This window comes from Hydra vulgaris, chromosome 04 (genome assembly GCF_038396675.1).
Source record: "Hydra vulgaris chromosome 04, alternate assembly HydraT2T_AEP".
NCBI classification, from domain to species: Eukaryota; Metazoa; Cnidaria; class Hydrozoa; order Anthoathecata; family Hydridae; genus Hydra; species Hydra vulgaris.
Genome location: NC_088923.1, coordinates 7204515 through 7276603, shown reverse-complemented (window position 1 = coordinate 7276603; position 72089 = coordinate 7204515). Strand labels below are relative to the sequence as shown.

General features: G+C 28.8%; 1 protein-coding gene across 1 annotated transcript; it reads right to left on the bottom strand.

Annotated features, from left to right (window-relative positions):
* Positions 1-15875: 15875 nt before the first annotated feature.
* Positions 15876-60719, bottom strand: LOC100207564 (solute carrier family 12 member 8). Its single transcript, XM_065795344.1, has 12 exons — positions 60507-60719; positions 53195-53270; positions 38242-38309; positions 36108-36299; positions 35773-36004; positions 35416-35617; positions 35061-35148; positions 29831-29977; positions 28966-29356; positions 24355-24434; positions 24088-24266; positions 15876-16051 (listed from the first exon to the last, which is right to left on the bottom strand). Exons 1-12 carry the CDS (start codon positions 60651-60653, stop codon positions 15907-15909), a joined length of 1947 nt encoding a protein of 648 aa, XP_065651416.1. The 5' UTR covers positions 60654-60719; the 3' UTR covers positions 15876-15906.
* Positions 60720-72089: the final 11370 nt, after the last annotated feature.

Here is a 72089-nt window from a genome sequence, read left to right as displayed (position 1 = left end):
AGTTGTCATTCATGCAAAATCTAACCCAAAATTTTAAACATAAATAACCATCCCCATCACCTAACTGTTTTAATATAGTTTTAACAAATCGCGAGGTTAGAATTATTTTGTTCTATCTCCACAAATCAAAAAATTTGAGTTGGATAAATTTTTTTTCTTTTTATAGTTAAAATATTTATTTTTTACTACCAAATCAGTAAAAAAATAAATTATTTCTTAATATACCTGACATTGCATTTTGTTCCACATCCTTAAGGTGGTAGTATAGTAATTAAAATTGAAAAATTCATTTTTTCAAAAATACATTTTTTAGCTAATATAACTATTGCGTAGTCGAAATCTTATCTTGTTTTATAATAAAAAAATCAGTATATACCTCTGAAATTGCTTTTAAATTGTTCAATATCAATTTTTATCCATAGCAACGCTTTATTTACCAGGTTGCTACGGGTTTTTGCAATCAAAGTTACATAAAATAAACGATAAAAACAGTTTCATGCTTAACTTTTATAATGAAAATTGTTAATCAGCAGTTACTTCTTGTTTATTGACTCGATTTATACGCGAATGAGCACGCTTTATTGCTAATTTTTGCTCTTTATAAGTTCACCAACAGTCTATAGTGTAGTATGCATCAGTCAATTTTTAAAATATCTTATTTTAATAAAAGTGTAATAAATAAAAGTGGAATGGGTCGAACGAAAAGAAAACAATCTTCTAAAAGAGTATACCAAAATAAGAAAAGAAAGTTTTATGGAAACAGACATACAAATGTCTGCAAAAATAATGAAACCGTAGCCATACCTTCAGTTGAAAACATACCATGTTCCTCATCCTACAAGAAGTTGTTCAACAAAGAAGTTGTAAATGAACCTCAACAGATAAATGAAGACTTTAACTTTATTATGAACTTTGGTTTACTTAAAAAAGCAATAATGGTCCTTAAATGCCCAGAATGTAACAAGTTAGTAAACTTGCAGTTTGATTCTTCAAAAAAATATGGCCTAAGTATTGGACTAAAAATTTGTTGCAGTGATTGTGAATGGGAAACGATTTTTTTTTCATCTGCTAAAATGGATAAAAAAATTAATTGTGTTGGACGAAAACGCTTTGACATAAACACTCGTACAGTAATTGCATTTCGTGAAATGGGTAAGGGATTTTCAGCAATAGAAACATTTTGTGGAATTATGAACATGAACCCTCCAATGAATAAAAACTGCTATAATGACACATTGCACATAATTTTGGATGTCTATCAAAGTTTGGTTGACAAAAGCATGTCAAATGCAGCAAATGAGTTACTATCAATCAATGAAACATCTAAAGATATTATTTGTGGGTTTGATGGATCATGGCAGAAACGTGGATACACCTCAAACAATGGATTAGTAACAGCTGTTGCTGTAGAAAATGGTAAGTGTGTTGATTACGAAATAGAAACAAAAACTTGTAAGTTGTGTTCTATATGGGAGTTAAAAAAATACACACATCATGAAGAATATAATGATTTTCACTCCTTACATTATAAAAAGTGCAAAATCAGTCATACCGGTTCAGCCTCCTCTATGGAATCAAGTGGTACAATAAAAAAATTTTTGCGTTCTGAAAAAAAAATTTGAGATATACAACGTTTCTAGGAGATGGAGATAGCAGTTCATATGTTAATGTCGTTTCTGCAAAACCTTATGGAGATTTTGTAATAAAAAAAGCAGAGTGCATTGGGCATATTCAAAAACGTGTTAGTACTAGATTAAGAAACTTAAAAAAACAAAATAAAGAAACTTTATGTTTCTTTATTTTGTTTTTTTAAGTTTAAAAGTTAGGAGGAGCAGGTCGCTTAACAGAACATGTTATAAATACATTGAAAAATTATTATGGTAAGGCAATAAGGCAAAACGTTGGAAATTTATATGGAATGAAAAAGAGTGTTGCAGCTGTACTTTTTCACTGTTCTGAAAGTTGTTATGGCGAAACGCGTCATCAGTTTTGTTTGCGTACCAAAGATTCTTGATGCAAATTCCAGTCTGACAAACTGACTGACAAAATTTCATATAACGAAAATATTTGTATTCCCGCTGCTGTCTGCAACACCATCAAACCAATATTTATAGACCTTGGTTCCGATAAACTTCTTGAAAAATGTTTGCATGGAAAAACGCAGAATCCCAATGAGTCTTTAAACCAGTTGATATGGAAGCGATGCCCAAAAGATATATTTATTGAAAGAACTGCTCTAAGTATAGGAGTAGCCTCAGCTGTACTAAATTTTAATGAAGGGCAGCAGTTCTTAAATAAGTTGTTTAATGAGCTTGGAATGGAATTCGGTGTAAATGCGCAAAATTACTGTTTACATAAAGACAATAAACGAATCATTAAAGCAGAAAAACAATGTAGTGCTAAAGCAAAATCAAGAAGAAAAAAGTTAAGAGCAATAAAAAAAGGTTTTTGTGACCAAAATGAAGAACTGGAAGGTGTAACTTATAAAAGTGGTGAATTTTGAACTATTTTATTCTTCTTTTTTTTTTATTGCGTTTTTCTCAAAATCATGTATTTGGGGTTTGCGACGTGGATTTTTTAAAAAACCAATTATCAGATTTACTTGAAATTTGGCACACATACTCACTACATTAGTATCTACAACATACACTAGGATAATTTTTATTGCTTCTCTCGTTCAGTAATTTTTAATCATTTTTTTTTCATAAATTACCCCCAAAATTGCAAAATTTTACACAAATGCAAATATTTTTTGATTTTTTTGACCATATCAAAATCTTCTAGTCTATGTTGCAATGCCACATGTAATATATCACCAGCCAAGTTTTCAATAAAAAATATATAAGGGTTTTTGAAAAATCTCTGTCGCAGTTTACCCCATTTATGGGCTTTCAGCGATAATTATGCTGAAGAAGATTTGTCATAATTTTTTTTTTTTTTTTTTATTTTGCTTATTGATGTTATATTACACATTGTAGAATTTTTTTTTATTTGAAAAAGTTGATTTTTTTTTTTTTTTTGCTAATTACTATACTACCACCTTAATGCAGTTTATAAATTAAAATTATAATGTGCTATCTCCGTTTTATCTGTTTTATATTTGAATGTCGTTATAATCAAAATGGCAGCCGCGTTAGATTTTTTTGTTGAAATATTACAACAAAACGTTGAAGGTAAAATATATATATATATATATCCATATATATATATATATATATATATATATATATATATATATATATATATATATATATATATATATATATATATATATATATATATATATATATATATATATATATATATATATATATATATATATATATATATATATATATATATATATAATGTTTTTTTTTTCATAGATCATAGTTATTACACTTGAACTTTCTTATATATATATATTGTTCATGGTTTGGGTATTATTGTTATTTGTTTATTATTATGTATATATAAATTTTTTTTAGAAACTGATCTGACTGTTCTTGGATATCCTAATGGTGCACTTGTAATAGCATCAGCTAGTCGTCTGCCCCCATATGGAGGCCAAACTAGGAAACGAAAGTCAGCACCTAAAACTTGGATACAGAATGTGAGAAAGCAGTTAAGACAATCTGGTCAAGCTTATAAAAATAGATAAGGAGAAAATGTTCCATGCAAGTCTGTAACCACAAAAAAAGACTGTTTAAATACTTGTAAATTTAAATGTAGACAACATATCAGTGATGAAGAACGAGCACATATATTTTCTGATTTTTGGTCTATGGATGATACCCAAAAAAAGCATTTCTACAGTAGAACTACTGAGCGACTCCAGAAGAAACGTCATCAAACCATCAATAAAAATTCGCGAAAAACATATTCATTTTATTACAGCTTTTTTGTTGGTGATTTGCAAACTCGAGTTTGTAAAGAATTTTACCTCACTACTTTAAATATAAGTAGTAGAAGAGTTTATTATCATCATGAAAACAAGAATGATGCTACTGGAAGCCCAGCCTTTTCACAATGGGGGAAACACACCAAAAAGGTTGTTGATCAAAGATCAAAACAAAGTGTTAAAGATCATATCAATGAATTTCCACGTGTACCATCACACTACTGTCGTAAAAGAACAAAAAAAGAATATTTTGAAGCTTTTTTAAATCTTAATAAAATGTATGAGCTTTACTCTACCTATTGCAAAGAAAAGAATATTGCCCTGTTAAGAAGCATATGTATAGATTCATATTTGAGCATGACTTTAACATCGAATTTCAAAAGCCAAAAACTGATTTATGTGATACATGTTATGAATACCATAATGTAGTAAATCCAACTGAGGAGCAAACCCAAAAATTTTCCAAACATGTAATGTTGAAGAATGAAAATCGAGCAGAACGTGAAAAAGACCGCAAACTTAAGGATAAAAATGTAGCTGTAGTATGCATTGACCTTAAAAATGTAATAAGTTTACCAAAATCAAACATAGGAGCATTTTTTTACAAACGTAAACTCTCAGCTTATAATTTAACTGGGCATTGCTCCCTAAATAAAAAAGGTTATTGTATGCTTTGGCATGAAGGCATTTCAGGTCGTACAGGAAATGACCTTGCAAGTAGCGTAACATGCTTGCTAGAGAAGATAATTGCTGACCACCCAGATGTTAATAAACTCATACTAAGGTTTGATTCCTGCGTGCCTCAAAACAGAAATAGTCACATGTCCATTGCCTTACGTGAGTTTTTGATACATTACCCAAAAATCAGGGTAATAGAGCAAAAGTTCTGTGAATCAGGGCATTCTAGTATACAAGAGGTTGACAATATACATAGTCAAATTGATAGAGCACTAGCTCCTCTTGAAATATTTAGTCCACTTGGTTTAATCAGAGCAATTGCTAATATTCAAAAGAGAAATCCTTTTTCTGTCTACCAAATGAAAAGATTGGATTTTAGGCATTTTTCAGCTATTGCAGGCTATTTTAATTATAACCTTGTTCCCTATACCCAAATAAAGCATCTAGTTTACAGGGCAGAGTTTTCAGATCATATATACTACAGAAAGTTATTTACTGATGTTTGTTCAGAAGTACGAATTAAGCGTCTTCCTAACAATCCACGATCTTCATTAGCTGTGGGAAGACCTCTTGCAGTTGTACCAATGGCTTCTGTCTTAAACCAGTGTGCTCAAATTTCTAATGATAAAGCTAAGGACCTTCAAAGTATGTTCAAGTATATGCCTGCTGTAGACATTTTATAATAGTATTTTAAAATAGTTTATTTTAATGTCAAAATATTTATGTTTTATGTTTATGTTGTGGTGTTAAATGGGCTTCTTATTAAAATTTTTGTTTTTAATAAATTAACCAGATGTGCTTACCTTTCTGAATTTAATCTTTGAAATTCATTTCACTGTGAAATGTATTTTGGATAATATGTTCTGGGAGCTTATTTCAACCAAAGTTTTATTTTTTTGTAAAAATCTTGGTACATACTTTAGATAATTAAACTTTATAAATATTGCATTTATAAAGTTTTTTTACTAGTTAAAGTAAGATTTTATTCCAATAAAACAGAGATATGCCAAACAGTTCTTTACCTTGCTACAATATATACAATATATATTCAAAATACTAATTTGTATTATATTTTTATATAAAAAATGGAGATAGAACAAAATAATATGGTATTTTATAAAATAAGTGTGTATTATATTGTTCTATCTCCAAATCAGGGTGTGGTAATTCAGATGCCTGCACATTATATCTTTTGAAGTATTTACTTTTAAACTGTGGTAGCAAGTGTGGGAAATTAATATGAACCTAATTTGTTTACGTCTTTTATGTTTAAGTGGTCTACAGGTCCTTTTAAAGCTTTGAATTTGATTTTCTCAGTTCGGAAAAACATGGAGTTAGAACAAAATAATTCTAACCTCGCGAAATGTTCGCGGTCTGCAAGGTAACCTTTCATCAATTTAGTCTTACCTCTTGCAAAATTTATCAGACTTGATTGCTCTTATTGAGACTAGTTTAAATTCCGCTAGTCCTTCTTTAGATCTCAGTGTTGACGGGTACTATCCTTTGATTTGCAAAGACTCCAATAGCCACATGCTTGGCTAGAAGGGTATTCATACGCATTAATTCACCTATTTGTCGTAAAATCAGGTTTGAATCCTAAATTTTTTTATGCTTTTAAACTTAGCACCACTTCACTCTATCATTTATGATATTGTTGTTGCCAATATCGTTGTTATCGATGACTTTAATGCTCATCACACTGAGTTGATAGGCTCTAACGCCACTAACCCTGCTGGCACTAAAGCCTATAACCTTAGTCATTTACCTTCACTCTTTGCTTTATGACTTGTCTCTGACCCTAGCTTGCATTTAGTTTCAATTTTCTCCCGTAGGTGGTTCTGACCATGCAATGATATCTATAAAAAAATCTCGTACTTCTTTTTCACCCAATCACAGCACTACTTACTACTATGCTTAAGCTGACTGGAATTCTCTTTTTGATTTTTTTTCGTGACAGTGCTTGGGTTGAATTCTTTTCTCATTAAGCTGATAAATGCACCTTCTACGTAACCTCCTAGATTCAGACAGGAATGAAAGCTTTTTGATTTTCCTTCTTGTCGATTCCAAGTCTAGCCTCATTCTACTCAATGGTTTTCACCTTGTGGAGTTACTATATCTAATTGTAATCATTTTTTTATCTTTTTCAAAAGAACAAATGGCTTATTATTATTTTAAGAAATCAATGTAAAAAAGTGCTGCCTGATGCTAAACCCCGTTATTCTCAGTTCACTAAATCTCGCATTTTATCTCAGAAGTTAGGCTTTAGAGACTTATGGAAAATCTTTCGAAGCGTCATTAACAAAGGTAGGTCCAACGTTAATTTATGGTGATGACTCATTTATGACTGATTTTATTACCTCTCCTGTTGCTAAAGTCATACCTTAATTAAACTTTTCTACGTCTTGTGGTCCAGACAGTCTAACAAAATTGTTTTCCAGAACTCTCTTCAATTCTCTCTAAAATATTCAATAAGAGCTTGACTGAGTGTTATTTTTCTGCCTCTTGAAAAATGTCATCTGTTGTTCCACTTTTTAAAAACTTCGGAGAGCATTCTGACCCCTACAATTATCATCAATCAGCCTATTTTCTGTTATTAGCAATGTCTTTGATTTATTAATCAGCTGGGATTTTAATGTCATTTTGTTATTGCATGTTTATATGCAAGTTGCTTTATTTCTCTAACATTAGTTCCATAAAGCATATGCTTGCTTGACGGAGATATATTGAAAGTTCATCTTCTCTTGCCTTATTTAAAATATATTTATGTTACTCATCAAAATATGTTTTATTGTAAGAAGTTACTTTGTTAGCATTTTCTGCTGTAAAGTTAGTTTCAAAGTTTTATACTCTTGTGTAGCTTCTTATAGGGAAAAACTCCCAGATTCGACAGCCATCATGTCGGCTTTTATTGTATGAGCGTCAGCCATTAACCAATTTGTCACTCGTTTGTACTTTTTTGACATCGGAAAAATTGTTACACATATTACTATTTCACATATTAAAAAGTTATGCTTTTTTTTAATTGCATTAAAATCTAGATTACAATTAAGATTAATAAAAATTAGACAATGAAACTTATAATGAGATTAAATTTAAAAAGGGTTATAGACTATAACTTTACAATGAAATAGTTAAGACCTAAAAAAAAATTTAAACTTAATTTAAAATGTGCTAAAAAAATATTTGTCAATAAAACAGTTCTTACTGTCTTTAATTTTCCTAGGTAAAATTTCAAGACAAAGAAGTCTTCTGTCCCAAGTCACAACATCACTAGTAGGCATGAGAAAATCTTAATTTTATATAGTTCTTTTTATATAACCACATGCTAATCATATTTTTCAGTAATTAAATTAGATATTAGTGATTAAATAAAATCTATAAACATAAAAATATATGCAAACAACACATAAGTATTTAATATTAATGATGTCTTCAAGATCCAGGAAACTTGTTAGATTTGAACATATTCACAAATAATTTGAAAAAAAAAGACTGCCACATTTAGTTTACTTTTTAATTTTTTTTTTTTTTTTGTGTAACATTTTGTTACAAATAAAATAGTATTAACAAGTAAACTAAATATTTACTCTTAACTTTTATTTTTTATTATATTGCAATTATAAAAGCTTAATTTTAACTTAATATAGATTTTATAAAACGGCTAAAAAAAAAACCTAAAACATACTTTATTGTTCTTATCTAAGATCAGAGAAAAACCGTAGGAACATATTTGATACGGTAGATGGTAAAATGCATTAGCGAAATTACAAAAGTTTTTGACATTTGCTCTTAAATAACATTTTTTGCAGATGTGGGATCAGACGTTGTAAACATTACTACAAATACAATTTTAATATTTTATTTGTAGTAATGTTCCCAACGTCTGTACCAATTTACAGCTTTATGGTGGTTATCAGGTAAAAAAATATATTTTGATTGCCAACATAATCATATACCAAAATTAGTTTAAAAAAAATTTTTTTCTTTTTTTTTTTTTGCTGACTCAGCATAAAAAGCAAAAAAATCAATGAAAAGGAAACACTGATAGATAATAATGTAATAAACAAAAGCTTACTAGAAAAACTAAAGATAAAAATTATTTTTAAAATGGTAGCACTTTCAACTTTAAAGGATATTATCGATACAAAATCCTACGGTAAAATATCAATATATTTAAATGGAAACAAGTTTAAATATAGTTCTAGTAAGGTATTGTAGTTCTATCAATAAAGAAACAACCCTGAAAATTTGAACTCAATTGCATATCTGGTTAAAAAGATATGAATGATTTGCTGTTCGCAGTCGGACAAAAAAATACAATTGAGAAATCAAGCTTCAAAGCTTATAAACAATATATACATTAAAAATTTCCTGACACATAAGAGTCTTCTCCCTCTTTCTCTTTCTCCTTATCAATGTAACCCTTTCTGATACATCTCGTTTTCCTTCTAGTAATTTTTTGCTTAGGAGTTGAATCTTTAATTGTGTTCTTTACTCTCGATATGTCCTTCTTCCACCAGCCTTGGATCATAAAACTTCCTGGAAGTTTTATAATCCAAGGCTGCTGGAAGAAGCTGGAAGTAATTGAAAATTCTTGTGAAACCTCTTAAACCATCATTATAATTTATTACAGCTGAAGCAACACCCATATCTAGTACCTTTTTAGTAACAAAAATTATTTTTTGGACACTTTTTCTAGATTACTGGTTGAAAGCTTCATTTGGATTTTGTGCTGCGCCATCCAGGCATCTTGATAACAAATCTTCTGACCGTAGTGCCAAGAATGTGTCTTTAAAAATATTTTTAATAGCAAGAGGCAGATTAGTTGTTTTTACCCTTTAAGTCACATTGAATTTGATGTAGCCGAATGCTTATACATTTTTGGACATAACCAACGGACTCTATCTTTACTGGGACAAGATCATCTCCATATGGCTTTGCCTTTATAGGATTCAGTATTCCATCTCTTATATAATGAGAATAACGCACATTGTACTTTGCCAATGATTCTGTAAAAAATGATAAAGCACCTACTGATTCCATGGTAGTTGATAACTGAAAGTGGTTGAGGTCACAAACATGTGTATTCAAAAACTTTCCATAGCCGCTTTTATTGCTCTTACTTTGCCACAAAGCACACCCACAACAAAACTTTGAAAATACTTGGTAATCAACAATTTTACGGTTAGTTTTAGCAACAGCAGTGCATACGCCATTTAGAGATGAATGATTACGTTTCTGCCACGAACCGTCAATTCCAATTGGTATATCAACAATATCATTTTTAGCTGCAGTTGGAAAATTTTTGTTTGTAACCTCTATCACAGCATCCTTCATGCTATCACAAGAAGCTGCTTCATAAAATTTTAATAAGTCAGAGTTTATTTCATTATACGAGAACAAACTCATTGGTGGGGGCATATTCAAAATAGATGCAAATACTTTGATTGCCTCGTGACCTTATCCAAATTCTCTAAAGGCTATAACAGTTCTCACATTAATTTCTTGAGATTTTACTCCTCTGGTATCTCTATCAGGCATACTAAATGCTCGTGATGAATTAAAGAAGTATGTTCATTCACAAATTACACATTTAATAAAAAAAAAATTTTTTTTTAAATTTTTTTTTTTTAATTTTATTTTAGGTGCCCCAAGAAGTCCTAACGGTCTTGTCACAGAGCACCGCGGAAGTGCATTTAACCAGGAAGTTCACGCCTCCTTCCTTACCGTGACGCGAAAATTTATCCAGAGCGCGTTTCGAACCTGGATCTCCTGCTTATAAAGCAAGCGCTCTAACCACTGCGCCACGGCCGCTTGAATTTTATTGAAAATCCCTTTGCTTTTTCATCAAGATATTCAAGAGCAATTTCCTTAGAATTACATTTACCACAGTATCCAATGCTACAAATTAAATCTTTAAATATTGAGAAATGAAGAAAAAAGAAAAAGTTGTCGTGTTTAGTTAAAGGTTATTCAGCTTTATCTATGGAAATGTTTAACTTTGTTGAACTAGCACATGGAAATATATATAATCCATCATTGTTTATACCTTTTTCAGGCTGTTGCAAAAAAACTGTCTTAGTATATTTATTAACTTGAAATATTCGGTTAACTTTTCTTTTTTCTAAATTTTTATTCTTTGCCATAATAACTTTTCTTTTAACAATTTTAAACTACCTTCCCTCTGCGTAACAAATAACATCAAAACATACTACTTAGCTTTACAACTCTGGTTCAAAAGTTTAGTTGATTATACAGACCAAAGAAAATAAATAGTTATTTAAATCTAGTTTTTAGGTTAATATATCTATAAAAACAATTTGTTGCTATGCGCATCACTAAGTTTATTTTTTTTACTCTTATCAACTAAAACAATTTTTCTACATTTTTTTGTTTTTAAACCCATATCATGTTATATATTGTTAAAAAGCCAATTAAATTTCACACAAAGTTGGCTAATAAACCAAAATCACAAAAATCGCTATTTTTTTACCTGATCACCATCGTGATCGGTGGTGACTATGAACAGCGGGGTGAAAATGAACACCAGTAGTAGTTTTACTAAATGGTAAAGGAGCACATAAAATATAGCTAAAAATTTAGATTTTTTTACTCACTTGCCTTAAATGTGTTGAAGATAGTTTTCGGCTGCCCTCAAAATTATCTTTTCCCATCTTTTCTCCATCGCATATAAACATTGCGATGGAGAATAATTGCCCTAACGTGGTTAGGGCAATTATTATTATTAAGAACCCCACATCTAAACGTCATTAAAGTTGGCTCGCATCACGTTCAGGTACATAATTTTTAATAAAATAATAATTTAAGGTATAGTTTGCCTGTATCCGATTAAAAGCTCATTTTAAAATGAAATTTTTTTAATACGAAATTAGGCTTTTCTTTGTTAATTTTAGGAACTATGCCTCGAAATTACAAAAGGAAGGAAAACAGTCGAGGTTATAAAACGAGTTACACAAAAAAAGACATAGAAACAGCTGTAATTTAATTAAAAAGCCATGGATTTACCATAAGGAAGGCTTCAAAAATGTACAATATTCCATTAGGAACATTGCATAAAAAAGTAAAGCTCCGAAAAAGCAAAGTTCCGAAAAAAGTAAAGTTCCGAAAAAGCATAGCGGACAGACCGGACTTGATATTAAAACCGAAAAATTATTTGTCCAAACAATTATTCATATGACTGACTGGAGAGTACCGTTTGATTCGTTGGACATAAGACTTTTAGTCAAAAATTATTGTGATAAAGTGAAGATAAATGACCATCTGGAACTGTTTATGACTTCACCCCTAATGGGTGGTTTGATAGTTGAACATTTACTAGATAGTTTATGGAAATATACTTACCTGTTGCTATTTCAAAAGCCGGAACAATATTGTTAATTTGGGATAATCTTGGTTCACATATTTCTCCTGATGTTATTGTAGCCACGATTCAACATAACGTCAAGTTTATAACAATGCCCCCAAATGCAACTCATCTCTGTTAACCACTAGATGTTGCTGCATTTAGAGGATTAAAGTAGTCGTGGAGGAGTATTCTTTTAAAGTGGAGAGTAGAAAGTCGTATCTAATGAGCAATCCCAAAGGAACACCTACCTACGCTTTTAAATAAAGTGAATAACACTTTGCGGCCAGAAGCTTTGATTAGCGGATTTCGAGCAACGGGGATCTACCCTATGGACAAAACGCCTTCCAGGATAATATAAAAATCCTGGTGGTAAAAATACCGTAATGATTCTTAACGAATCCGTTTTAGATGTTTTAAAAAACTATCTAGGATTAGGCGCAAATCTACCTGCAAAATGCAAACCACGAGGTCCAAAGGTGGAATCAGGTAAAAGAATTCATTGTTTAGAAAAGTCAATGCCATCAGGTTCAACAGAGCTTAACAATAACACAGATATTAATTGGTACTGTGCTTTATGTAACAAAAAGTGGGTAGAGTTAAGCAGTGATGTATGGATTCAATGCGACAATTCCACTAAACCATATCACCTCCAGTGTTGTGGCCTCATTTATGATAAAGATTATTTTTATGAGCTCAATATTGAAAATATCAACTTTGTATGCAGCATGGGTGAATCATTTGAGAAATTGAAGGATAGTGACAGTTGATGTCCTATTTTATGTAGGATAGCTTTGTAGATAGCTTTTCCCGCATTATATTATTATAATATAGCCTTAATTTAGGATATGAAAACAATATGCAGTGTTCAAAATCACCCCAAATCGGCTGTTCAAACCAGAAAACTAAGGTATTTACTTCATAGTGTTGATCAGTCTAACAACTTTGAGAGAAAGCTGAAAAGTATAATGTTCTGTTGCAAAAAAAAATGGTAGTGATTAGGCAAACAGTTTTCTTCCATGATGCAAAAATGTTCAAAAAGCGTTCATAGTCACCCACATTCACGGCACCTTATGCGAATTAATGCAATTTTTTTACTATTTTCTTAAACTTATTTTTTTCAACTATTTTGACATGACCATAGTTTTTGTTAATTCTTAAAAGCTGTTTCCAATGAAAGTTTTTATTTCGATCAAATAGTTTATAAACTTGATTTTTAAAGCCAGAAATTCAGAAATTTTTTTCCAGACTCAGAAAGTTTTTATTTTCATTAGTAAAAATTTCTTAGACAATAAGTGAAATTTAACAAACAAGATAATTTAATGAATGAATATATCCTTTTCTAATGAATAAATATTTTCCTAATTTTAATAAATTATCCCTTCTTTTATTAGGCACCTAAGAGTAAACGCTTAAACAAAAAGAATTTGACAAAAAAATTTGTTCATAATGGTAAATTAAAATCTTTTTAAATTTACTTTTTGTTGTATTAGTATTTGTATAAGGATTGTTAAGGGTTGAAAAGTGAAAAAGTTGCAATTTGCGAAAAATTTGTAAAAATAAAGTTTCAATTTTACAAAGATATTCAAGCACAGAAGCATTGATGAAAGTTTACCAATTATGATTCAACAAAAACTAATTGAGGTACTAGTGCCAATAAATAAGACATTACTCTATCAAATAATCCGAACTTTTGATTGAATGGCTTTTTTTTTCATTTGAATCTTAACCCATATGTTCAAAGAATCGTTCAATATGAATTAAAAATTCTTTTTGATTGTATAATCTCTTCTTTTTCACACACACCTAAAAATAGTAAAATATAAGTAGCTGTTTATTTTTGTACAAGCTAGTCTTTTTATAGAAAGAAAAAAAAAAGAAACTTGAAAATTAATATATACACACTTCTGAAATTTAACATCACTAACGCTACCCTGATGTTAAATTTAATACATGTTTATGTTTTTGTACTGATAACTTTAAAGACTTTGTTTCAACCCTGACACTCCTTGAGCTGAAATTTAAAAGTTGATAATTTGCTGGACCAAGAAAGTCATAAAAGTAGAAAATTGAGATTCATTAAAGCGATAAAATCATATTTTTTATGTCCATACTTTAAAGGACTAAATGATACAGAAATTCAACAATAAAATCATAGCTATTTCCAATGTTAAAATTAACTATGTTGCATTCCGTATTTTCATCAGAACTAGTGGAGAGTTAACGAGCTTCATTTCATTATGGTTATACATATTATTTGCATCTATGCTATTTTAATATTAATGATAATAATAGAGATTTAAGTGCACCATTTACAACAATCAAAATAGTGATGAAGTAATTCAGAAGCACTGAGAAAGTTTACTATCATTTTAGTCTTTATAATTACGTGTGTTTATAGACAAGCCATTCCATATTTGAGGTGCATTCATCGAGAAAGATTTTAATTTAAAGAAAGTTTTTAGAAGGCGAAGAGTGAATTGGTAACTATCTGATGATCTTGTGTATTGTTTTGAAACTCAGCTTTCTAGAAGTTCGAGTAGATATGCAGGAGATTTGGTTTTTAAAGTTTTATATGTAATAACTGATATTTTATGAACTATTCTTTAATGAATTGGTAACCAACGAAGAGATTATAGCAACTTTTCTGATTTTAAATGGAAAGGAGAATGAGACAATGCGAGATATTTTGAGTACATTAAAGATTTTTAAAGATTTTTTTTTTTTAGAACCTGATAAAAGACATACAATAGTCAAGTTGAGAGTTAACAATGCCACAAGCAATTGTATTAGCTGCTTCTTTGGTGAGACATAGACGTATGTGGCGAAGAATATGATAATTGCTGGATTTAACAGTGTTGTTTATATGTTATTTTAATTCTTTTCGGCAAGAAATTCCACAAGATGTAAAATTTTTGTATAAATATATAATTGCGTAAGCTTTCTTTTCTTTTATCATTTTTCCAATCTTGTCATCGAATCTTTAGTTCTTCCAATGGAAACCTTAAAAAAATATACCAGATGGCATATTTTTTGAAAGTTTTCAAAAATAGGAAGAACTAATGATTCGATGACGAAATTGGTACCTTTGTACACATTTTCTTATGAAGTTCCTTTGCATTTAGGATTGTTTGTCCGTATTTTGATACCAGTAAGGTTATTACTAAATCTATTTTTAGAACCGCAACGGTACCCAATTTTTGATTGAAAATATATTTTCAAAAAAACGTTTTTTTTTTGGTAATGTTCGAAATCATCTGGTTAAAAACACTAGTTCAAATACTGCTTATACAAATATAAACTTGTTTTAAGATTATTTAAAATTTAAAATCAAAAAGTTTATAATTCAGTTTAGATTTTACTATTCGAAAGTAAATTAATATAATAATGTAAAGAAAAATGTAAAACTATTGTAAAACACATTTTTCAATGTCAATATCAATAGAAAGTTTAACAATTAAACCAAAAATGATAAATACTCTTAAATATTAACATAATTAAAAATGTACAATATATATATATATATAATAAAATAAAGTTACACCTGAATTAAACCTGTTTAAATAAATATGAAAACCTATCATATAAATAATTTTTACAAGATTAAAAAGTATAACAAAAAATCAAACATTTAATTTGTTTTTTTCAAAAAAAAAATTATAATATTTACGTTGTTATTGATTTTTTGTATTTCCTTACGTGTTTCTAATTTTTATTTATTAACTTCCTTGATATACGAAGTATATGCATATACATAAATACATACATACATATATGTGTGTGTGTGCGTGTGCGTGTGTGTGTGTGTGTGTGTGTGTGTGTGTGTGTGTGTGTGTGTGTGTGTCTATATATATATATATATATATATATATATATATATATATATATATATATATATATATATATATATATATATATATATATATATATATATATATATATATATATAAACTAATAAAAAATTTTATTACGAAAAATACATGAGTTAGTAAGGAATAGGATTTGAACAAGGAGAGGAGTGATGCTGTTTTTGTCTGTGATAATAGTCCGAATTGTCTTCTGAAATTTGCAACATTGAAATACCGTATGATATTGAATCGCTATGAACTACAATCCGCTTTTCAGATTTCCTTAAAGAAAAAGTATCACAAGAAATAAAGCAAAATAATTTTTTTAAGTTAAAACCTCATTTGCGAATACGCTAAACAATTTTAATTGTTTACTAAAAAATTACAAACTAAAAGTTATTAACGAAAACATCAACTAAAACTTATCAACCAAAATATCAACTAAAACTTATCAATCAAAACATCAACTAAAACTTATCAACCAAAACATCAACTAAAACTTATTAACCAAAACATCAACTAAAACTTATCAACCAAAATATCAACTAAAACTTATCAGCCAAAACATCAAATAAAACTTAAATTATTCCTACCAAAAAATAAAATCTAACAACTTATTTAACAATTCAAATTAATTTTATCATATTCATTTATTTATTGTATTTTTATTTTTTGCACTCCTTAATTAAACAAATTTAATTAAATTTAAAAAAAAAAAATAGATTTATTAAACCTGATAACACATCAAAACAAAAAGATAATCTACAAAATCCCGTCAAATAAGAAATATTTTAGATTTTATTAAATCAAAAAAAACATTTTAAATTTTATTAAATCAAAAATATTAATTAAAATAAACAGGTTGATAAAATTAAATGAGAATAGCTTTTAGAAGAACTGAACGTAGATAAATTTTACAATAAAAGATTACAATATAATAATATGGCTCTATATTATCAACAGGCAAAATGAATTAAATTACATAAGCAACTTGAGGGAACAAAAAACTAGTCAAAAAACATTTTTTAGATAACTTAAAGAAATAATAAATTTCATGACCACAAGCTGCTAACGAAATAAAAAACTACCATTCATCAAAAAAAAAAAACTACAATCAGAGATCATAAGCAAAAATAGTTAAATATCCAAAGAGACTTGAACTAATAAAAAGAGTTATATAAGCTGTTAAACGAGATCTGCGCTCGCAAAATTGGAGATCAGTGATCATTAACTGAGTCAGTGGACCAGCGATCATCAATTAAATCAGTGGATCAGTGAAAATCAATTGAATCAGTGGATCAGTGACTACTAATTGGATCAGTGATCATCAATTAAATCAATGGATCAGTGATAACAACCTGAATCAGTGGTTCAGTGATCATCAATTGAATCACTGATCCAGTGATTATGAATTAAATCAGTGGATCAGTGATCATCAAATGAATTAGTGTTTCAGTTATCATTAATTGAATCGGTGGATCAGTCATCATAATATTTAATTTTTTTTTATTACAGTCATTAAAAAAAAATTTTCATAACTTTTCATGAAATAAGGATATCTTTGCACCAAAATGCACCAAAATGAATCGTTTACATTTTTGAAAATTTAACCCAAATTTCCATTTATACGACATACGTCGTCAAGATTTTTAATGTCAACTGAGTTTTCGTAAAAAAAATATGCAATAATTTTATTGTCATCGGAGTACAAACAACATTTATTTATAAATATGCTAGGTAAATCAATTACAAATATCAAGAAATGGAACAGGCCAAGAACAGAACCCTGTGGTACCCCACTTAATACACCGAACCAATCAATTTTGCATTCTCCTACAACCATTCTTTGTTTTCTATTTTATAAGAATGATTCAATCCATTTAAGAGGCATATCAACAACGCCATAAGCATAAACCTTAGCACATAATTTTATGTGCAACACTTTGTTGAACACTTTCTGAAATTTGGTATAAAAAATATTAATCAGAATACTATTTAATAATGCCCCTGTTAAGATGTCAAGGAACGCTAAAAAATTTGTGGTGCAGCTCTTTTGTGGAAAGTCAAGCTACTCTTTTGCTAATCGCTTGTTTGACATAAAGTGCTCTATTAACGGGTGATGCGGAAGTTATCGGACAAATCCTAATTTCATTATTTGAGCATAATAATTAGTTTTTGTGGTTTTATGCGTAGGCATAAACGTTCAATAAAATATAAACTTTATTATTTGAAACACAAATATTTAAAATGAGGTTAAATGCAGCTGAATGAGAATCTTTTCAAAAGCGACTAAAAATGTTTTTTGTAAATATACTTAATACAAAAAAAAAAAAAATCGTAAATCATTTTGAAAAGGAAGAATTTGCTCGAAGTAAAATATATGGTAACCTAAAAAGATTTGAAACTGTTCAATCGTTTTCTGATAGAAAGCACCCTGGTCGTCCGACATCCTGGACTAGAGAAACGAAAGCCGAATTAACGAGACTTGTAAACAAACGAAAAGGGGTAAGTCCGAGAAAAATAGGTATTAAATTCGGTGTAAATCAATCGACATTTGGTCGTCAGTTGAAAAAAATGAATATTAAATATAGAAAACGTGAAAAGACTCTAAAATACACTATAGAACAACAAATAAAGGCAAAGAAAAGAAGCAGGAAACTAGTTAACCAACTCTATAACACAAAATCGCTTCTAGTCATCGATGACAAAAAATACTTTTGTTTTGCAGGGGACAACATGCCTGAAAGTTCTGGATACTACACAAACAACAAAAAGACAGAAAGTGTTCGTTTTATAGGAAAAGAGAAATTTTCAAAAAAATTAATTATGTGGATAGCCATATCTGACCGTGGTATGTCCGAGCCATTGTTTCGCACTTCCAACGCTGTAGCAATCAAATCATCAATCTATATTAATGAATGTTTAGAAAAACGACTTCTTCCATTTATTCACAAGTATCATGGAGACTTTAACTATTTATTTTGGCCAGATTTAGCAAGTTCTCATTATTCTAAAGATTCTCTAAATTGGATGGACCAATATGTCTGTTACGTTGATAAAGAATCCAATCCCCCAAATGTGCCTCAAGCACGACCAATTGAAAATTTTTGGGGACATTTGGCACAGAAGGTTTACGAGGGAGATTGGCAAGCTTCAACAGAGCAAGTTTTGATTGATCGCATTAAACTAAAACTACAAGAAATTGATTTAAACTTTTTACAGTCGCATATGAAAGGCGTCAGAGCAAATTTGAGATCAATTGCAGATGGTGGTGTTTTTTCATATAAAAAATAATATATTTTTATTAAAAGATAAATGCTTTATTTAAAAAAAATATAATAGTAGTTTGTTCTTTTATTTATAAATAAGTTATTGACGTTTTTATTTTTATTTATTTTTTTTAGATTATTCACCTCTCCAAGGCCCGAGGGGGGCCACTACAGTCGAGGAGGATACTCATTTTTTTTTTTTTTTAAAGTCATTATTTGTGGTGCAACCCTGTCTCAACTCTTTAACTCTGAAACACGAACCTTGCCGAGCAAGGCCGCTGCGCGGAGAAACTAAGTTGAGCGCGGTACTTCCAGGGACGTGGTGGGAGTCGAACTCTGAACCTCTCGCTTTCAAAGCGAGCGCTCTTACCACTACACCACTACCGCATTTTGTCCGATAACTTCCGCATCACCCGTTAAACTAACACCAACTATTCTTTCTAATAACTAACATTCAAATCGATTTTAGAAATACAGGTCTGTAGTTTGATGATGTCAATTTACTGCCTTGTTTAAACAAAGGTATTATATAAGCTATTTTCCAAATATCAGGTAGATTCCATCTTCTATAGATTTTTTAAATAATAAATATAAAAGATATGATATTGCTGACCTCCATTGTTTAAAGACAAAAGAATGTATCAAATCGATTCCAATTGATTTTGATATTAATTGATTCATAGTTTGCCTTTAGGAATGTTGACTCATACACATTGGAATAGAAAACATTTTTCTAGACATTCAATAAATTAATTAGTTTGAGATTCATTATCAGTTGCTGAAAAAGGGCAACCATTGTCAAACAAATCTATTGTATTATAGTTAAAATCGCATGTAATAAGATCACTACATCTTTTCTGATAAATACTGGTTCGAGCAGCATAAATAGATAGCAAAACAAAATTATTGTACCCATGAGAAACGTCTAAAATGGTGAACTTCCCCACTAGAATGATGTTTTATCATTTGTTTCAAATTTAAACCATCCTATGTGATTGAAGTTTTTTTTAGCATATAACTGCTATTTTGTTATTTTTTCAACCTTGACATTTATAATTTTAAAGTAATAGTTTGCTGTGTCAATGCTTTCATTATTTAACTTTTTACGCTCTTCTCTTAATGGCTTTAATTTGTACTGTTCTCATTTAGTCAAACCAGGATTTATAAATACATTTCCTTAGGTTTTCTTTAAGCTGATAACACTTTTGATTTTAAAATTGACCTTCAACTTTTGCATGATTGACTCATTTTTGTTTATCTTCTTCAATTGCATTATCTATTGTTAATGATTTTAATAATTCCATTAAATCTTTGATTATTACTTCTTGCTCACTCTTGAGAGTGTTTCAATTGCTTTACTTGCAATTTAACCAGCTTGGTAACTAGATAAAAGGGCTACCATCCTGAAAAAAGGTAGATTACTTCATGTAAGTGAATTATATATTGTTATTATAATAGTTTCTTCACAAACGAATGAACGCTACTTTTAAGGTGTGCACTTATTGTTTAACTTAGTAACACAAATAGAGCAATAAGTTTTTTGTTTTTTTTCTGTTTTTATTTATTAATTAATTTTTAAATTAAAAATTTAACTACTAATTGATTAAAAACTCTAAGAATTAAATAAAAGTGAAATAATATTTATATTTATTTCGGATAATTGGTTTAATTTTTTTTTACCTAAAGTTTATAGGATTCTTTATACGTAAAAGTAAATAAATAAATATACATGTATATATATATATATATATATATATATATATATATATATATATATATATATATATATATATATATATCTGTGTGTGTGTGTGTGTGTGTGTTTGTGTGTGAGTGTGAGTGTGTGTGTGTGTGTGTGTGTGTGTGTGTGTGTGTGTGTGTGTGTGTGTGTGTGTGTGTGTGTGAGTAAATATATTATTTCCGACATCTTCACTTCCAACAAGGCTGCAAGTAACAACTATTAGAGTTGGAAGTTACTGGAAAAGAAAAGATGAAATTTATAGAGCAAGAGAACGATTAACAGACAACTTAAAATATTACAAATTATATGAAAAAAAAAGAAAGTGAATTCCAAAGGACTGATGTTCGAAGATTTAAACTAGACGAATAAGAATTTTTGCAGCACTTAAAAATGGTTACAGTTAAAGGATGAGACTTGATTGAATGAAGAGTAATACAAGAATGAGTTTTAATAGATGGTAAGTGAGACAGTATAGGGCCAAGGATAGAACCTTGAGGAACCCCAGAAGTTACAGGGTATGAAGAAAAGTGCTGTCTATCGAGGACAACTTTTATACTTTGATTGGTAAGGAAAGATTCAAAAATCTTAAAGACCATAAGCAGAGAGAATCTCTTTTTTTGGTGAATAAGACCAGCATGACAAACTTTAGTAAAAGCTTTAGAAATCTCCACATCTATCTAATGCACAATAAAACCTATCAGTTAATACCAGTAACAAACCAGAATTAAAATGAGAAGATTGAAATTCATATTGATGATCAGAAAGTTATTCGATTTAAGATGATAGATTAGTGTGTTTGTTAATTAATGACTCAAAAACCTTGTTCATGATAGTAAGAAGACTAATGGTACAGTAATTAGACAAGTCAGATTTAGATCAATTTAGATAAAGAAGCCGAGGTGATACAAACATCAGGCAATAGATTAACCTGTTTGACAGCTATTTCAGGTAGAACGCGACTAGTAGAATCAAGAGATGATATTAATGAAAAATTCTCAGCAAACAATTCAGCTTTAAGTGAGGTGATAAAATCTGAACTATACAAGGAAGGTTGAATAACAGATTTGCCCTTGTTAGAGATACTGTTAAAGACTCTCCAGACGGCAGACTTTAGAGATAAAAAAGAGATTTTGTGACATGAGAATAGCAGGCTTTGGCGCTATACAAAACCTTTTTACAATGGTTTTTAGCAATAGAAAACAGACGTCTGTTTTCTGGAGAATTGCTTTTCTGATAAATGTGAAAGTAATGGTTACAATTGGAAATTGCAGCAGCTCAATGAGAGGAAAACCATAGAGAAGAGTGAGACTTGACTTACGGAAGAAGCAGATTTGTCAGCAGGAAGACAAAAATTTTTACAATAACAATATTGGCTGAACGATAAAGAGACAGGTTTGGTCAATTTGGTTAGAAATAACATCGAAAAGAGTGAATTTTTGAGACGAAGGAGAGCGATATAGATTAAAGAGAAAGACGATCAAGTGAAGTGGTGCTAAACAAAACCACATAAAAGAATAGTCTGTGGATTTAAACCTTGAATTCTTAAGAATGTAGATGCCCAGGCCAAGCAAGTGATTATTGGAGTCTTTACGAATTAAAGGAAGATAACCATTAACACTAAGAATACAAGATGAGACAGCAAATTAGTTTCACAAAAAACAAGTAGGTCTGGTAAACTTTGCAAGAGATAAGATTCAATAGAAGAAAAGTTACCTTGAAAACCACGAATATTAGTGAATTAATAGATTTAGAGAACTTGGTGATTTTCAAATATACCTAAAATGAGATTTCTATACATATGTGTTTGTTAAATTCAGTAAACAAACTAATATATGTGCATTAGCACAACAATTATATTACTAATAATTAATAAAACAATAATGCAGTATTTATAACTAAAAAACATTAATGTTATTTTAATATGATGGAGAGATATTTCCAGGAGTCTCTATGCTGATTTACAGTATTTCACTTCAAAATCAGTTTTTTTAAATGCATTCAATGTCAATACTCTTCAATTTAATGCAAACGGTATAACCTAAAACTTAAATGCTTTCAATGTTGGGGTGCCTACTACATGTTGCCTGAAAGAACTCTAACTCTAGGACTGCAACTTTTTTTATTAAAAAGTTAAAATTCCCCTCACATCATCTTAAAAATTGATACCCTAGTTGTTGTGGGTGGTCTGAGTGGCTGCAGACATTTTATTTTTCTATAAGGCTGATAGATGATAATATCTTGGTGACGCGGTCTTGAACATCCTCAAGTAACTTAATATCTGTATCATGATACAGGGACCATGAATGGCTTGAATGGCAAATTCAAAAAGTGGCAAGAAATACATTGTATAGAGTGTGTGCCACAAAGTTAAGCATCTGCTGCAGAAAGCATTTTTGAGCTTTCCCAACATGTGAATGGCTGTGGATTCTGCTATTTCAAATTGCACTCTGACTTTCATTTGTGATAAAAAATGTCAACATGACAAACAATAATTATTGTAAAGCATGGAGTATTCAATAGTTTTTTTTTGGACATTTCCTTGGACATCCTAGATACATCACTTAACATTTATCACCAGTAAAATGCATCCACACCATGGTTGCATGTTCAAACACCCAACGGTTTGAACATATAACCAGGAACATATAACCAAATTCTTGAAGCACTCCACTTGTGATATTCTTCCAGTTGGAAACATATTCTCCTAGCATAACTTGTATTATATATATATATATTATTGTATTATATATATATTATTATATATATTGTATTATATATATATTATTGTATTATATATATATATATTATTGTATTATAAGTGTATTATATTTTGTATTATATATATATATATATATATATATATATATATATATATATATATATATATATATATATATATATATATATATATATATATGTGTGATAATAAAAATTATATATATATGTATTATATATATATATATATATATAATTTTTATTATCACACACACACACACACACACACACACACACACACACACACACACACACACACACACATATATATATATATATATATATATATATATATATATATATATATATTTATATACACATATATAAATATATATATATATATATATATCTGTTTGTGTGTGTGTGTGTGTGTGTGTGTGTGTGTGTGTGTGTGTGTGTGTGTGTGTGTGTGTGTGTGTGTGTGTGTGTGTGTGTGTGTGTGTGTGTGTGTGAGTGTGTGATAATAAAAATTATTCTGAAAAAAAAATAATCTGAAAATTAAAAAATATACTTATAAAAACAAACCAAAATACCTATTTTTTCTCATGCATGCTGATAACAGCCAATAACTTAAACTAAAATGATTAGAAACACCCTGTGGTAAACCAGGTTGTGACCAACTGATAAAAACATACAGTAAAAAAGTAATGGCCAAGTTAGTCAGTGCAAATATCCAACTGATGCAAAATGAACACAAGATGCAACATATACTCTAAACATAATTCATTATTAAAAAACCAATTTTATTATTAAAAATAAATAAATTTAAAAATTTAAACAAAAAAAAAATTTATATATACAGCAATTAGAGAAACCCATTTGTTGCATAGGATAGTACAAATGCTATTTGATTGTGTATGATTTCTGAAACAATTTTCATCTATGGCAGAAAAAATGACATATATATATATATATATATATATATATATATATATATATATATATATATATATATATATATATATATATGAATATATATATATATATATATGAATATATATATATATATATATATGAATATATATATATATATATATGAATATAAATATATATATATATATATGTATATATATATATATATATATATATATATATATATATACATATATATATATATATATATATATATATATATATGTATGTATATATATATTTAAACAACTTTAAAATGTATTATACAAAACGGAGTGCTCAATGTTTGCAAATGCAAGTCAGGCTATTTGTCAGTCGATGTATGTACTGAAGCCCCTGGCTGCAGGCTATCAAGTGTATTGTCATTGGTATATACACTGTAGAGTACTGTGTTTTTTTACAAATAAATTATGGCAAGGAAATCTATTCGAGAAAAACAAAATAAAATTACAGTACTGATTTACGAATGTATGATGGAGGCGTAGAGTTAGTAAACCTGAAACTATTTGAAGAAGATTTACATCATGCAAGAAGCTTTTTATGTTTTGTGCATTGAAAAGTCATTTCTCTAGCAAACCTATCCAAAAAAAATTTGAATAAAATTTGAATTTTATTAGTTAAGTTACCATTGTTATTATTTTTTAGACATTGTGACCACTCCTATTTTATTAACCATGAAGAACTATAGTTTATTCAAAGAGTAATTTGATTTGAAAACAAATTGTCTGATTCTGCTCAACATTTTGAAAGATGAGTTTTTACTTACTCTTCGAGCCTGCTGAATCCTTGCCGAAAAATAGTTCTGATATACACACACTAGGTACCTGTGTATCTGGCTATTACAGCACCAATTTTAAAGGAAAAATGTGTATTTTGTTACCTTATTTTTCAGATTCTAATACCAACTTAGACTTTATTTTAGAAGTGGGAGGTTTAAAGTTTTTTTGTAGATACTAAAGTTTTTAAAGTATTTTTTTTGCAGTTACTAAAGTTTTAAATAATTTCATGGTAATTAAAAACTTGTTTCTGTGGTAGAAATCAGCCAGTATCAGCTAGTTGACAAAGTCACTCAGCCTTTAGTCATCAATTATAACTGCTAGCCAGCAAGTTGTATGTTCTAAGCATAGCTTTAACCTCTACTTTATCTCCTTGACTTTCATTTGTTCAATCAAGCCATTCAAATCAGACAATTTGACAATATAATACGGAAGACTTTTCATACATCAAGAAATGATTATTCCTGATACATTTGTAAATTCCAAAATACTTTATTATACAGCTAAACAAAATAAAAACATTATAACGCGTATGAAAATAAGTAATAATTTAATAAAAAAAGAAACCCTAACTTAAGAGAAAACCCTAACGTTAGTTATTTCCATATAAGGGAGAATGAGGTTGAGCTATTACAGGAAGTAATTTAAATTTAAGAATAACATATTTCTATCATCCTCATTTCATCAAAATTAATAGAATCCACCAACAAATCTTTCAGCACTTTTAAGTTACATCAATATCAAACATTAAATCCCCCTCAAAGTGAGGGGGTTGTACAAAATGTATTCAGCTTTAGAGCTTAATGAATAAAAAAATATGTTTTTCAAAATATAATGTTTTTTTATCAAAAAAATATATCATTTTTTAAACTAGGTTTACTGTGATTATCTCTTCCTTAAGTATCTTTATTTTAAAAGGCGCCTTAAAATCACTTTAAAAATTATTAACCTTTAATAAAAGCTTTAATGAACAGATTTGCTAATATTTAAATCAAAATTTTAAAATTAAAATAATAGTAAATCGTTTATTAAATGCTTATGTTTTTAATTCAAATACAAGACATAAAACTATTTTGTTAATTTTACAAATATTACACTATTTAATATATGTAAATATATTATGTAATGCAAATATTGATTAAAAATTGTTTAAAGTATTTAAACATTTAATAACTAATTTTTTAAAACAATTATAACTACTAATATTAAATTTACTAAAATATAGTTGATAAAAATTTAAAATACTTTAAACAATTTTCTATAATTATTTACAAATAGTCTGGTTAAATTTTCAAGTAAAATAGTTTTCTTATCGAAACTAAAGTAACATGGTTACATTCACCAGTAAATTCATGTATTCAAAGAAATCCCTTTAAATCAACTCCTTATCTTCAGAAATAACTAAACAAGATAAACACAAATGATAAAAATGATGATTAAAAAAATGATGATTAAAACTCATAGTTGCAGTACTGATTTCAATAAAGGGAGAGCAGGTGTGTATGGGGGAGGGGGGCGGCAACGGCAATATTAAGAATATCACCCCACTCCCCCCATCCCCAAGGTTGCCAAAAAAAAAGTCGTATCCCTAAAAAAACTCTGGGTTGGACACTGTATACCTCTATAATAACTGTAATAAAGATTTTTTACACATCATTTTAAACAATAGAAAAAAAAAGGTGGCTCAGAAAATAATAAGCTATAAATATATTTCAAAAATTACTAAAAAAAAAGCGCCACGAATAAAATAAATTTTAAGTTTTGAAGAAATTAAGTTGAAAATTTTTTTTATTAAGTTTTTAGTTGTTTTAAATATCTGAAAGATGTCTCTTTAATTTGTAACTGTAAAAACAGTTTTTGAGTTATAAAATATCCATTTTAGAAAGGCCATGATAAATTCTATACACAAAAATGATAAATTCTATATACAAAATTGTTATGTTCTCAAAAAATTTTTTTGAGAACATAACATTTTTGACTTTTTTCACAGCCTAGTCCACTGTGTAAATGTTTCAAGCTTTAATCAATCGTGTCCATTTTCTGCAAACATGTTTACTAAAAAATCTATTTCACCATTATATTTCACCATGATACTTTGTGAAACAAACTTTACGGAAAAAATGGCACAAGATACAAAACCTTCAAAAACACACATTACTATTTTTGGATTTTCGTTTCATGTTGGTTTTATTTGTGCATTAGTAATAGTTGACTTTAGATGGATTTTGAAGTCATACTATAAGTTATTAGTGTTCGTTGCAATTATATCCAAGAAGTTAATCATTTTTTATCGTATTCTTTTTCAAAAGCTTATTTTATTGCTGGATCATATTTATTAAATAACTCCAGAAACTTCATGATTTTGTATTGAGTCAAATCTAGCATGACTGTCATCTACATATCTTCTGAAAGTAATTGGTGAAAATTGACCAACCTCAGCAATAATAAGAGTTTCTCACTTTTGTATATCACTAAGCATTAATTTGGTTCTTTTTTTTAAGGTTATTAATGTTGTTGTTTAAGATATCAATAATCACAGGAATTGCTCTGTCAATTAGAATGAAGGGATACAACACCACCACATCAAAAGATACTTGAATTTTGCTAGGATTATTTAACTAAGATTTCATTTTGTTTACAAACAAGGAGTTTAATAATCTGGTTTTTGTTTAAGGTTGGTTGTATAATTTATACAAGAGACACTGATGATCCACTTGGTGGGGTACCTATGGTAGAAACGACTGGCCACATAGGATAATTCTTTTCTGGTTTGTGAGCTTTTATGAGTCCATATAAATGGGGAGGGATGCAGTCAGAAGGGTACAGTTGAAAATAAGTCTTGTTAACTAACTTCTTTTCTTTTGTTATTTGCATAATAGTTTCTGGAATTTAGTCATAAGGATTTGAGTAGGGCCATAAATGATAGTTACTGAATGTTTGATTTCCTCTTCTAATTTACAAAAATAAAAATAAAACACGCTACTATACTTAATATTTTTACAAACAGTTAGAGACCTCTGTTTAAAATAATATCCAAAAAATTGAAATTGAATATTATTTGCTAATTTTAAATTTATGTTATTATTTAATCATTTATGGCTTCTTTTTAATATCTTCTTTGAAGTATTTATGCAATATTTGTAACCAGAGGCGTGGAGCCGTAAAAAAAAAGTACAGACTCCGACTCCAATTGTTGAAATTTTTTGAGTAAGACTCCGACTCCAAAGCAAAAGTTTTGAAAACTCTTTGAATTCTTTAAAAAATATTATGCAATAAAAAAACAACATTTTTTGCCAAATTTATGAAAAGTTCTTTGAAGGTTTAATATGAATATAAGGTTATTGAATATTTTGTACATGCACATGCAATACCGAGAAGTTTTACTATTGGAGTCGGATTCTCAATTTTGTTTAGCGACTCTGACTCCGCTAAAAATGTAGAAACTCCATGACTCTGACTCCACAGCCCTGTTTGTAACCGTTTTTCATATTATATTTTAAGTCAGATGACGATCTGTGCAAAAACAGGTTGAAATATTACCAAAAAAAAATTAGTTTGTACACAGCTGTTGCCTTTATATTTATTAGGCTTTATATTTTAAATGTTTGCACATTCGCCAATTTGTCGAGCCCCGCACATACATAAATACATACATACATTAAAACATACATTACTACATACATACATTCATATACATATAGTTTAATTCATTAAATGACTTACTATAAGCAGCAAAACTTTCTTTTCGAACAGTTTCTGATAAAATCATTGAATATTCAGAACTAGATTTACTATGTGACACCATACTATTAGAAGATGGCTGCAAGGATGCCTCACTAGTGTCTGTTTGTGAGATAAGGATATTAGAATTTTTTTGAGAGAATGGATCTATTTGTGACATTGCACCATAATTAGTTGTGTTTAAACCTTGTTTTTTTAAATTTTCAAAGCTCATTGACAAAGCAAAATAGGCATAATTAACAGCAGAATATGTCATTAGAAATGGCATTGTGACAATAGGAGCTAAAGTGTTCAAATTACCAACGAATATAAAAACAAAAGCAATTACAGCAACTGTAAGCGTAGCATTGTGTGGTTCTTCATTGATACCTTTCTAAAAAAACAATTAGTTTTAAAAGTTTATACATCAAATTAAGTACTTTAAGTATTTGTCCAGATATTTCAAATCCATTTTAGACCTGATAATGATTTTAAATTTTTTCAAACAATTATATGCATATAACTTAATAACAAAATTGTTAGACCAACAACTTTGATTTTCTTTCCGAAAGTTTTGTCTTTGCTTTTTTTTCTGGAAGTTTTTTATTTTTAATGAATGTTAAGACAACAGATGTGCATGAGAAGGAGGAAAACAACTCTTGATAATTTATTCATATAAATTATTCATATAATTTAAATTACATTTTTCATAAACTTTATTCAATTTATCTTTTTTTATTTAGTTTTAACTTTTGATTATCAAGAATACAATTGCAACATCTCATTAAAAAAATACAAATGCAACACTTTATAAAAAAAAAAAAAAATGCAACATCTAATAAATAATGTACTGTAAAAGTAGACTTACAACTTTCTCCAATGGTTTTAGTATTGATAAGACATTATCTGTTGCAATAGATTGTAAAACACGTGGGGGACCAACTAAACCTCCCAAGACTGAAGAAAGGGCAGCAACAAATAATCCACACAAGAGAAGTAGTCCAGTAATTGACATCTAAAACAAACATATTTAATATTTAAAAAAAACATATTTAATATGATTATTTTGTCATTAACAAAGTTATGTTGTCAAATTTTAAACAAACATTTAATATGATTATTTTGCCATTAACAAAGGTATATCTCTTATTCATGGCCTTAGATTCAAAACTTGACTTTTGAATCTAATGGCCATACTCTTCCTGCCATAACAGTGTAACAGGTTAACACATTTTTCGACATCCAAACCATTCCAGCTATTGCTTAAGTCGTGTTTTCAGTCTGTTGCTTAAGTCATTTTTTCAATTAAACTCTTCTATAGGTCCGGGATTACATTTCTATCATAATTTTACAAAATTTTTCTCCAGAACTCTTCTTAATTCTCTTAACTATTTCAAAACTGTTTTACTGCTTGGTGGAAAATGGCACCTATGGTTTTTTATTTTGAAAACTCAGGATAACAATCTTATCCCTGATTTTATCCCACTCTTAGTCTTTTATTAGCAAGGTCTTTCAATCTTTAATCAAAAAATTATCTCACTTTGAGTCTAACTCTCTGACTATCAAAATGAATTTTGATCTCCTGATTCTACGGCTGATTTGCTAACTGCTAAAACTGAAAGATTCTATTGTACATTAGATGGAGGCGGTGAGGCAAGGACTATTGCTCCGGATATATCAAAAGCTTTCGATAATATTTGGCATGCTGATCTTCTTCATTAGCTTGCTTTCAAAAGTGTCTAAAAAAATTTTTGAATCAGTTCTTTCTGCTTGCACTGTTATAGTCATCCTCAAAGGCCAATTCTTCATTTCCAGAAACTTCTGAAAATAAAAAAAAGTGTTAAGTAAAACAGGATTATGGATAGAACCTCCACAAGGTTCTATCCATAATCCTGTTTTATTTCTTATTCTCATCTTTTGTGCTATTTCTGTAACCATTACTCCTCATTTCTATTATTTCCGAAACAATTCTCCAGAAAACAGACGTCTGTTTACAATTGCTAGAAACCATTGTAAAAAGGTTTAGTTTAATGCCAAAGCCTACTATTCTCAGGTCATAAAATCTCGTATTTCATCAAAAAATTGGGCTCCAGAGACTTATGGAGAATCTTTAACAGTGTCTATAATAAGGGCAAATCTGTTATTCCTCCTCTCTTAGAAAAAGAACTCACATCTGCTTTAGCATGGGGCTCTCAGTGGCTGGTGAACTCTAACTCAGATAAAACTTAATTTTTTCTGTTAATTGTTATCATAACAATTTAAATCTTGCTATATTATGTACTCGAGAGTCATCTACCCTTTGTCTTCTAGGATTAAAGTAATCTTGGTAACAATGTATTAAGTCCATTGCAAAATTCCATCTCTTTATTGTGATTGCCACTTTTGTACTTCGGATCTTTTTCTTTATCTCAATAAATCTTAAATCCGTTCTTTTATGGAATACTGTTGCCATATCTGGAGCAGATCTTTGATTGATGCCCTTTCTCTTTAAGACAAGGAGCAAAAACGTGTTGTAAGCTTAGTTGGACATTCCTTTGTAGCCAACCTTCAACCATTGTCACACCATCATAATGTTGCTTCTCTTTCTTATTTCTATAAGTATTATAATGGACGCTGCAATAAAGAGCTAGCACCTCTTGTGCTATCTCTTTATTGCAGCGTCATCTAGTTTTTTCTTTGAGCATCAGTTCTTTGGAATTCACTCCCTACATCTTGTTTTCCTGATTAATAAAATTTGCAATTTTTTATGTTGTCTGTTAATTTTTTTTTGCTTTATAAACTTCACCTTTTCTATCCCAGTAACTTCTAACTCTAATAGTGGTTGTTTGCAGCCTTGTTGGAAGTAAAGATGTTTAAAATAAAAAATAAAATACATCAGCTTTTATATATGATCTTTTGGTAACTGTGAACTCTTTACTTTAATTCTAACTGTGTTTCTTGACTTACACATTTTTTTTACTATTAATATAAATTTCCCTTACTAATATAGACATTTTTATTTATTATCTAAAATAAAAAAACAATGACAACGTCAAAATGTTTTATTAAGCTAAATTTCTGTTTGTATATAACCAATAAAAATTTTTTTATAGCTTTATTTGAGAGTGTAAATAAAAATTATTAAAGTCACAGCATTTTTAAGTTCATATATTTTATAATAATGTATTATATATTATTATATAACAATATATTATATATACTATTAATACTATAATAATACATTTTATATATATATATATATATATATATATATATATATATATATATATATATATATATATATATATATATATATATACATATATATATATATATATAAATATATATAAATAAATATATATATATATATATATATACATAAATATATATATATAATATATTAATTTAATATATTATATAATAAATTTTGTGGTATTTAAGAACAAAAAAAGTTTTCTTTATGGCTATATAAAATTTCCTATAAAATGGCTAGATGCTTTTATCAAAATATAATTTACATACTATATATATAGATATAAGTTTGTCCATGCCTATGTATTTAGATATAAGTTTGACAAATAATTTTAATAGGTGACATTGTTAATCAAAATTATATGTGTGTGTATATATATATATATATATATATATATATATATATATATATATATATATATATATATATATATATATATATATATATATATATATATATATATATACGTATATATATATATATATATATATATATATATATATATATATATATATATATATATATATATATATATATAATTTTGAGTAATAATTTTGTGTTTAAAAACTTAAATAAATTTTCTTATGTCTTAAATGATAGATTGCTTGGCCAAACCAAACCCTCAGTGGATGTAGCGGCACTTCCTTGTAGCAGCAGCCTATAAAATGGATGATGTAGTAACACTCCCTTGAAACAGCAGGCTATAAGATAGTCGATATAGCAACACTCCATGCATGTTTTAAAAACATGTTTTTAAAAAACAAAAACACTATTAATTAAAAAACTTTCTAGTAATTATTATTGCAGTTTTTCAAAAAACAATAAAACTTAATATACTTCCGCATTATTTTAATTGCTTTGACTTTATAAGAAATATAATATATATATAAATCTATATGTATATATATATATATATATATGTATATATATATATATATATATATATATATATATATATATATAGATATACATATATATATATACATATATATATATATATATATACATATAGATTTTTATATATATTATATTTCTTATTAATGAAAGAGAAAAAATTGATGCCCTATCTTGAACCCTCAGTCAAATTAGTAGCACTTCTTTGTGGCAGCAAGCTATTTCAGTGTGATGACAACAAAAACATACATAATAAACCATTAAAAGTAATTACAAAATGACTTAGTAAATAACTTATCAATGTAACCAAAATAAAATAAATTGTCATTTTAATTAAATAGATAAGTTAATGGTATAATGGAAAGTTTGTTTATTAAGTGAGGGATTTACCCATTTAATTTGGAGCACTTCTTTTACTTTTATTATGTTTTGTTGAAGCAGTACCCAAAATCTCAAATGAATAACAATTAGACAAATTTTTACAATTAAGGGATCTAATTAAATGTTTACATACATGGAGTTTTTTATCAGCTCCAAGGTACTGATTAGTCCTAGTTGTTATATGTTTTTTTTTTTTTTTTGTTAATTCACCTCTCCAAGGTCAATAAGGCCACTACAGATGAGGAGGCTACTTGTGGTTATAACCCTCTTTCAATTCTATAACTCCAAAACACAAACCTTGACAAACAAAGCCCCTGCAGGGAGAAACATTTTGACCGTGGTACTACCAGGGACGTGGTGGGGATCAAACTCAGAACCTCTCACTTATAAAGCGAGCGCACTACCACAACACCACTACCGCATAATCATAATATCAAATCCCTTGCCAAGTATTATAAACTTTATATATTCGATCAATTAAGCAATGTATAAAATCAAATTTGGGGCAAAAAAAAAAAACTTTGTAACAAACCAATGTAATATTTTTTATGATAAACTGGTATCAAAAACGAATTAGATTTTTAATTAATTATATCTAAAAAGGCCATCTGGTTTTTTCGTTCTTTTTCAATCGTAATTTCATATATTATTTTGTTAAAAAATTTTGGGCTTCTTATTGAGAATTAAAAAAAGCAATTATATCATCCACATACTGTTTATAAAAAATTGGTTTAAAAGAGGGATAACTATTAACCCATATTTGCTCCAACGAAAATATTAGCTAAGATAGGCACTAAAGGAGAACCCAATGCAACACCATCTTTTTAATTGTAATATTTTCTGTCAAATAGAAAATAGGGTTTGGAAGTTGAAATCAAAGTAATTTCATAAACTGAGTTTTTTTATTATACCATTAAGTTATTTACTTAATTAAAATGACAGTTTATTTTATTTATAATGATTGGTTACTTACCAAGTCATTTTGTAACCATTTTTATAGGTTTTTTTTATGTTTTTTTTTTTTTTTTTGTTTGTTATATTAATTTCTCTGTAAGTCTTCCATTATATTACAAAACATGTCAAGAAATAAAAATATTATATATATATATATATATATATATATATATATATATATATATATATATATATATATATATATATATATATATATATACATATATATATATATATACATATATATATATGTATGTATATTATATATATATATATATACATCCCTGATATATATATATATATATATATATATATATATATATATATATATATATATATATATATGTATATATATATATATATATATGTATATATACATATATATATATATATATATATATGTATATATATATATGTGTATATATATATGTGTATATATATATATATATATATATATATATATATATATATATATATATATATATATATATATATATATATATGTATATTATATATATATATAAAAACTAGTGTCTATACTTTATGTATATATAATGTAAGTATAGTATTATAAAAGGAAAGTTTTTCTTCATCTCTCTGCTGAATAATTTTTAACATAAATAAAACACTAACATACTTTTTGCATAATCATGTAGTCAGTTTGCAAAGCATTGTGTGAGCATGTAGATCCCAAAAACAGTACGATTGTTGTATAGAGCGCAGCACTAAAGTAATATTTGCATCATTATTTCATATCAAACATTGAATAATGTGAACCGCCAAAGTATCATTTTCATCATTATAAATGTGATACATACACCTTAAGTACAGTAACACTTAGATAAATCTTATAATAAATTTATAAATAAAATGAGTGTGATATAGTTATTTAGTTATTATACAGCATAATTTTTTAAACAAAGAGCAGTACTTAACTAGCTTTTTTATAAAGAAAAGAAAAATCAGACAAAATAATGCCCTTTTGTACTAACCATGTTCCAAGACTGGCAATTGATCCTTCAGGAATATTCTCAGCCGGATTTTTTAAATCTCCACTCATATTAATGCCTGCCATTACTCCACATGCACTTGGGAAAAAAACACCAAAGACAACAAAGAAAGTGATCTGGTCTGTAAACTGTGCATTTAAATTTTCCTTGAAATTGTAGTTAGAAAATCCAGTAAAACCTATCTCTAGATGGAGTTTAAACAATTACACAAGACAACTAATACAGACCTAATCAGCTAATTTTCTGTAAAACTAGAATTGAAGTTTATCCATTTGGTATAATTTAACCATATATATAAGTGTTTTTTTTTTAATTGAATTGAATATACAAACTACTTACCAGGCTTACTGAGTGCTAGAGTGCCTATAACAAAATCCATAATACCAGCAGCAATAATAACTAATAACAATAACTGAAATCGAACAACCCACTTTACACCTGATATGGCAATACTTAACATAACAAACAAAGTAGTTATGCTAACTAAACAAATGGACCATTTATTGTTCCAATTGGCTAGTTGACATAATGACTCAGCAAAACCTGTACAGTATAATGAAGTAGCTGTTGCCTAAAATTATAAATTAAATTTATTAATGCATTAATATCTATAATATTGCAGTTAATATTACAGATATTAACGCATTTAAATTTTTAGTTATACTAAGTTATACATTTCCAATTGAGTACAATAACCCAATGGTTCCACCAATTTTACCACCAAGAACATGTGTTATAAGAAAGTACACGCCTCCTTTGGTAACACAACATTTTTCGAATATGCCAACTGCAGATAAAAGTGTTACAAAAGCAATCAAGAACGAGAGCAGAACAATTAAAAGTGATAAGCCAATCCCAGCATAACCCTAGTAAGTAAAAAAAATCCTATCATTGTAAGTAAATTAATCCCAGCGTAACCCTATTAAGTAAAATTAAATTCTATGATTGTAAATAAAAATATTTCAATCATAACCCTAGTAAGTAAAAAAAATCCTATCATTGTAAATAAAAATAGTCCCAGCATAACCCTTGTAACTAAAAACAAAAATTGTAAGAAAAATAACCCTAGCAAAGCAATAACCCTGGAAAGTAAAAATAATTATTGTTGTAAGAATTAATAACTTTTTTGGTCTCAAAAGTTTCTGACCTTATTAAAAAGATGGCATCACTCATAATTAAAAGCTAGTGAATTTTGTTGTTCATCTATTGACAGTTACTCACCAAAGTTTCAGCCATTTTTGACATGAAGTTGTTATGTAACAGTCGTTTAAGTTGATGTGAGAGTTTTAGTGAAAATGGTCAAAATTGAGTATTGAGCTGTCATGAGTCAATAAGATTCTGTGTATGGTGACTCACTACCATCATTTACTACAGTGAAATTTTGGGCAGGTGAAACTTTAGACCAAAAACATGTTGGAATGAACATTTCCAATGCTTTATTGGTGCAGTTTAGGTGCAATAAATCTGAGTTTTGGTGCCAATTAATTACTGCAGGTGAAAGTTGAATGCACAATTATATGCTCAAAACAAAGTTACAGTCCAAATAGTGGACTGCTGGGTAGGAACCAGCTCCAAAAAAAAACAAGTTTTTTTTTACGGCTGGGAAAGTGATTGTGGCTGTTTTTAAGGATAGGTATGGAGTTATTTCAATAAATTATCTTCAAAAAGGCAAAACCATTACAGGAGCATACTACGCATATTACTAGACAAGCTAAAGGCAAATCTTGTGAGAAAATGGCCGCATTTGCAGAAAAAGAAAATCCAGCTTCACCAAGACAATACACTGTCTCATACCTCAGCGATTACCATGCCAAAACTCTATGAATTATGGTTTGAACTGCTGGACCATTCGCCTTATTCACCAGTTCTAGCCTCAAGCAACTTCTATTTGTTCCCTTATCTGAAAATTGCACTCAGAGAACAAACATTTTTGTTAAATGAAAAGTAAATACCTTCATAAACAATTAATTTGCAGAGAAAAACACAGGGTATTATTTGGACAGGTTACAGAGATAGGAGCATCACAAGAACTAGAGTGTAGAATTACTAGAAGACTATGTGGAATAATTTCAGTAAAAATGACTTGCATCTTTGTTAGGCCGGAAACTTTTCAGTCCACCCTGCATTGCATAAAACCATTGTAAATTTAAAATTTTACTCTAATTTTTTCATCCACATCTAGTCTATTTATTTTATACTCATGCTATTTCACTTTCATTTACATCCAGCCTAGTTTGGATGTAAGTTAAAATAAGAAAATTTTTTTATCCTTAGTCAGTTTTTTATTAGTATTTAATATTCGTATTATGGCTGTTCTTTTCAGTTACACCATCTAATTTTTTACTCCAACTTTAAGTCTGGATGACTTGAAGTTAGTGTAAATAACTTGTAAGATGGATGGACAATTATTAACATTAGTTAGACTAAGAAAAAGCTATAAATAATTTGTTGAGAAAAAAAGGAGGTTATAGATAAAAGGCTGAGAAAGAGGTTACAAATAAGATGCTGAAAAAGAGGATATAAATAGGAGGCTCAGAAAAAGTTTACAATTAGGATGCTGAGAAAAAGTTTACAATTAGGATGCTGAGAAAGAGGTTTCAAATAGGAGGCTGAATAAAAGTCTAATCTATTAAAAAATTATGAATATTATCTTACTATCGATAAATTATAAACTGTATGTTATTGCAAAAATAATAAATAATTAACTTTACTATAAAATAATAATCTTTAAACTAAATGCAACTAATGAAACATAAATTAACAAACTTAAAATCATGACTTGGAAAAAAATAAAAGTAATAAACTTACAATCATCCATCCAGATCGCAGAAAAACAACAACACTAACCATGTTCATTATGCATGAAGTGAAAACTCCTATCAATTTGAAGGATAAAAAAGCATTAATAAACTCAATAGTACCTATATTTATTTAAATTAACCCAATTATATTTATTTATATTTACAAATAATCTAAATATCTAAATATGAATAAATATAAATAAGTAATAAATAAATAGAGTGATTAGGAGTGATGAGATATGTATACACAAAAAAAAAATTTGTGATTATTTTTTTAAAACAATTAAAACTTTTCACTTGTTTTTTTCTTTCAATTTGAATCCAAATATGAAATGTATGATGTTCTATCAATTTAGTGTTTGTTAGACAACACTAAATATCGCCTAAAATCTAATAACATCTGTACAATCTACAACAAGTATTACATTCATATTTATTAGTAATATATAAGAAGAACCACAAGAAAAACAAAAAACATTCTGAAGAAGTCAAAATAACCTTAACTTCATCTTTGGTATCAGATGAAAAAGAATAAATGTTCACACAAACATTTTAACACAAAGACTTTAAATGAATACCTAACCCTTTTGTGCCGAAGGCACACATATGTGCGCCTATAATATACCAATAGGGATTGCAATCCCGGGCTAGAATTACGATCCCGGGATTTCGGGATTGAAGTAAATAAAATCCTGGGATCCCGGGATTTTATATAATGTGAGATATTTGCTAAAAAACAGAACTTAATACTGCATATATGAATATACTTTTTGATGTTATCAATTTTTTATTTAATTTCATTATGCCTTAATGACTTAAATTAATTTTCTATGGCGCCTTAAATTGTTTTAATTGTGTAACAGGCAGCAGGTGTATATAAAGGTCTTAAAATAATGCAGAAATATATATACGGTACCTTCCATATTATGTTTTAAGATTACAGACTTTACAGAATAACCTTCATCAAATAATTGGATATGTATATAACATTTGAACATTTAAAGTGTATTTGACTAAAGTAACTAAACAATCAAAATTTCAGAATAAATTTGTAAACATAAATTTTCTTAAATTTGGCTACCGATGTAGCTGCTGTAGCAACAAGCTACTTTGTAAAAAATAACATAATAAGTTGTTTGATAATAATGAGAGACAAAAATTAAAGAATATTAAATGCATATTTTATTTACAAACTTTCTTTTTTTGTCTGAAAATATGCCCGAAGGAATAGTAGACCATTTAGTAGAGCAAAAAAATGATGACTCAAGCATTAGTAAATGTTATTATTAACATATATTGCGGTAAACATTATTGCGGTAAACAACAAAAGCAATAAAAAGGTTATCATTTCAAAACGTTCAAGCAACTTAATAAACTCAAGCAATCACTTAACCACAAATTCACTCAACAATTTTACAATTTATCTTTTTAACGCGAGAAGTCTTGCCAATAAACTTAACGATTGTTTTTTATACAATAGTCAAACAAACCTGCCTTAATTTGTGTTTGTGAAACTCTTTTCAATGATAAACTCCCGAACTCCATGGTCTATTCAAAAATTTGTTCCATTTATCGTAAGGATAAAGCATAAACAGGATAAACCTGCAAAGCAGCATTATATAACTCATAATAATTCAGTATAGTTACCAACTTTGAACATTTTGTTTTACAAAATAATTTAATTAGTTCAATCCTGCTATAATCCCGGGATTTTGTGTTTAGAATCCCGGGATTTTTGAGACCCAAAAACGTCCGGGATCCCGGGATTGCAATCCCTATATACCAATCAAAATATCTCTCTAAAAGTCACTGTTCAATCCTATTTAGTGTAAAATATTCACCTTTTGTTTTCATAGATATATTATTTAAACCTTCAAGAGTAGGAGTTATTAATTAATGGATTGTTTTTTATGCTTAATTAATGGGTTGTTTTTTATGCTTAAAACACAACTTAAAGATAATTGACAAAAATAAATGTAATTGTTAGACTTTTCTTATTGCAGATGGCTTTGAGAAGTAAAATTATAAATGATTCAAATAAAGTTTTTTGAATCTTTGATAAATTAAATGTTAGTGATATGTCTTGTGAATCTTTAACTTTTTCAAATATTTGCTCACCAACAGCTCCATCTTCAGCAAGTCGGTTATCATCATATATCCAGGGGTATCTTTTATTATATGAAAAGATACCCCTGGATATATAAACAATAGCTCCAAATATATAAACAATGCCATAAGCCAAATAGTTATTTGACAATAACACTTAGTTTATTTTGTAATAAGTACACCAAAAATCAAAATATCTAAAAAGAAAATAAGCAATGAGATCTCGGCAAGAAGCAACTAATAAAATCACTATAACGACTAATTTAACAACAAAAAATAAAAAATAATAATAAAAAATATGATATATGACACAAGTACAATTTACAAGGATAGAAAAAGAAAGGTAAAATGTGGTTAAAAAGAAAGGTAAAAAGTTGTGGAATGTGTTAAAGAAAAATGTGTTAAAGAAAATAAGCAACTAAAAAGTAAAAATGCAGAGATAAAAAAATCAAAAGTCATTTCGATACGATTGAATTTGTGAAAATGAATTTATTTGATCTAATTTACTTTGTTCAACAATGTTCATATAATTTTAAAACGAATTTATGTGGTCTAATTTACTTTTTTTAACAAAGTTCATATAATTTTAAAATGTTAATATAGTTTAATAATGTCATTTAATGTTATCTAAATTTTTCACATATAGCCACAAACAAAAAATTTAGAATTAACTTTAAAATTCTCCTGAAAAACTAATTAATAAAATGGACAATACTCAAAGTAATTTTTTCCAATAAATAATACAAAATGAACATATTCAAGATCAACTATTTAATAAAAATTAACCCAACACTTCTTAATTTGACTTGGATGAAGCCACTAGACTTTCCGAAAAATTCAAAATGTGTTTATTTAATGAATTCTCAGTGTTTCATTTAAATATTCGTAGTATTATGAAATACTATGAATATTTAAATGAAAATATTTGACTAACTGAAGTTCTTATTTGATCTTAAAATAAACTGTAACTTAATTAACTAAACATTTAAATAAAAGTAAAAGTAAAATGAAAACTAAAAACTAAAAATTAACTAAATTCAAGCTTAATTAGCCTAATTTTCTTAAAGCTTTCAGATGCAACATCAAACTTCAATTTTATTTTGCTAAATATGAGATCATTCAAACAAAATATTTCTTTAATACGTGGTAGGGTATGTGTATATGAGTTTGAAGAACTAACTTATAAAAGTAGATATGACCTGACATTTTCTGAACCAGATTTTAAATCATTCTTTTTAGAATGTAAATTAAGTTAAAATAAACCACCAAAAAAATTAAGTACTCAATATAAACCATGAAAAATGGAAGTTTAAACAATTTTTAAAAATCACTATAATAAGTATTTTGTTATTGCACGCAAAAAAAAAAAAAAAGGAACCTCATATTTATTTGTAGGAGATAATGATGGTGACTGTTTAAAGTAAAAACGAAGTGAAAAATAAAAAATTATGCAAAACTTATATCCAGTAATCAACAATATTTTGATAAACACATTTTAGGATGCCACCATGTTTGAAGTAATATAAATCTGACTTAATATATCTGACTTGGTTAGGTAAAATCTTGAGATAACCTCAATAAAAATACTCATCCTGGACATCCAGCTACTATTTTGTACATAGTGCTGAAGGATTGTAAGGCTGACCAGCCTCTTCATCCTTTTTCATCTCTTTTCCTTTTTCATTTAATAGGCTAGCATATATGTAAAACCTGTGTTACATTGTTTCCTATCTACGATGAGAAACAAAGAAATTATCTTGACCCTATGCAGGTTTTCGCTTTTACCTCTTTGGTAGTGGGTATCAAACTCTTTCTGTTGAGTTCTTTGATATCTTGATGAGAGTAAAGCTATAAAACTCAACTCGGTGGTTCTAAGACCAGCTGGTAGTAACGTTTCCTAAAATTTTGTGACATCTCTCAGAGATGCTGATTTCATCAGCAGCCGTAAAATATTAGAGTAGTAATATCACACATGAGAAGTGTCTCTCTAAGTACTTTTGGTATGCATTATCAAGGCCTCATAAGGAGCTCTTTGTTACAGCTGTGCACAGTGGGACAGAATTTTTTTTCCGTGGCCAAAAGTCCCAAAAAACTCAAATCTTCTAAACATTTTTTTTATTTTATTATTGAAACATAGGTGCTTTACTCTACTCAAAAATGTATCCGTTTAATTACTAGTGATGAAGACAAGCTTGCTAGAACCATTCATAATGGCTTTAAAATTGTCAAATTTTGCAAATTTTTTTTTTTCAAAAATACTTATCCTCAAAATCTACATAACTTTTTCAATTAAAAAAACTTTGGACTATTTTTATTTTAAATAAACATATTAACTTAGCGCTTATAAAAAGTATATGTTTTAGTTATATATTTGTATTTAATTTATTCATAATATGTCTTAGAATTGTTGGTATTTTAAAGGTATTTTTCTAAATTTCCTCATCTTCCTTTTTCTAGATGCCACCGGAAGATTGTTAAATTTTCTGATTTTTGCATTTACTAAACGGCAGTTTATGTTCAAAAAAAACCCAGCTGCGATCATGTATTCTTTATGATATATTTTTTAGTTCAAAATTGACGACTTTTTTTGCTTTTATAAAAAGACCAGTTTAAAGTTAAGATATTTGCTTAAAGAATATAGTTTTCTTTTTTTTTTTAAATTTTAATTAACACATCGAACCGTTATTGTTTAAATAAACTTTTTTGTTATTATTTTAATGTTTTCAAAAAAGGTAAAAAAAAGAAAATCATTTCACTATAAATACATAAAAATCAAATATTTAAGTATTTGATTCCAACCAAATGCCGCTCTCTTGAAATTGGAATCAGTTATATTTAGGAAGTATAAAGGTTGTTTAATACTATTAATTAAAATCAGCTGCGACTAGTTATAATTTAAACTTAAAATCGATTTGAAAATTCAAGATTTTAGACTAATTTAATTATTTCTTTTACAATGCAAAGCGACGTGAAAAAATTTATTTGTCTGGAAATTTTAAGTATACAGGATATTATGTGAAGCCTAATCAGTTGATAATTGCAGCAATTTGATTGCAACTATGTTTTGAAAGTAATAAAATTATTTGTATAAATTTACACTAAATTATAGATATCTAAATTTTCTTTTGAAGTAGCATTATTAAAACTTTCATCTTATAAATAATCAAATTATCTTAACAAAATGTTTAATAACATAATACTCGACTCGAAGTATTTGAAAAAATTAAAGACACTACTTCATCACAACTTACGTCAAGACAAATCGTAGATCAGTTTAATAGTATGCTCAAAAATGAATTAAACGTATCCATTAATTTAAATGATGATTTTACTCGTTTTGAAAAAGCTCTTCTCGAATTTGTATGCAAATGCCGATCAAAACTTAGCAAAAAATATTTTCGAAATAAGAGCAAATTTTTAAGTGGCGAGTCATTTTGCCTTAATAATAAAATTTTGTCTTTAATTATTCAGCAACCTAGCGAACAATTATCACAAACCGTCGATTTAAATGTTTCTTGTTTAAATGAACAGTCATTTGGGAGACCATGTCAGAAATAGGAAGATATGTCCTACCGAAGTAAACGTCGGCACGTATCCATATTGTTAGTAAATCCCAACCATGATGAAATCTTACAAGCAGCAGAAATGGGGTTAAAAAAGAAAAAGGGATATAGTTTGCTTTACGTAAAAGAATGTTTATCAAATACAGATTCAGCAAATGAAATAAAATGTTTTATTCAGGACAAAAACAAGCAAATTGTACCAAATACGTCACTAGATGAATTAGCATTAACGACAGCTATGAATTTATCGAAGATGCAATATCAAGTTATGCGAAATAACTCAATTAAGTGTAATGTGAATATATATCCTACATATAACAACATTTGCAACGAATAAAAAAAGCATTATCCTGATGGTATTTATATAGCTGAAAATGGAATGAGAGGCGAAGTTCCACTGAAAGAATTGTTACACCATACAGTTCATCGAATGCTGCAACTAACTACTGTTAAAATAAAATATCTCAACTTGATTCCCCTGAATCCTGTATAGGAATGACTTTGTATTGCAAATGGGGCTTCAACGGTGCAAGTAGCCAAAAAGGGAACAATGATGAATGTAATGATTTAATATCTGATCAAAGTTTGTTTTCTACTTGCCTAGTGCCACTTAAGTTATCATATGGTGTTATGACAATTTGGGAAAATCAAGTGCCTTCTTCAACGCGATTCTGCCGCCCACTAAGAATTCACTATATTGCTGAAAACCCTTTAGTTTTAAGAGAAGAAAAAAAATAATTTGACAAGCAAATCAATTTTCTTGAGGAGAGTACAATGATTATTGATGTAGATGGAACCAGATGTAGAATGGAACCAGAAGCTGAAAAGAAGCTTGTAATTGAAGTAAGCTTCGATCTTAAGTTTACAATGATTGATGGAAAAGCAGTTAATGCAATTTGTGACAACAAATTGGCTCAAGCTTGTAATATTTGCAAATGTACTCCAAGATTAATGAACAACTTAGATAAAGCTCTAATCCGTTCAACGGATTCGCAAAGCTTAAATCTTGAGTTATTGTCATTACATGCATGGATTCGATGTTTCGAGTGTATTCTACATACAAGTTATAGATTTGATATTAAAGAGTGGCAAATACGTGGACCTGAAAATATAAAATTAGCAGCTGTAAAAAAAAAGTTTGTTCAACAAGAGTTTGCAAAAATTGGCCTTATTGTTGACATACCTCTTGAAGGCGGATCTGGGACAACAAATGATGGCAATACTGCTCGTCATGCTTTTTGTCAGCATGCAGAGTTTTCGCGAATAACGAGTCAAGAAATATTTAATCTACAGGCTATACATTATACTATCAGTCATTAATTTGAATAAAAAAATCAACATAGCCAAATATGAAACATATCGTTTGGAGACAGCAAATATATATTTGTTCAAGAATACTCATGGTTTTACATGCCAGCCTCAGTACACAAACGACTCATTTATAGTAGTCTGACAATATTTAGATTTATGCTACCAATTGGAATGTATTCTGAAGAAGCAATTGAAGCTCGGAATAAAGATAATAAAAATATTTGCTTACAACACTTCGCAAATTTGATCGAAAAGCTACAATGACAGACCAATTCAATTATTTAATGCTTTCGAGTGACCCAATTCTTTCATCTCTAAACTATGCAAGATCAAAATGTAAACATAAAAAAATGAATTTAGAAAGAGATGCAGTTGATCTTCTTTTTCAAGTAACTAAAATGGAAAATACAAATGATGCTAATGATGATATATATGCGGATGAAGAATATTATGAGTTGGATGAGGATGATGATTTTGATGATAAAAATGAGGAACTAAAACTAGTAAACATAAATGAAATAAGAAATTTAAATGAGCACAATGACATTATCAAATCATCTAAAAATGAAAACACTGATTTGCCATTTTATTACTATGCTGACTTTGAATTTACTGACTAAAATTTTATTTATTTTATTTTTACCTTTTGATTTAAACAAAATTATTATGTGCACTTATTTGTAAAATAGGAATAAACTTTTAACCTTGAGCAATAAAAAATAAATTCTCAGTTTTAAATATTTATTTAATATTAACAATATAAAATATAGTAAGTGTAGTTCACTAAAAGACTATATGCAGGATATTAGTGACTAATAGTTTAACTATTTTTTAACATTTACAGTATATGCAAGTGTCTAACTTCAATTTTCTTATAGTGTCTACGTTAATTTTTTATGCTTAAGGCTTTTTTAAGTTTTTAATGTTGCAATTTTTTTAATCAAATCGCTGTAATTATCAACTAATTAGGCTTCATATAATCATATAATATCATATAAACTTCAAATTTCCAGACAAAGAAATTTTTTCACTTCACATTGCATTGTAAAGTAAGAATTAAATTAGTCTAAAATTTTGAATTTTCAAAATTGATTTTAAGTTTAAATTATAACCAGTCGCAGCTGATTTTAATTAATAGTATTAAACAACCTTTATACTTCCTAAATATCATTAATTCCAATTTCAAGAGAGCGGCATTTGGTTGGAATCGAATACTTAAATATTTGATTTTTATGTATTTAAAGTGAAATGATTTTCTTTTTTTTTTCCTTTTTTGAAAACATTAAAATAATAACAAAAAAGTTTATTTAAACAATAACTACCATTCCATTAGTCTTCCCAACATAAGAAAGGTTTTTAAATCTTTAATTAACAAATACTTAATCTCTCATCTTATCTAATAACTTACTTTTCTACAGCTTTCTTTTTCTACATCTTATCTTATAACTTACTTTTACTGTTCTACAGCTGATTTGCTAACAGAAATAATCAATAGGTTTTATAGTGCATTAGATAAAGGTGGAGAAGTTAAGGCTATCGCTCTTGGTATTTCTAAAGCTTTTGATAAAGCTTGGCGTGCTGGTCTTCTCCATAAGCTTTCTTCTTACAGAGTATCAGGTAACATCTTTAAGATTATTAAATCATTCCTTTCCAATCGTAGTATAAAAGTTGTCTTTGATGGAAAGCACTCTTCTTCATATCCTGTAACTTCAAGGATTTCTCAAGGTTCTAACCTTGGCCTTATACTCTTTTTAATTTATATTAACGATCTTCCAGATACTTTTACATCTAAGGTGGCATTGTTTGCTGATGATACTACCATTCTTGTCTTGATAAGAAGCAAACACTCTCTGATTGCTTGGAGGGGGCATTCGAGCTTGAAAAGGATCTCACTTCTGCAACAGCATGGGGCTCACAGTGGCTGGTAAACTTTAATTCAGATAAAACCCAATTTCTTTTCAGTTAATCATTATCGCAATAATTCAATAAAATCAGTCCTTGTATGGAATACTGTTTCCATATCTGGGTTGGATCTTCCAATGATGCCCTTCCTCTTTTAGACAAGGTGAAAAAAATGCATTGTAAACATAGTTGCACCTGCTCTTGCAGCCAACCTCCAACCATTATTGCATTGTCCTAATGTTGCTTCTCTTTCTCTTTTCTACAAATACTATAATTGGCACTGCTCTAAAGAGTTAGCATCTATTGTGCCATTTAAAAACAATTCTCGTGTTACTTATCATTTAATTAAGTTTCATCCTTTTTCAGTGACTGTTCCTACATGCTCTAAAAACTCTTATTCGTCTAGTTTTTTTCCTCGATCATCAGCTCTTTGGAATTCGCTTCCTTAATCTTACTTTCCTGATTCATATAATTTGCAATCTTTTAAGTTGTCTGTCAATCGCTATATTGCTCTATAAACTTAATCTTTCCTTTTCCAGTAACTTCCAGCTCTAATAGTGGTTGCTTGCAGCCTTGTTGATAGCAAAAATGTTGGAAAAAAAAAACTTGAACTCCTCTCCAGGTTGTGGTCTGAACAACATTTCTATCACATTTGTATAAAAGTGCTCTTTAGAACTTTCTTTATTACTCTGTAAACTATTTAACTAGTGCTTTAACTCAATCTTGTTTTCTTGGCATCCTTAGTCACAACTTTTGAAATCTTTGGAGATTATTCTAACCTCTTTAATTATTGCCCATTCACTTTTCTTACTTACATCTTCCTATTCTTACTATGCCTTCTTATTTTTATTATGTCTTTTTATTTAAACTGTCAAGTCTTTATATCTTCAAATTACAAATTTTATCTTGAATTTAACAACTTACTTCCTGACAATTAATATGGGTTTAGATCTTCAGGTTCTACTACTGAATTGTTAACTGTTATAATAGAAATATTTAATTACGCATTAGATAAAAGTGGCGAGGTGAGGCTTATTGCTTTAGACATACTAAATGTCTAGATATTTATATCTAGAGATTTAGTATATCTATATATATATATATATATATATATATATATATATATATATATATATATATATATATATATATATATATATATATATATATATATATATATATATATATATATATATATATATAATACTGCTTTGAATAAAATCTAGCACATTGGTCTTTTTTATAAGCTCTCTTTATATGATATATCTGAGAAAAATTAATGAACCATTTTTACTCTAACTATTAAAGTTGTCTATTATTAAGTTGTCTATTAAAGTAAGTTTTTCTTGATGGAAAACACTCTACTTAATTTTTAATAACTTCTGTTTAAAATTTTACAAAAATTGTTTCCAAAATCTTTAGAGTTTTTTTCTAACTGAATTTAAAACAGAAGATGATTTGAAAAAACTTTGATATAAAAATATTAAGCCTTCATGCATGCTAAAAGAATTTTAGCCTTAAAACAACTTTGAAAATAAATAATTCATGGTGCATGTTTCTGTTGTTTGTAGCAACAATTGTTATTTCCAGTATATTTATAAAAAATCATATTTCATAGTATATATGTCTCATTTGGGCTGGTTCTTCTAATGATGCTCTTTCTCTTCTAGACAAGGTTCAAAAACACATAAATGTAAATGTACCTGGACTCAGTCTATCTGCTAAGCTTGAGCCTCTTTTCCATCATCGTAAAGTTACATCTCTTTCTCTTTTCTACAAATACTATCATGGTCGCTGTTCAAAGGACATCTCTAGTTACATCAAACAAAACTCATTCTAACTTGACTTGTCATTCATTAAAGTCTTATTCTTCTACTGTATCTGTCCCTGCATACTTTAAAAACTTTTATTTGTCAGCTTATTTTCTCTGCACTTCAACCCTTTGTAACTCTCTCTCCCATTTTCATGTTTTCCTGACTCATACAACCTTCAATTTTTTAAGTCTTCCGTCAACTGTTTCCTTGCTTTATAACTCTATTCTTTTTTTCTAGTAACTCTCAACTTAATAGTGGTTGCTTGTAGGGAGTGAATCAGAAAAATATATATATATATATATATATATATATATATATATATATATATATATATATATATATATATATATATATATATATATATATATATATATATATATATATATATGTATATATATATATATACCATAAGTTCCAAATAAAATTCATACAAATTTCCATATAAACACAATTATTGATGACTTAACTAAATAAAAAGTAATATAAAGTGTAACAAAAATGGAAACTAGGATGTTGAATGTAAAACTAGGATGTTGAATAAAAAGTGTAACAAAAATGGAAAATTAGGATGTTAAATGCTGGATCTACTTGACTCAATGCGTGGGTTTTGCTTGTGACTCTGTTTTTTATCTAAAACTCAGTTTTATGGTTCTGAGGCCGGTTGGTAGTCAGGTTTCCCGAACTCTGTGGTAGCTCCCAGAGAGGCTGATTCCATCAACAGCTGAAAATATCAAAGTATTAACAGTGCCATGTTGCGCATGGATGGTGTCCCTGTTTGTACTTTTGGTGTGCATTGCGGAGGCCATATTTGGAGCCCTTTATTACGGCTTAGGGTTTATTAGTAGTAATGAGGCAATTGCTTGGGCTATTAAGCGGTGTCCTAAGTACTATCTATGCTTTGAGTCAAGTTCTTCAATCTAATTTAAAAATGAATAAAGTACCAAAAACTATAAAACACAAAAAACCATCATTATCACCAAGTTCTCTAAACCTATCATTCACTAATATTCGTGGTCTTCGAAGTAACTTTTCTTTTGTTGAGTCTTATCTCTTGCAAAGTTCACCAGACCTACTTGCTCTTTGTGAGACTAATTTGAGTTTGGCTGTCTCATCTTGTGATCTTAGTGTTGACGGTTATCTGCCTCTAATTCGTAAAGACTCCAATAGTCACATGCTTGGCTTGGGCATTTACATTAGTAAGAATTCACCCATTTGTCGTGAAACTAGGTTTGAATCCACAGACTATTCTTTCATGTGCTTTCGTTTAGCACCACTTCACTCTATTGCCTTTCTCTTTGTTCTATATATCGCTCTCCTTCATATCAAGACTGCACTCTTTTAGATATTATTTCTGATCATATTGACCAAGCCCTCTCTCTTTATCCATCAGCTAATATAGTTGTTGTCGGTGACTTTAATGCTCACCACTCTGAATGGCTTGGCTCTAGTGTCAGTGACACTGCAGGCATTAAAGCCCACAACTTTTGCCTTTCTCAATCCCTTACTCAAATAGTCAACTTTCCAACTCGCTTTCCTGACAACCCGAATCATCTACCTTCTCTACTCGACTTATGTCTTGTTTCTGATCCTAGTCAGTTCTCAGTTTCTCCACATTCACCTTTAGGTTCTTCTGATCACAGTTTGATCTAATATCTCATTCTTCTTCATCACCTGAATCCCCCTATTATCGAACCTCTTACAACTACAGTAAAGCTGACTGGGGTTCTTTCCGTGATTTTCTTCCTGATGGCCCTTGGGTAGAAATCTTTTGTCTTCCTGTCGACAAATGTGCTTCTTACATAACTTCGTGGATTCAGGCTGGCATGGAATCTTTTATTCCCTCTCGACAATTCCAGGTCAAGCCTCACTCTCCTCCATGGTTTTCCTCACACTGTGCTGCTGCAATTGCCAATCGAAACCGTTACTTCCATATTTATCAGCAAAACAATTCTCCAGAAAACAGACATCTGTTTATTACTGCTAGAAACAATTGTAAAAAGGTTTTGTCTAACACCAAAACCCGCTATTCTCAGGTCATGAAATCTCGTATCTCCTCTCAAAAATTAGACTCTCGTGACTTTCGGAGAATCTTTAATAATATCAATAATAAGGGCAAACCTATAATTCCACCTCTCTCGTGTATGGTTCAGACTTTGTCACCTCACCCAAAGACAAAGCCGAATTGTTTGCTAAAAACTTTTCATCAATATCATCTCTTGATTCCACTAGTTGCGTTCTACCTGATATTGCCAACAAACAGGTTGATCCATTGCTTGACATTCATATCACTCCAGCATCTGTATCTAAAGTGATTTCCTGCCTAGACTCTTCTATAACTTGTGGCCTGGACAACATACCTGTTATTGTCTTGCAGAAGTGTTCTCCGGAGCTGTCATCTATACTCTCAAAACTATTCAACAAGTGCTTATCAGAGTCTTGTTTTCCAGCCTGCTGGAAAGTGGCATCTGTTATTCCTTTTTTACAAAAATTTGATTCATCTAACTACCGTCCCATAAGTCTTCTTCCTATCATTAGCAAAGTTTTTGAATTTTTAATTAACAAACACTTAATCTCTCATCTTGAATCTAATAACTTACTTTCTGACCATCAATATGGATTTCGATCTTCTCGTTCTACAGCTGATTTGCTAACAGTAATAATTGACAGGTTTTATCGTGCATTAGATGAAGGTGGAGAGGTTAAGGCCATCGCTCTTGACATTTCAAAAGCATTTGATAAGATTTGGCATGCTGGTCTTCTCCGTAAGCTTTCTTCTTATGGTGTATCCGGCAACATCTTTAAGATTATTGAATCCTTCCTTTCCAATCGTAGCATAAAAGTTGTCCTCGATGGACAACACTCTTCTTCTTATTCTGTAACTTCATGGGTTCCTCAAGGTTCTATCCTTGGCCCTATACTCTTTTTAATTTACATTAACAATCTTCCAGATATTCTCTCATCCAAGGTGGCATTGTTTGCAGATGATACTACCATTTATTCTTGTCGTGATAAGAAACCAACACCCTCTGATTGCTTGGAGGGGGCATTTGAGCTTGAAAAGGATCTCACTTCTGCTACAGCATGGGGCTCACAGTGGCTGGTGAACTTTAATTCAGATAAAACCCAATTTTTTCAGCCAATCGTTATCGCAATAATTTAGATCTTCCTATATTTATGAACGGTGATGTACTCGATGAGTCACCTACTCTTCATCTTCTAGGATTAACTCTTACTTCCAATTTTTCTTGGAAACCATATATCAAATCAGTTGCATAATTAGCATCTGCTAAGGTTGCATCTCTTAATCGAGCTCGTCACTTTCTTACTTCGGATTCTATTCTCTATAAATCTCAAATCAGGCCTTGTATGGAATACTGTTGCCATATCTGGGGCGGATCTTCTAATGATGCCCTTTCTCTTTTAGACAAGGTGCAAAAACGCATTGTAAACATAGTTGGACCTGCTCTTGCAGCCAACCTCCAACCATTATCACATCATCGTAATGTTGCTTCTCTTTCTCTTTTTTACAAATACTATAATGGGCACTGCTCTAAAGAGCTAGCGTCTCTTGTGCCATTTACTAAAATTCATTCTCGTGTTACTCGTCATTCAATTAAGTGTTATCCTTTTTCTGTGGCTGTTCCTAAGTGCTCCAAAAACGCTTATTTGTCTAGTTTTTTTCCTCGAACATCAGTTCTTTGGAATTCGCTTCCTTCATCTTGCTTTCCTGATTCTTATAATTTGCAATCTTTTAAGTCATCTGTCAATCGTTATCTTGCTCTACAATCTTCATCTTTTCTCTTTCAGTAACTTCCAACTTTAATTAGTGGCTGCTTGCAGCCTTGTTGGAAGCGAAGATGTTTAAAAAAAAAAAAAAACTAGTACCAAAATAACCAATATACAAATAACCATGGCAAATGACTTTAGTAAAACAATAAGATTGTTTTTAATAAAACAGCTTAGTTGAGTAATATAAATCTAATGTTACACCACTGGCAGTGGCTTTTTTGCGTAAAGTAATTAAGACTAAAACTCTTAAGGTAGTATCATGCTTAATATACTTATCAATTCAAAATTATAAAATTGAGAGGAAAAAAAATTTAGATAACAGAGCCTTTTCCACATTAGCGCCTTCTCACAGCCTTACAACACTGAATTTGTGGCATTTATAAGAAAATATTTCCTAATTCATTCTACTAGAAACTACTTTTTTTTTTAACTAATAAATCAATATAGACTCCAAAATTAACAAAATCCAACTTACCATCCCATGTTCCAAAATATAGTTTAGAAGTTACAAAGAATGAAGACTTCCACCATGAATCAAGTTTTTCACCATTCTGTTGTAAAAAGCAAAAATATTAAAAACTTTCTTTAAATAATTTATTTTTGGAGTTAAAAATTAATAATTATTTTTTATTATTTTTTCACTTTCTTTCAATTTTTAAGGTAACTACATTTTCCATAATAGTCACTCTTAAAATAATTACTGTATAGCATTTAAATGTATCATATTGTCATGAACTGTGTAGCATTCAAGTGTATCACATTGTCATGTCACACGCATTGTAAACATAGTTGGACGTGCTCTTGCAGCCAACCTCCAACCATTGTCACATCGTCGTAATGTTGCTTCTCTTTCTCTTTTCTACAAATACTATAATGGGCACTGCTCTAAAGAGCTAGCGTCTCTTGTGCCATCTACTAAAATTCATTCTTGTGTTACTCGTCATTCAATTAAGTGTTATCCTTTTTCTGTGACTGTTCCTAAGTGCTCCAAAAACGCTTATTTGTCTAGTTTTTTTTCCTCGAACATCAGTTCTTTGGAATTCGCTTCCTTCATCTTGCTTTCCTGATTCATATAATTTGCAATCTTTTAAGTCGTCCGTCAATCGTTTTCTTGCTCTACTATCTTCATCTTTTCTCTTCCTTTAACTTCCAACTCTAATGAGTGGTTGCTTGCAGCCTTGTTGGAAGCGAAGATGTTTAAAAAAAAAAATGTTTATATTAATAATACAATTCTACAAAATCATAGAAAACTACTGAGTGCAAAGTGAAGTGCACATATCAGCTACTATAGAGTGTACATATCAGATACTTCTGTATTAAAAATATTTTGCAATGTAAGTTCTTTAACAAAGATAAAAAGAAATATTTTATATTATTTATTTAAATAATATTTTATAGATTCTTTTAAATGTCAATGTTAATGCTTTCTAATTAATGTTAATAACCATTACTTACGCCACATCTTAGTGGTGAATCATTAACAAGTAAAGTAAGAAAAAGAAAAAGTTAGAAAACAAAATATCTTTAAATGAAATTCAACTCCCAGAAATATAAAATTTATATAAACACAAATTATATTTCTAGCTCATATAAATTAACATTTTGAGCAGATAGAAATTTGGATTAGTAATTAAACTTAACCTTATCGCTCAGAGAGAAAGCCTTTTGGTGTTCTCGCTAGATCTTTAGAACACCTTTTGATGTTTTCAAATAAACTTCTATATTTTACTCCAAAACTCAAGACCTAAAGTTAGCATTGCATTTCTGACTTTTGAATTCAACTCAAAAATTCAATACGAAAAAACAATAACTTCACTTGGTTTATTATAAACTTTGCTTACATTTTTACTTTAAAAACTAGATAATCTTTTCGAGGTTGCCAATTGACACAATCTCAAGTTAAAAACATTGATGAGGTCAAAATTAGTAAGAATACTGACTCTGATGATAAATAACTAATTTCTCATAATTGTATACATATTTTAGTCTAATTTCTAACCATGAAAATTCAATATTATATTGCCTTTTTAAGGTTAGAAATAAGTTTATATTGAATATAAACTCATGATTTGAAATCTAAAATGTTATTTACACTTCCTACTCACCTTGTTTTAAAGACATAACTTAAAAAATGCTAAGCACCATGTAATAAAACTGTACTTAATTAAGGTATAATACTAGTACTCTAAAGAAATGTGTTTTCAAGTTCTTAGTGTCAATATACTTTTTGAAAGCAACAAAGATATTCTGTTTATTTCTTAATATTTACTCATAGTTGTTACCTAAACTATAATTACAATTTTTCAAAATTTGAAAAAAAAATAATAGCGCTATTAGTATGGGTTTTAATTATTTTATTTAAATGCTCATACATGTAAGTTTCCACCTGTTTTTTTTTGTTGTTGTTGTTTTTTTAATGTGTACTTATTTAAAAAAAGTGCTACATAAAATATTCTTAAAAAAAAATGTTTTTTTTTAAGAAATATTTTATTTAGCACTTTTGCTTGAGAAGTACACAAAGCCCAAAAGTATTTAAATTTTATGATAGGTATGGCGTCAATCGATATAAGTTATGTAAATATACTCAATTTCCTTTCAGAAAAACTTTACTTTAATGTTGAAATATAAAGATAGCATAACAAAATATTATTTTTAATATACCTACAACTTTAGCTAAAAATAGTGTGGGCTGAGTGGTTGAGCCTACAAAACTGAGCAGGGGGTTAATTGAACTAAGAAACTTTTTAAGATACTTAGTCTATAGTTTTAGCAATATCAAATAGTTCCTTTAGCTGTTTTATTAGTAATTTTATAAAATCTGGAGGAAAGAACAACGTACAAACAGGATTTTCCAAAAAAAATTAAACAACTTTTAAAACAGATTTCATTATTGAAAACATGATCCACTTTTTGAAACAGATCCTTCTGATTTATTATCATTACAGGTGCTCTACTTCATTTATCATTATCAATTATTATCATTACCGGTCCTCTACTTCATTTTCCGACTATTCATTATCAAAATATAAATCAAAGTTGTTAACCATTTTTTCAATATGCCTCTTTATGGTATGCCAAGATGTAATGCAGCTCCATTTAAACTTTCTAAGATGTAGTTTAAACTGGGTAGATGTTTCTGCATAACCTAAAAGTTTTCCTAATTCATTAAGGAAAACAGCATTTTTTCTTAAATAATTATTGCCTCTACATAAATCACCAAATATAAAAAAACCAAAATGGAAGAGTTGGAAGAATTAACAATATTAAAATTAACTCAATTTTTTTCATCTTGATTCTCAACAGCACCTACTTCCACAGTGTCCTCAACTAGTGGATCTGGTTCACGAATTTTATATTATTGCTTTTTTTTCACTCCTTTTGTAAGTGTAGTTAGCCTCTGGAGATTTTTCAAATTTCTTGGGTTTGGGGTTTGCATCAAGCTTCTACAAAATACTTGAAGTTTTTAGCAAAGCATTTTTAGAAAAGCTTTGGATATCTGGTATGATATGAACACTTTATTTATGTAGAACATAAATCTCGCATTTTGATCTGTAAAAATACTGTGACTGCTTGGTAGGATAGCTATTATGTTCACCATATGTTCTAAATGAACCTTTAGGTGCCCATTGTAACTTCACATTATGAGGAAGATTAAGCTCTACCTCAGCATCTTAATCTTTGATCACAAATTCTGGTTTAAGTGAGAATTTAGGGCCACTGCAAACTTGAGTGTAAACAGTAATTTTTTCTCTTGAAAGAAAACAATTTTCATTGATGTATGTGCCCAAACCAGTACAGTTCAAGCTCTTTTTGGCATGAATCAAGATAGATTTAATTTTTTTTTTAATACTTTTTTCTTTTATTTAAATAGATACTTCGAGGAGTGTTTTAATGCAAAATGAGGAATGGACTTTACTTTCTTATATAGAGTAAAAGCAGGTCAAACCAATCACCGAACAATAAAAATCAAGTAACTTTATTATTTTTTTAAACTTTTAAATTATTTTTTTTAAATAAGATAAAAAATACCAACAAACACATTATTTATTAACTTTTTTTTTTTTAATTGTCTTTGAAAATATGAAAACTAGAAAAAAAAAAAAGATTGCTTTTGGCAGAAAGTCTGTTAAAACCGATCAATATAAAATACATTTAATAAATTTAACATTTTATATACGTAAATGTATATATTTTTATATATTTTTTTTGTATAGCATACAGAAATATGCTATATATTTTTTATGTAGCATACAGAAATAATAAAAGATTTAAGGTTTACATTTTTTACAACAAAAAAAATCTGAACCCATTACAAAATTTTTTGACAAACATGTTTTGTTGCAGAGCCAAGTATTGCAATTTGGATTCTCGCATGACATCATGTCCAAATGTAACTCTTTTTTACACTTTCTGCATTTAATAACTTTTCTTCTTTTGGCTGAAGGTGTTGTAATCGGTTCTATATTTTGAGTTACTTCTTTTTTTGCAGGGTTTGGCAATGACATTATGAGTTTGCAGATGGTTTTACGCTTTATAGCTTGTTTTTCAGCTAATTTGAGTTGCTTAACTTCTCTTTTTTTGAGATGATCTGCAAAACCGTGTTCTGTAATAAATTGGCCAGCAATTTTTGGAATATTAGCTTGCCTCAATTTTTTTACATGAGACTGATTTTTTTCTTGAAAAAAACTCTTTAGCTCATTTTCTATTTCGACTTTCATTCTCTGATGTAGTGCTCTGTACTTGTTGAACCTCGAAGCTGCTTTTGCTGGTTCAGAAGTTAATGCTAAAGACTTTATTGTTCGCAATGGCATTGAAGACGTCGGTTGATTAAATGTTCCGGAGATAGCTAATGCCTGTTGATTTATTTTGTTTTAGTTAAGTGGAAATAACCCAATATATTCAAAACCAGCAACAGAGTGTAAACGTGTAAAACACTTACCGCTCTCATACACCTGCTTGAGCAATGTAGGAAATTTTCTTTATCTAAGTTTTTGCATTTTGTGTCTTTGTAATATTTGCTAAGAACTGCCTTCCACACTTGCTTAACATGGCAATAGACACCTCTGTCCAGTAGCTAAAGAATGTGAGATGAGTGGGCTGGTAGACAAATCAAAATTATATTGTTTTCCCGACATTGCAATACAGCTGCTAAACTGACGAGATACACTTCCTTCAACCATTCAATAAATGTGTCATGCTCCATCCAACCAGATTTAGAAATTGAATATTTGGTGCCAGTCGGACCACCTAAAGCCCACTCAGCTCTAAAGTTTCATTTTGTATACCACGAATGGTGGTGTAAAGTATCCATCAGCATTACAGTAATTGTTTACTGTATAATAGATTTTTTCATTGTTACCAGTGAGTTTCAAAACACGCTTTGCACCTTTTCGACATATTACAGTTGCTTTGCCTTGATCACCACAGAAACCCGTTTCACCGCAATTCCAAATGTGACAATCAGAAGTTATCCCAGACAATTGATATTGTTTAGTGACAACTTCAAAAAAATTATCAATTATTTCTTGCGTACAAGAAGCGGCTCTGGCAGATGCTAAAGTGTGAGTTTTTCTTGTGAAAATTTCTTTAGACCATCGGTCTATAAATGCATAAAACCAGTCTTTGCCAGGCCTGCCATTTTTAAATAGGCCTGATTGATTTGTACAAAGAAGGTAACCGCATACGAAGTCCATGATATCATTTCATGTTAAACCACAACCCCAATCACATAGGAACTTAAACACATGCATCATAATTGACTCTGTTTACTGTGAGAGTATGGTTATTGATCCTGATCCCATAAAGCTAGCATTGTTGTTGTTCTTGCAACCTATTAGAGTTAAGAATGGAATGCCATATTTGAATGCAGCTTTTCTGATTGAAGTATTTTTTTCTTTTATATCATTTAACTTATATCAATTTTCTATATCTACTTAATTGTATGACTTTTTACTTGTTGTCATCTTGAAAGTGAATAATTAATAAATATCATTAAGTAATTTTTGTAAAATAACTTTATATAGGAAGAACCCGGAACACATGAGAAAATCCAATAATTTAATTCACCTAGGTATCTAATTTAAAAATTCACATACTACTTAATAAAGGAATTTAAAGTAAATATGTGAATGATCAGTTTTACCAGAAAAAATTTAATATTAATTTTTCTTACTTTTTTGTCTAATTTTTAACTATAAAGCAAAAAAAAATTATGTAATCGGTATTAAAACTAAATTTTCTAAATTATTTTTCAACGAACTATGGTTCCCAAATTATTACGATAGCAAATAAAAGAAAAAGCAAATTTTTACAACTCTCTTTTAAACTTTTATAAAAATAAAATGACTGAAAAACGACTTGGACTTTATTTTGACACATTGGAATAGAGGAGATGATTCTTTTTCTTCTGGTGTTTTTATTTTTTAAATATTCCTATCAGTTCTGGTTTTATTTAAATTTTTTAATCAGTGATCAAAAAAATAGTATGATCGGTTTGACCCGCTTTTACTCTATAGGAGTTTGTCTTTTTTAAAAAAAAAATTTTTAATATAGAAGAAATATGCATAATATACATTATTAGAAAATAATGTAGGTATGAACTCATTGTACTTTTTCTTAATTAATTGACACCAGTTTTCATCAGCTATCAAAATTTATACAAAAAAAACTTATTTTATCTATTCCTTAAATAACCAAAAATATATATTTTTGCTTCTTTTAAAATGACATATTTAGTGAGGTTCTCTTACCAAAAGAGAAGAAATAATCAATTGCTTCCATTTAAATGGCACATTTATTGAGGTGATCTTTTACTAAGAGAGAAAAAACAATCAATAATAAAATAGGAAGACTTGGTATTAGTCAGATATTTTTCCAGCTATTGTTCTGTCTCTTTTGTTTATCAATAAATTATAAGAAATGCTATGCAATTAAAATTTAAAACAGTAAATATATAATATCATTATATAAAAAATGTTAATGAGAAAGGTTTCCACAGTATTTTGAGTTTATCTCTAGTTGACACAAAAAATTGTACATTTAAAATTAAAAACATATTGTGAACAAATGATATTTTATAAAATTAATAATGCAATAAAATGGTAACACATGATAACTAAAAATCTGGAAAAAAATTTTATAATTATAAAAATGAAGGAATAATTTAATATACTTGCAATCACTCCTATTTTTTAACAAAATTAATTCTTTATATATATAAATAAAAAAATGCTTTATATAGTTATATTTTAAAATGAAAAAAAAGGACAATGATAGCTCAGATAAAGAATTTTTGGATTTGCATCCAAAGAATAAAAGCTTCATTATTCAATCATTTTTGCATGAAAAACAAAAACTGCTGGATGTAATATACTAAAATAAAAGGATAATATATATAAACAAAAAAAATGTTGGAAGTGTTCATAAGGTAAAATAATGTAATCAAATCATATAAAGCGTCATAAAAAATTAATTAATCAAAGGAGTGTATTTCACAGCATGGGTAAAATGATTCAATGCGTCAAAATCTTACATATCTAAAATTGTCAATAAAAAACATGATACTCTTTATTATAAAAAAATTTAAATATCGAAAAGAGCACCAATAAAAGTTGACTAATAAAAATATGTAACACTTCATTTCGAAGATTACTTTGAATTTATATAGCCTACAAACTTCTATCTATAATATGTCACATTTAATTATGACTAAAACATTTAAAATTTCTGAAAATATACTAGTAATATTAAATTAAATTATATATGCAAACTATAAAAATATAAAGAACCTGCTCCTTTTCATCTTCAAACAATTCTTTAAATTTTTTATCTGACTTTGAATTTGGACATGGTTGCTCATTAAAACTATGTTCGCTTTTAGGTTGCAAGTTAAACTTATTGCAGTCTTTTTTATTAGTTGACAAGTTATTTTCCATGATCCAATTTTAACCCTCATACATTATACTCACAGTTTGTTTTTATAATCTAATATTATTGCTAAATAAAATATGGCAATTATAAGACAATTTAGCTCCTGTGTAAAGGAGATAAATTAGCAAAAAAAATGAACATAATAAAGCCCAAATACTTTATTGCCTACAAAAGAGGCTAAAGTTTAAAGTTGTTATTTAGTTGTTAATAGCAATTTTTATCTAATTTTATAACTGTTTTGATCACTCTTACTGTTATTTTATGTGTTTTCATTTTTATAATAAAAATTCAAATACACCAAAAATAAACTTCATTTAATACATATACTTTGATTTTGATCTTTAACAAATCAAAAAAAATGTTTAATATTTTGCAAAACAAAAAAATAGTTTTTAATACTTTAAACTTTATTTATTAATCTTATTTCAAGGGAAAATATTATTATCAAGGGAAAAACAGATACCTTGCTACATCAGATTTAATTCAAATTTTGAACTATAAAATGTTTTTTTAAAGTTTTAAACATACCGAATATAAAATTATGCAAATGTATTGACAATTTTTTACTGAAAACTCTGATATTACAGTGCTAGTGCTAATTAAGCTATACTTGCCAGGAGAAATGAATTTTGTAAACCTGTTTTAACGATTCTACAAAAACTATTTTATTGAATTTAAATAACTAAACAATGTAAATTGCATGTTAATAATTTATTTCAGTTTATTTCAAAACAAAGAGATTGATGGTTTTAAAACATTGCAGAAAAATAAATAAATATAATATTGTATAATTTATTGTTTTGAATTCTCATAAACCATATTAATTTTATGAGCATTCCATGGAATGCTCATGTGGATCCACATCCAAAAGTAGTTGCAACTTTTAAAAAAAATTGAGCTATCATAAAAAAAGTCAACAAAACGTAGTTTAACATTATTTAAAAGTTGTTTTAATAATATATTTAATTTATAATAATTTACATATATTCTTTTATATATATATAATAACTTTTTGTGTTTAATATAATAATCTTATAATTCTATTTAAATTACATCCGGTTTTTTAAAGAGCGCGTTAAAAAATATTTTTGGTAAAGTTTATTTCCTTTTTATTAACAGTGATATAATATCTGCTAATATGACTCCGGTAAAGCTGAACGGGGTAAAATCAAAACAAAAAGTGGGGAGAAATGGAAGAGCCCATGTAAAGTTTAACCAAATGGTAAAATATTTAAAACGCAAAAAATAGTGAATTTATTTTGATCAAAAGTATTTAATGGAGCCTTAATCATTGATTATTGATCGACATGTTCAGAAATTTTTTATTAAAACATTTAGCTTTATTCCACCCTACAGTTGCCTAAAGTTGAGCCCAATGGCAAAAAAAAAAATTTGTTGCGTTCAATTTAAAGGGGAAAAACCCCTTAAAAGTTACTTTTTAAGTAAAGCATCTTTTTTTTTTTTTTTCCTTAAACTCTTCATTTAACGAGGTTATTACGCGTACCAAATAAAACTAAGTTCTACACTAAATGTGAAGATTTATTATGAAAAATGGCACTTTGTTGGCGTGGCAACATTTTAGTTCGAGAAAAATGTCAAATTAGTTTTCTCACCTTTCTAAAGATTGCAGTTAATTAAAATGATGCTTTTAGCGGATTTTTTCACAACTTATTGTAGAAAAAAAGATCTATGCAATAAGCTGACAGTTTTTGCTAACAACTATTCTGACAGGTGGTAGGCCTGTTAAACTTTAGCAATCATTTTAAGTACATAAATGTTAAATGTTTTCTTAAATTACTTTAGTTTAAAAATAAAAAATAAAAAAAAGTTAAAAATTAAAAAGACCTGGATATTTTTTACCTGTCCATTTCTAAAAAAATTTCTGTTGATTGCATACATCTTTATAAGAGGAATACTTCCTGATATTTTCATATAAATGATCAGTCAAGTGGTTTTTAAGACACGTCTGTCGGGAGATTAAAAACACGCGTTTTGAAAAAAGTTCCAAATTAGTTAAAATTGAGAGGAAATATATTATAATATAAAAGAAATACAAAAAATATCGCATAATAGGAGCATATAATAGTATTTTTTTAAGTTGAACACCAGCCCCAAACATATTTTTTTCTTTCTGTTCAAATTTGTCAGATTTTTATGTTTGCAGCTTCTTAAAATCTCGTTTCGTATTTTCAACCAGAAATGATGTGCTGCCCGAGTATCATATTAAGTCTTTCCAATAGCATCGTAGTGTCCAAGTTTCAGCTGCAAATCATACTTTGACTTAGGTATTCTGGACCATTGCATTAAAGCTTTCATTTCGGTTCCATGTTTTCCATGAAGTAAACGATTTCAGTAAGCATCTGATGTTATTTCTACCTAAATGGACTTTAATTTAAGTAAAACTTCAATACGGAGATCTGATCCTGGTTTATATTCATTGATCCCATTAGCTTTATCCCGATTGTATTTACACTAAATGTCTTTACCTGCGGGACAATGCAGGTAATGCTAGTTATTTATGTTGGAAAACATCAATTTATTTACTTCAATACACTAGTGCTTTTGACAGTAGTGTAGCTTTTACTTTCACCATCAACAAAGTATTCTGCGTACATAAAGTTTCTCAACAAAGCGATTAAATACCTTTTATGCACCGGCTATTTGCATATCACTGGCTGATCCTTCATAGTTTTTATTCCAAATGTGTGTTTTTTTCCACATCGGTTTGCTGCTTCTTCAAATTGACAACAGACAATACCTTGGTTTATTATCACATACTTAACATTTTCTAGTTAACGTTTCAACATCTAAAGCCTTCCCATTTTTGATGGATAATGCTGCGGTCACCCCATTGTGCGAACTGTGTCCCTTTCTTGCTATGTTCCATCAACAAAAACTCCAGTACCTACGATCTTGTTAGGAGATTTGTCTTTCTGAGTTCATGTGCAGCTTCATGCTTAATTGCAGCAGCAACTATTTGTGCTGCAGTTGTCAAATTCTGAATAATATATTGTAGCTTTTTTAGCTATTATATAATCTTTTTGGGATACTCATAAGGATGATAAACCGATGTAGGTCAGCTAGGCCTTTGATCAAGTGTTCCCATGGTGTACACCAATCTCTTAATATCGTACCCTGCTACATTTTTTGGAGATAAAAAATAGATTTTAGTCATTGCAGCAAACTCAAAGATAAGTTTAATGCAATGACTTTTTAATTTCGTTTAACGACAACAGAGATGGTCGCAAACATTCTGGACACCCAAGTTTATCAAAAATAAAAGCAAGAGTTTCTATATCAATAAACCTGTAGCCACTGACACATTTTGAGTACTCTAAGTTCACTCCAAGTTCCACTTGGTGCCATTACTTGCTTCACTTTATTTTTTGATGCACTTTCAAACATACTTTCACTTTTAATATTTACTATACATAAATAATAACTAATTATTAGAGTCTAAGATACTTACATAATTATAAAATTATTTACACCAATATTTACACATTATTCTTGCTTTCTTAAACCATAAAAAGTACATTTACGTTTTTGCAGACTTTTAGTAGAAAATTTACCTTTATCACTATATAAATCTGTTTAAGGAATGTTTATTTTTCTTTAATTGTTAAAACTTGTGTTAATGGTGAAGTAATTAAAAAAGATGACTTATAATAAGTCATTATTAATTAAAATTACATAGCTGTTTATTAATTTACTGATTATTAATTTAAATTAACATAACAAATTAAATTTACATAGCTGTAAATGTTTTTGAAATCTATTTTGATATAATCTTGGTCTATTGTGAGTCATTCTACTTTATTTAGGCTTAATTAGGAGATTTTACCTTGACAACGATCCCTAGCAACACCAACTTAGGTTTGCAATTGCTTTCTCTCTTTGCTTTGATTTGAGTTTTTCGTTAGATTTTGTTAACTACGTGTTAATTTAATAAGCCAGCATGGTTTGCCTAATGTTTTATGATAAAAGTGTGTATAAGTCACTTGCGTTGTATGGTTCATCAGATAGTATCATGTGATAATTTCTTGAGGTATTAGCAAATTTTTGTACTTTTTATATTGCCAAAAAAACATTTTTGTTCACAAAGATTAAATTAAGTTAAAAGTAAACTCAGATGTGTTGCAGATTAATAAAGGAATTGCTGATGTTCTGAGAGTAATGAGTCACCTCAACCTTAAGAGTGGTTTAAATAATGCAATATTTTTATATTTTAAAGATCAAAAACACATCATCAATATGAGCAAAAACGACGCTTTAGAAAGAGAAAGCAAAAAATTGCAATTAAAATCCATTAATAAGGGTTGACAAAGTAAAGAACAACAACTAGAAACTTATAAACTATACTTATCTAGAAGTTTTTTATATTTTTTTAGTTATAAAATGTTTATTGATGCTTTTTAGCTGGTGCTTTTTTGTCCAATTAGTAGTTTTTGAAAAATCATATCTTATAAATTACATGAGGAATTTGCTTCAAATTTTCAGGGCTTGTTCTACGTATAATAATAGAGGGCCTAAAGCAAAACTGATGTCAAAAATAAAATACTTCATGAATTATTAATTTTTTTCTGTTCAATTTCAACTGCTGATCCTCCAATTTTTGATTGTTTTTTAAAAAAGATCAAAAATTACAACTTTTATAACGAGTTTTTGCAATAATTTTGTTTCAGGCCCTTCATTTTAAGCATAAAAAACGTTTCACTAAATATGAAGTTTTTAGTGGTTTTTAAGAGCCGTTTTTTCTAAGAATCAGGCAAATTCCTGAAACTGTGGAAGTGACCTCCTCCAAATTGCTTGAATTTTTTATATATTGATCAGAATATAAAGAAAACCTGTTGGGGAAAAAAAAAATTTTCAAAAATGTTTCGTTCACTCGGAATCTGGGCTTAAATTTTTGAGATTTTTTTAAAAATTTTTAGAAATTTAGTTTTTGCCACCTTTAAACCCATTTTTTTGGCATGGCAAAAAGTTGCACATAGCTTTTGTAGTTAATGTCAGACGTTACCCAAAAGTTCTCTCCAAAAAATATAAAAAAGTTGCGTGACACTGTGCGGTTGGCTAATTATCATAGTTCAAAAGTACAAAATCAATCACTTTTGTCAATTTTTAATCGGAGTTAATTCTAGCGGCGAAGTGTTGCACACAACTTTTCTTTTAGGATTTGAAATTATCAAAGGTATTGAGTCTAAAAATGCAAAGAAAGTTATGTGATACCTAAGGCCTATTAATATATTAAGGCTTGAAATTGGAAAAAAATGTTTTAGTATACTTACAAAATGAACCATTACGGCAGAGGCGCTTAGTTTTGTAAAAATGTAAACATATCCAACTGTCAATACAAAAAGGTCCTAACATAATAATAAAAAAAATTCGTGTGATCTTTAGATATTAAGTTAAAAATAAAGGTACAAATTGTTAAAAATGATTAAGTACGAAGAGATATTTTTTTGGACACACAGATGAGGTTTTCGCTCACAATAAAATTTCTATCATCCAAAATTAGCATTTAGCATTACACAAAACATTGCACGTAATGTTAAGAAAAAATTTAAGCGTTTCTGACTATGATATAGAAATCATAACAATTGAAATAAATAATAATAAAAAACAATACATGATCAGAAGTGAATTATTTAAATTTACGTCATAACCAAATAACTTGTGGTGATCGAATGGAAGAAGAATCGCTGATATCACGATTGTGGAGAAACAAGTTAGTGGGCGGTTGTTTACTTTACCATAAAAATGTCTTAACTTTATTTTAACGATTTTTAAAATTTGCATAAATAGAGTAGATATTTTATCATTGCTATTGAGAAATAGGTACTGCATAAATAGAACTTGTTTTTAGTTGAGTATGAAACAAAACAAATATTTTTATGAAAACTGTTGTTGCTTTTCAAAAGGAAATTGTGGATCATTCAAAAAACATAAAATTATAAACAAAATGTTCTACATTCATCAGCTGGGAGATGTTGATGTTAAGAAACACCTCATCAACTTAAAGGTAATTATGTATTTTAAATTTACGCAGACTGTAATATAATTTTTATAATTACATACTTTATAACTTCTCTGCAATAAGATTTTGAGACAAAGTTCTTTAAACAAAAAAAAATAGCTCTTTTAATTAATTCCTCACTCTTTTAATAAATAATCACTAAATTAATCACACTCTTGCAATATTGTATTTTAATAATAACAACAATGTATTTCAAACTTGTAAACATTTTTCGTGAAGAGTCAGATTATAAACTATGCTTTAAATGACACACTTAATAATTGTTTAAAAAATTGTTTTTAGGTCATGCGATTAAACGATAATAATATTTGGGAAGAAAATGGACTTATTGCAAATAGACTTGAAAGAAATCTTGAAAAGGATGAACAAATATGTGCTTTTCACCGGTACACGTTTGGTATTGCATGGAGTCCTCCAAAAACATGCTTTCATCCTCACCATCTAAATATAAAAGGAAAAAAATCTCCCGCTTTAAGGGCGTCACCAATACATGTCGTCATATCAATGTCAAAGCGATACAATGAAGTATTTTCAGTTGGTGCAATGCTGTGTTTTACCCATTTAAAGCAAGAAACTGCTTTATCTAGAGTCAACGAAAACACCAATTTATGTACAGAAACACAAACACAACAAGAACAAACCTATATGACACCTGCTACTCCAGATGAAGAATTTGATCCCGGTGAAATTAATGTTTCACAGAAAATTTTGGACGAATCTCTAAGAAGCCGTGAGAGTGTAACTGAGGTTCTTAATGCAAGTCCAATAAAATTTAGATTAAAAAGGAAGTTCGAATATCTGGAAGATACTACTAAAGATAAGTTAAAACGCAAGTATGTTCGCCTAGAAAACTTATTAAAGAAAAAATTTGCGGAAGCTGTTGCTCCTGGACAAGAGGAAATACTTATAGATTTTCTTAACAGTAAAAATGTTGATGAAATAAATAGCCCTCTCCCAATTGAAATTATTCGTGCTCAGAAAGTATATAAGCAAAGTGATTCCATGGGAAAGTTAGTTATCCTCTCATTATTAGACCATACCAAGTATACCAAAAAGTTTATAATGAACACATTTGAGTGTACCAAACATCGTATAGAAACAGCAAGAAAATGGCATGCATCTCATAAAGGGTTGGCATTTCCAGAGAAGAAAGTATTCGTCCGATCTAGTCTTGATCAAACAAAGTGTGAACATTTCTTAGACTTTATATTTACAAGCGGTATTTTGCATGATGTTGCTTATGGAATAACCAAATTAAAATACGACAGCGGTGAAGAACAAAAGATAGTGCATGCAATACTGACGACAAAATATAGCCACGCTATCATGTTCTATCGAAAAAGTTGTAGTGAAAACAATTATATACCATTATCTGATTCAAGTTTGTGGAAAGTATTGCATGCAATAAAACCTTCAAGCCGAAAAAGCTTAGCTGGATTAGATGATGTTACTGCTTCAGGCATGAATGGTTTTCAAACATTACAAAAATTGGCACAAAGATTTAGTTCTAAATCTCTCGAAGCTGCCCTTGAAAAAGGAAAAAGGTATTTGAAAACAAGTTATCAAACCAATTGTAGTGTCAATGACTCAAACATTTCTTCTCATAGCTCAAAACATGCCTTATCAGATCCATCTGAAAAAAATCTTCAATCCAACACAGAGATATCAGAAGTGGTATGTGCCGATTGCTATGATTTGTGCAAAGCTATCGAGATGATCAAAGAACTAACAATTCAAAATTCTGACGATGCTGATTCTATTTATGATTTGGAAATTGCTGTAAAGGATGTATTCAACTACATAAAACACCTGATGAGAGATTCTCAACAGAAAAAGGCAAAAATCGAAGCTTTTAAGCAATTAAACGATGAAACTGCTTTCTGGCTTAAAGATTTTTGTCAAAAAATTCTTCCGGTTCGATACAGAGAGGGCCAAAGAGAGTATTTTGGCAAGAAAGGAATGAGTTTACATGTGGATATATTCTTCATAAAAATAGCAGGAAAGTTATTCAAACGTGTTTACTTTACTTCAATGTATAGTTGTGATCAGGGAAAAGGTGATGTTGTTTCGTTAGCCACTGCAGTTTTAGACCAATTCAGAATTGATCAACCGCATATCAAGAAAATGTTTACCAAATCTGATAATGCCGGCTGCTATCAGGGAAATCTTTCAGCTGAAGCAATCTACAATGTATGCAAAGAGAGAGATATAAAGTTGCTGAGATATGATTATAATGAACCCTGTTGTGGAAAAGATCAATGTGACAGGGAGAGTGCAGTTGTAAAGACAATTTTAAGGAGTTACGTTGACTCTGGTAATAATCTTTTGACTGCTGAAGATATACACAAGGCTATGCATTATAGTTTTGGCGCTAAAGATGCAAAACAAGCAGTTGCTCAAATTAGCAATAAAACTGTAAAACTGATAAAACTGTAGTTACTGGACCAAAGATTAAGAACATTAGCAACTATCACTCATTTGAGTTTGGTGAGAAAAGTATGAAGATGTGGCGTTATTTCAATATCGGTGAGGGAATTGAACAAGAGTATGGAAATCTTAAAATTCAACCCTCGATTAAGTTGTTGTTGCCATATAGCAAAACAGATAATTCAATTAAGCGTAACAAGTCACTTAAGGAAAAACAGAAAAGAAGTGACAGGCAATTATATTCATTAAGATTTTGCACTGAAATGAATTGTACTTTATCATTTGAAAGCGATGCTGAGTTAGAAGAACACATGCTATCCGGTCTTCATACAGTTCCGAAATCATTAACATCATTGGATAAAGTTCGCAACTCGTTTGTTCATAAGGTGAAAATTACTTCACAACTAAATATGCCAATTTCTTCATCCTCTAACAGTGCTTCCGTAAAAGACAAACCACATTGCATGAACATTTTTCTATTGCAAGGTTGGGCATTACCAGTTCGAAGTTCTTTTAGATTTTCAAATCAGCAGAAAGAACTGTTGTATAAATACTTTATTCATGGAGAAGAATCAGGTAATAAAATGAGCCCTGAGCAGGTTCACATGCAGCTGAGGAGAGAACTTCCGCCTGATCAATATGTAACTAGCCAACAGATAAGATCTTTATTTTCAAGGTAGGCATTGTTGCTATCAAAACTTTTGCAAATTAGATTATGTTTCTGACTGTTAAATAGTTCTTTTACAAATATGAAATTAAAATTTAGGTAAAAGTTATAATTTTGTGTGTTTGTTTACATATGTTTAAAAATATGTACAATTGATATTGTTATAGATTTAGTAACCTGAAAAGAAAAGGTAAGCTGGTAGAACCGACAACAGAAAATAATGAAAATAGTCAGGTTAACGATAACAAAGAAGTTTATGGCGAAAATGATGACTTTAATCTGGCAGGAGACAATGAAGATGATAATATTTATGAGGAATACATCGCCAATCTTGCAAAAGAAATTTGTCTTGTATGGAAAGTTAATGATTGGGTTGCTGTTGCATATGAAAAACAATGGAATATTGGATATATTGTGGAGGTAATATTATTCAAAGTATATATTAGTTTCAAGTTTTTATTTTGTTTTACAAAACAGTGCTCTAAAATAAAAGGAATATAAATAAAATGTAAAAATAATTTCAGAATGACATTATATAAGACTTTACAAGTTTTATTGAATGTAAGCAAAATTAAACAAATCATAAACTCTTTATTATATTATTTTAAATGTTGCGCTAATACTTTTAGGTATCTATAACTGGGATCAGAGTTAATTGTATGATTAACGGGCAAGAGAAGAATACTTTTCGCTGGCCAGTTACTACCGAGGAGATAAATAACCAAACTGATAAAATTATCTGTTTAGTAAATGCTCCTTTTCTAATCAGTGGTTGTGGCGATTATTCATTATCCGAAGAAGACTATAATACAGTCATACCATTATTCTTAGAGAAACTTACTGCAGGAGAGTAGAAATTATGTGTGATGTGGTGGATAATGTGTGTAAATGACTCTATTAATAAATGAAAAACTAATTTTTAAATGGAAAAATATTTAAATGTTTGATTTATGTTTTATTTAATTAGCAATATAGTTATCTTGATGTTAGATTTTTGTTCAGTTTTTAATTCATGTTATATCATGCGTGTGACAAAATCACACGAATTTTTTTTATTATTATGTTAGGACCTTTTTGTATTGACAGTTGGATATGTTTACATTTTTACAAAACTAAGCGCCTCTGCCGTAATGGTTCATTTTGTAAGTATACTAAAACATTTTTTTCCAATTTCAAGCCTTAATATATTAATAGGCCTTAGGTATCACATAACTTTCTTTGCATTTTTAGACTCAATACCTTTGATAATTTCAAATCCTAAAAGAAAAGTTGTGTGCAACACTTCGCCGCTAGAATTAACTCCGATTAAAAATTGACAAAAGTGATTGATTTTGTACTTTTGAACTATGATAATTAGCCAACCGCACAGTGTCACGCAACTTTTTTATATTTTTTGGAGAGAGCTTTTGGGTTACGTCTGATATTAACTACAAAAGCTATGTGCAACTTTTTGCCATGCCAAAAAAATGGGTTCAAAGGTGGCAAAAACTAAATTTCTAAAAATTTTTAAAAAAATCTCAAAAATTTAAGCCCAGATTCCGAGTGAACGAAACATTTTTGAAATTTTTTTTTTTCCCCAACAGGTTTTTTCTATATTCTGATCAATATATAAAAAATTCAAGCAATTTAGAGGAGGTCACTTCCATTGACTGCCTGATTCTTACAAAAAATGACTCTTAAGCTATCAATTTTCAAAATTAGGTTCAAAATGACTCATTTTACAATCTTTTTAACATATTTTTGCAATTTTTGGAAGTAATTGATGCAAATTAAAACTTTTTTTTCCCTCTTTTTACTCATAATATACCCTAATACGTTATTTAATAAAAAATAATAAAATTTAAAAAAGTTTATTTTCATTTGTGAGCCACCTTATAAATAGCAAAAACCATTTTTAACAACACTGTAAAAAAAAACTCGAAGCGTTGCTAAACTTTAATATTTATAGGTGGTTTTACATAAATGTCATTCATTTTATAAAAAATGTGATTTTTAAATAAGTTTTACACCTTTTGATTTCTAAAATACTTTTAAATTAGAGGTTTTTCCTCTTAAGTTTTATCATAGTAGCTCGATCGAGCATTAATAATTTTGTTCCTTAAGCTACTTATTCGAAAATGTAAGTTACTTGCTTACTCGATGAGCTCACTAGATGTCAGCACGCCAACTGTTTTAATACAGCATTAGCCAAACGTGTACAACGTAATACAAATATTCATACTTCAGAAGAATCCTCAAGCACGCAGACAGATGCAACAGCCATAAGTAAATCTTGGAGGAGTTCATTCTGATGAGTCTTCTGTGGAAATA

Excerpts from the sequence above, each read along its gene's own strand:
- LOC100207564 (XM_065795344.1), bottom strand. The coding sequence starts at position 60,653 with ATGGAAAATAACTTGTCAACTAATAAAAAAGACTGCAATAAGTTTAAC. Across the intron at positions 35,618-35,772 it reads TCTAGCACTCAGTAAGCCTG|AGATAGGTTTTACTGGATTT; the intron begins GTAAGTAGTTTG and ends AACTCCATCTAG. Across the intron at positions 24,435-28,965 it reads AGAAAGTTTTGCTGCTTATA|ATGAAAATTGTTTCAGAAAT; the intron begins GTAAGTCATTTA and ends TTTCTGCCATAG.